The sequence below is a fragment of the Bombina bombina genome, chromosome 4 (assembly GCF_027579735.1).
Source record: "Bombina bombina isolate aBomBom1 chromosome 4, aBomBom1.pri, whole genome shotgun sequence".
Taxonomy (NCBI): domain Eukaryota; kingdom Metazoa; phylum Chordata; class Amphibia; order Anura; family Bombinatoridae; genus Bombina; species Bombina bombina.
In genome coordinates, this window is record NC_069502.1 from 1,004,415,572 (window position 1) to 1,004,487,660 (window position 72,089).

Here is a 72,089-nt window from a genome sequence, read left to right on the forward strand (position 1 = left end):
TATCAATATATAGGTCCTCCGACAAAGGTACTGTTACAGTTATTAGAGTATTGTTTAACTTTAAGACAGTTGCTGGTTGCAGACAGCAGGGAAGACGATGGGGTCCAATGTGGCCCCATCCTACGCCAACCTCTAAAAGTCTGAATTTGAAGATTTGAACACGGATTGCTTTAAGGATACTAGAATCCAATTATTCAGGCACTATATAAATGATCTGTTCCTGATCTGGTCAGGAACACAAGGTGAATTGGATAAATGGATTCCTATTCCCAACCAGACTACGGATAATCTAAAATTCAAGATGATCTATTCAAAATCAAGCATAGATTTCCTTGACTTAAGGATTTTCAAGAGAGAGCAACAACTGGAGACTACCTTGTACAGCAAGGAGACTGATAGAAATTTGCTGCTTAGAGCAGACAGCTGTCATCCACCTGCTTTGAAACATGCACACCCAAAATCCCAACTGAAAAGGGTCATCAGGAATAACTCTATTAATATCATGAAATAAGAACAACTATTGGAGATGAAGGAAAAATTTAGAAGCAGAGGGTATCATGATAGGAACCTACGATCCACAATGAATGAACTAATGGAATTAACCCAAGATGAAGCATTACAAAAAAAAGCTGTCTGATTGACCTGATAAGAAGAGACTAACTTTTGTAGCTACGTTTACCCCAGATAAATGGCAAACACCATTGATCCTAAAGAAGAACTGGGAAACAGTAAAAAGCGACAGACATCTTCCACTACACAACTACGAAGCCCCAAGGATTGGATATAAAAGAGGTAGATCACTCCGAGATATTCTAATGAGACCAGATTTCAAGGCCAACTACAATCCTGGAACTTGTCTAGGAACACCTAAGGTTGGATGTTACAGGTGTAGCGGATGCACAACCTGTAATGGCTTAACACAGGGCAAATATTTAATGTATCCATGGACGAACAAGAGGTTCAATATTAGATTTCGGCTCACTTGTACTACCAGGTATGTTGTGTACTTGTTGCATTATAGTTGTGGGAGATACTATGTTGGGAAAATAAACGATGATTTGAGGACGCGCATGGCCAATCACAGGTGTTCAATAAGAAACGCGCTAGAAACGGGTAAGGCTGACCAGCCAGTTACAAAACACTTTCTAACAGCCAAATATTCTGCATCGGAATTAAAAAACATAATCATTGATCATGTTTCCCCCTTGTCTAGAGGTGGGGACAGAGCAAAACTATTGCTACAGAAAGAAAGTAGATGGATTTTTACTCTCCAGACACTGATAACCAGAGGACTAAATACCAACATGGATTTACAATGCTTTCTCTAGGGTTGATATATCTGACTGTTAATGCCTTATTGTTGGTCTATAACAATTATCTGGATGCTATGTAGTGCATATACACATATGCTTAGCCCTGTAGCTAACTATACTAGCCAGTTAATGTATCTGAATAGTACTTAATATGTGGGACATATGAAAATGTAATACCAAGAATATGGATAGGTAGCCTCTAGAAATAGATCTGCATGACTAGGTTTGTAAGGTACATATAAGCAAGAATATATAGTACTCAATATGAGTTCTATAGTCTTAGGGATTACTGTACTCTTTAATCATATATAGTATCAAACTTTATAACATGCTATATGATGTAAAATATTACTATAATAATGCCCCGGTATTATGATGTAGGATGGTCATCAAGATGTTATCACTCCGGGCTAAGCAAAGATGAATATATAGATATAGCCAGTTGATGGTAAGATTTAAGTCTCACCATAGGGGCATTTCTTTTAATGCTGTCTCACCATGAGTTTTGATTAACTTCATAGTTTCACTGCGGGCTGCATGACATTTAAAAGTTTTGATTATTTGGTATTACGTTCTCTGTCTCAATACTAGTTGTATACTATTTGTATAGTATTTGTATAGTAATGCATTTGTATATTAATACATTCTGACATACAAGGAGAGATAATCGTATGGATATAACGCTAGTATTTATACTTATTGGGTAGCTTTATCAGCTATTGATGTAATAATGAACAGGTGATAATAATGACCTCTGTCTAACTAATATGTACAATGCATGTATGAGGATATAGGGTACGCTCAGCTGTTTAATTGACGATCGTGTTGTAACACCTATACGCGCTTTGCTTTTTAGATTTGTCCTCTGCGGGATGCCATGACAGGCCGTCGGTGTATGCGCAGTTGTGCCACCGGAATGCCGTACTCGCATTCACGCTCTGGACTTTGATACACGGTAATGGTTATATATTTGGGGGTAAGTCTGTGTTTTGTTAATATTTTTTTTATGGACTGAGGAAGGGGTTAAAACCCCCGAAACGTCACATTAAAGATATTTGATGAGTTTCAATACCGGAGAGTGCCTTGATGTTTTGGATTTATATGGTACTGTTTAAGTGCACCCTGGAAGCTGCTGGATGCATTGGGAGTGCTGGTCTGTAATTGTGATATATATATATATATATATATATATATATATATAGTATAGTATAGTATATAGCAACCTGTGTCATGCATAGTGTATAGTGCTATTGTGTCTAGCCCACTGTCTTAAACTGTTATAGGTAGGGAGCAGTGATCTATATGTTTTGATTACAGTGGTTAGGTGTATTAGGTGTATTAGTCTCACTTCACAATACAGATACAGGCTTTTAATCCAGTCATGTGACACACACCAAGACATAGTTGAAGACCAGTTTAAGCCCCTATTATGTGCGGCCTCACTAATGTAAAGCCACCATGAAGTTATAATTTTTTCTATGTTTAAAGCTCTATAACTCAGATGATTGCTGTCTTGGAGTCCTTATGCTTTATACCACTGATTGCCAACTGGTGGCCCTAGGGCTAGATTTTGAGGCCCCAAGAAAAAGTAGAACAAAAAATGTGTTGTTTGAGGTCACCACAACTCTAATAGGACAGCCTCTGATGTTTACAATAGTGTTTTGTTTTAAATAATTATTTGTTCCCTATAACTAATGATTTCAGTTTACATTGATAAACAACTTATTACATCATACATCTAAATTAATGTAAGAAATATTTTTACAAGAAGAGGTAAAGTGAAAGCTGTTTAAATTCATATTGAAATTAACAGCAACCCCATGCTGCATACCTAGGTATTAATTGCTGTCTGGCTAATAATGGATTCTTTTAGATCCCTTTTAGACAAAAAATCGTAACACATTTTGTAAATATTGCCTTTTGTAGCCAACAATGAAAAAAAATATTCGAATATCCATCTAAGTTATACTCTACTTTTGCCCTTTTCTGTCTATATTTATTCTTAAACCATCCCATTTACTTTTTTTGCTGGAACATACGGAACATGCTGCGGTGCCTTCGTGTGGATTTTCTATAGTTAGTGATTGGACATGCTGAGTTGACAATAACCAAGGCTTTATATCTTTATAATAGGTAATACCAGACGGTATTTAACTCTTAACAAGTAACATGAATTCTTGTTCGGCCCCTGCTACTATTTAGCACATTCAGAACTGGTCTGTAATGTTTAGCAGTCTTTTTTTTAATTCAATACATTTGCCTATATTACATTTTATTATAAAAACATGTTTGAGGAAAAAAAAGAAGCTACCAATTTGCCAGTTTTTAAACCCATACACATCATTGGCAGTTCTGAGGACAGGTTAGTTGGTGGGTGTTATGCACGCCCATTCATCACTCTAGCACACCAAATCTTTATGATGCCTTTTACATTAAACTTGCAAGGTTGCGACATTAGTACATGTCTAGTGCTCTATGCAACTGGGGTGAAGTCTATTTTAGGTTGCACTCTAACCTTGATTAGGTGGTTTACACCCTCTGTCCAACATCATAGAATTACCACTGCACAGAGCAAGGAAAGAAATAAAGAAGAGAAGGGGGCTTTAAAATAAATAGGATAGGAAAAAGAACAAGAAGTTGAGGTTCCCCTCCAGTATTTTATGCACCCTTGATATTAGGTCAGCTTTCTGCAACCCCCAACTTTTATGCGTTAGAAGCACTCCTGTTGCTGTGTAGTTCCATGGGTACATTCTATATACACTTATTCAGGACCTTAATGGCTAAAGGCACATTAAACACTACATTAATTTATAAACATATTATTGAAGTTATTCCCTGCTTCCCTCTAGTCATGGGTGCTATCATGTTGTAATAAAGCTTTCACTGGATTTGAGTACTCATGTGTTTGTAAATGTACAACAACAATCCTTCAGATACCCACAGTGTAAACTAGGTTCCAAAATGGTGGAACCCATAATTAGAGGGAGGTGCATGAAATGTATTTAATGTGTAATGTCCCTCTAAAGAAGCATTAAACTAAAAAAATTTGTGACCATACATATGAAGACATAATTATCTCTTTTTTTATCTTTGCATGATGAAAAGCTAAGCTAAGCTGTTTAAACTGATTTTGAAACAAACCAAAAATGAATATTTTGTACAACTTCCCACAGGCCTTTGGTGTTTTTTTCTGTGCGTTAACCTCCGCTGCAGTGTGACAATAACCGTCTGTAAAAATGAAATTTATAATAATTGTTTGTGTATGATGCACAGTATGCTAATTAGCTGCGCACTATGCAAACCTGAATCACTATGTGAACCTTATTAGATGCTGGGTTAAACAGAAAACAGTTCTAAGGTTCTATTCATGTGCTTACTTTAGTGGAAAAAATACAGTGCCTATATTAACAAAATCAACAACAATAATAATAATAATACATCTTTCTCAAGAATAGCTAGTAAAATATATAATCACTTTACTGTGCCAAAAACCATACGATAAGCTGAACAGATCCACACTGATGCTAGGTCACGGACAGACATTTTGTCTCTTTATCTTGTCCTACATCTTGAAAATTGTCTTTTTTTTTCGTTCTCCAGTCTTAACTTTCTACAGTCACCTTTCCTTGATTGTTAAATTTCCCGATATAATATTAACAAATATAAGACATAAAACAAAAGAAGGGAAGACACAGTGTGAATGATTACATGTCATTCTCCTGGAGATTTCCCCTCCTAATACAAAATCTGGGTCTTGCCTGGCTGATACAAAATATGGGTCTTCCCACACTGGCTGCAGCTTGAAGTTCCTATGACATCATCATCTACATGTATGATGACATAAATTGGAAGAAGATAATTCCTTTAGCAGCATAATTTTTCCTGCTACATAACATCTCACCCCCATGTCACTTAGAAAAATGACAAATTGATATAAGGGAATCTGCTCTTTAAAGTGAGGGGCCCAATGCCCTCTAAGATCCAGGTGGTTGCCAAAAAAAACTAAAAAATACTTGCAGCAGCACTTAAAGTGCTGTTTTCCCTGGAGGGGAGGTGAGCTTTAATTGCATCCCTATCTCCCAGATTTTTTTATTCCATAAATACAGGGAGTGCAGAATTATTAGGCAAGTTGTATTTTTGAGGATTAATTTTATTATTGAACAACAACCATGTTCTCAATGAACCCAAAAAACTCATTAATATCAAAGCTGAATAGTTTTGGAATTAGTTTTTAGTTTGTTTTTAGTTATAGCTATTTTAGGGGGATATCTGTGTGTGCAGGTGACTATTACTGTGCATAATTATTAGGCAACTTAACAAAAAACAAATATATACCCATTTCAATTATTTATTTTTACCAGTGAAACCAATATAACATCTCAACATCCACAAATATACATTTCTGACATTCAAAAACAAAACAAAAACAAATCAGTGACCAATATAGCCACCTTTCTTTGCAAGGACACTCAAAAGCCTGCCATCCATGGATTCTGTCAGTGTTTGGATCTGTTCACCATCAACATTGCGTGCAGCAGCAACCACAGCCTCCCAGACACTGTTCAGAGAGGTGTACTGTTTTCCCTCCTTGTAAATCTCACATTTGATGATGGACCACAGGTTCTCAATGGGGTTCAGATCAGGTGAACAAGGAGGCCATGTCATTAGATTTTCTTCTTTTATACCCTTTCTTGCCAGCCACGCTGTGGAGTATTTGGACGCGTGTGATGGAGCATTGTCCTGCATGAAAATCATGTTTTTCTTGAAGGATGCAGACTTCTTCCTGTACCACTGCTTGAAGAAGGTGTCTTCCAGAAACTGGCAGTAGGACTGGGAGTTGAGCTTGACTCCATCCTCAACCCGAAAAGGCCCCACAAGCTCATCTTTGATGATACCAGCCCAAACCAGTACTCCACCTCCACCTTGCTGGCGTCTGAGTCGGAATGGAGCTCTCTGCCCTTTACCAATCCAGCCACGGGCCCATCCATCTGGCCCATCAAGACTCACTCTCATTTCATCAGTCCATAAAACCTTAGAAAAATCAGTCTTGAGATATTTCTTGGCCCAGTCTTGACGTTTCAGCTTGTGTGTCTTGTTCAGTGGTGGTCATCTTTCAGCCTTTCTTACCTTGGCCATGTCTCTGAGTATTGCACACCTTGTGCTTTTGGGCACTCCAGTGATGGCCAAACTGGTGGCAAGTGGCATCTTGGCAGCTGCACGCTTGACTTTTCTCAGTTCATGGGCAGTAATTTTGCGCCTTGGTTTTTCCACACGCTTCTTGCGACCCTGTTGACTATTTTGAATGAAACGCTTGATTGTTCGATGATCACGCTTCAGAAGCTTTGCAATTTTAAGAGTGCTGCATCCCTCTGCAAGATATCTCACTATTTTTGACTTTTCTGAGCCTGTCAAGTCCTTCTTTTGACCCATTTTGCCAAAGGAAAGGAAGTTGCCTAATAATTATGAACACCTGATATAGGATGTTGATGTCGTTAGACCACACCCCTTCTCATTACAGAGATGCACATCACCTAATATGCTTAATTGGTTGTTCGTTCCTGGTAGAGCGCTTCTCTCTTTGCATGCAAATTATTATGACTCTGGGGAAGTCTCCCTATGGGTGATGGGGGAAACCAGATGTGGACTCCTTGCCACGTGTGCTTAGAGGAATGTGGCTGCACCTCACTGACGAGGCCCATAGGAGGCCGAAACGATCGTCTGGGGTTGTCATGTTCCTTGTTCAGAAGAGAATTGCCTGGTATTTCGGGACTGGACTGACCTTACTTGGCGGGATCAGACTGATATACTTCAGGAAAGTTTTTTTCTGTGAAAAGCACACTGGTCTAAAAGAGGCTGCTTCCGAGTGGTAAATCGCCATTGAACAAGCCACTGAGCTGTTGTTAGTTCCTGGTAGAGCGCTTCTCTCTTTGTATGCATATGCTTAATTGGTAGTAGGCTTTCGAGCCTATACAGCTTGGAGTAAGACAACATGCATAAAGATGATGATGTGGTCAAAATACTCATTTGCCTAATAATTCTGCACTCCCTGTAGATATGGAAAATCCCTAATTTTAACAAGATATGTTATAGTGCTCCTTTAGTTAAAAAAAAAAAGTTAACTCAAAGTAAACACAAAAAGAAACATATTGCGTTAAAAAAGCAAACAACTTGTTTTCTTGCTAAATTAGCACTAATTCTCAATGTAGTTACTGCCTTCAGCTGGATAAGGGAGCTACCATTACAGAACTTATCTTCTACTGTCACATAATTTTTGCAGCAAAAATATTCTACTGAGTATAGGCAATAAACTGACTGCAGCTAGGGCAATTGTCTCCTAGCAACATTTCAAAGTAAAATCTATTCCTTTGTCTTCCTATAGAGACAACAGCCCAGAGAGTTGATCTGGGCTGAGGGACAGCATTCTGGACTATGTCCTCAGAGGATCCAAAGCAGTATGTTTAATATATAGTTTGATCTCTGAGGAAGCATGCCTATATAATGACTTATGGAGCATAATTTGCTTTATTTCTTTTGTCTTCATCATTGTCATCTAGACAAGTAGATTTATGTGCTGGTAGAGCCATACTCCAGACTATTGCAATGTCTATTTACACCATTTAATTTTATTATCCTTTATTTCAGACCAGTAGACATTTATATTATATGGGTATACTTATACAGCCACCTATAGATTTTTTCATATGTCCTGCTTAAGACTCAACCAGTGTATATTTCTATATTGGGCAGACTTGTGTACATATATGTCATGTGCTGCTCAGTTATAAAATGTAGAAGTGTTCTACATACTATATTTTAAGCAAGTTTAGTGGCTTACAATATACAAGTCTGATAGCAATTTATAGCATAAGCCTCTCTTGATTTAGATGAGTACTCTGATTTACTTTTGTGTTAACACAATTTAAGTTTGTGTATGTGTTCATTCTACATACTATCAGTCAAGTTATATATTTAAATGAAATCTAACACATACAGAAAGAGAAGCGCTCTACTAGGAATGAACAACAGTTCATTAGCTTGTTCCAAAGCAAGTTACAACCTTGGAACAGCCTCTTTTAGCCCAAAGTAGTACAAATAGAGATATCTTGTCAAACTTAATTTAACAGGTATCACGTCCCTTTATATACAAACCCCGCCCATTTATAGGTAAATCCCCACCCCTTTATATGCAGATCCCTGCCCACTCTCCTCCCAATATTTCCACCCTACCCGCCCACCATTTTCCATATTTAACGCCCTTTTATGGCTTATTCCCTTCTTTTAAGAGCATTTTAACATTTATTTTAATATTAAAATAATAAACAATATAATTTTATTTTAAATAGTGTTGTGTTAATGTTTTATGTATCGTTTAACTGATATTTTGTAAGATTTCAATGCGATTTAATAAAGCGCAGATTTTATTTTCTTTTTTAAACTTTATTTGAGTCATAAAGCAGAAAAAAAAAGATAAGTTTTATACAGAAAACAACAGTTGATAAAATTTACAAAGTCAACCACGTTGAAGGGTTAAAAAGTGATTTAGGTCTTTTCTTTGATGTCAGGTAACCTTGAGGTGTAGTTAGTCCCATGGTGGGTGTTGAAGGTAATGTTGCAGCAATGTCTCTGGTAAATGAGTAATATCCATAATTTCCATTTTTAGATGTTCAAAATCATCCCTTTTTCTAGCATTATCAACAACTGACGATGGAATATTGAGTTCAGCCATAGCTTTCATAAAAGACTCTCAACCTTGCGGTGTTTTGCGCATGGTCACATTGTGACTTTGTGTAGCGCAACTTACTAAGTCTAGTATGTTTGAACCAATTGTTTGGTTTTTGTAAACAAACTCCCCATTATCATTCCAATTAGTTATATGTTTGGATTGTGCCATTTTGGAAAGAAGTAATTCAGCATTTTTCTTAAACCGGTCATGCACATTGTTAACAATTTCATGAAATATCCTATACCCTATTTCAAAAGATACACTACTTATGTTATTATCAGTGTGAATAGAATCTCCTGGGGGCATTAAAAGTCTTAAAGTAATATTCTCTCTAGAATTTTGTTTAGCAAACACCAGATATTTTTGCAATGCAGCATTGTACTTTTTAATTTTTACATCTTCAGGTAAATTAGAATTATTTAAGATATCAGCAATTTTATCATTCAAGCATGTTGTAACTGTGTGACGAATATCTGTATCACCCTTTTGTCTACGTTTCAAGCGGTCCACATCCTGTTTTGGTACCAGGTAAATTTTTTGAGTATGCTCCATTAACGGTTAGTTAAAAGACTTGTCAGTAGAGGTATAGCAAATCCTAAAAGCGGTGCTAAAAATCCACCAGATTGATTTACCAACTTCTTTTTTTTGCTAATCGATATTGTCCTATTACTAAGACTTTTTATAATTTTGCTCCACTTTTTAAGACGTCCTTTCTGCTTTGCTGTCAAGGGAAATCTACCTTTTAGAATGTTGAGTGCTATTTCACATATAGCAGATATTAAGACTGTAGAAGCACCACGTAAAATAGTCTTTCTCTGTGTTGGTTAAGCATAACTTAACATTTAAAGCTTCCCAATTGCGGAATAGCCTGCTAGGCATGTTTACACAGTCCTAATGTTTTAAGTTGAATGATGGATAAACCAAAAAACTTTTTAGAGGGCAACTTATTAAAAATATATACAACAGGTGTATCTGGTGGAAAGAGGCATGTTCTTAACCTGAACTCATCAGGTGTGGTGGCTCTTAAATCTACTAACAAATAACCATAAGGGATATGTGTGGCATCTTCAAAAGTATCTAAAAAGTAATTAGATTTCCCAGGGTACATCTGTCGTGCTAAAGTTGTAATTTGTAACTTATCTCTTGGGTTTTTAAAAAGTACCATATATTTTATGTTTAAAGTGATAGTTCTGTTTTTTGTACCTGGACAAAAAACATTTTGTACAAGATACATGATACTCAGATTCCTGTGGTGTACATATTTTGTAAACGCCTTCTCAATTTCAGAGCTGCCACTGGCAGCTTCCATCAAATCATCAACATTTGTTAGATTAATTTTATCAGGTGGAAATAAATCATCATCGACAAATGTGTTTGGAAGACCTTCTATAAATTTTTTTATTATAATTTTTTTATTGAGGTTTTGTAACATGAATAACAAACAATGAGTGCCTCATAACATCAATGACAAATACAGCATTTTTTAGCTTAAAATCTCGCTTGCAAGAAAAAGGAAAGAAAAAAATAATAAATAAATAAAATATAACAGTGCAATCCACAAGATAGGCTTTTATGAACCTCTAATTTTATGATACAATAGCGTAGTAGGCTGACTAATCGTATGACCTCGTAAGAGTCAAATGGTCACAGAAATGAAGAACTATTGTTAACTATTGATGATGAATTAAGAGAATATGTAGGAGACTATCCTCTCCTTACAGCACGTAGAGTTAGCAGTCTCAAAGATAAGCTAGTTAGAAGTGAGTATATGAAGAACCCCACAACTACATGGTTAAGTGCAAGAGGCAGATGGCAAGGCTGCAGCCCATGTGGGCATTGTGTGTATTGCAGGTTTATACAGAAAACTAGTAAATTTGAAACCTTAACAGTTAAACAATACAACATTAAACAATGGATTACCTGTAACACTGCAGGTGTGATTTACCTCTTGCACTGTTCATGTCCCCTATATTATATCGGAAAAACTAAGCGTGACTTGAAAGATCGAGTGAGGGAGCATAGGGATGACATTAAAAATAAGGAACAGGACAGTCCGATGGCCAGACACTTTGAACAGTATCATAACTCAGATTTTACTATTATGAAAGTAACAGGAATACAACATATCAAGCAGCATCGCCATGGGGGTGATGTGGATAATATGTTACTAAAGAGTGAGTCCCGTTGGATTTATTGTTTAGATACACTGGCCCCAAATGGCCTTAATGAAAAAATAGACTTCTCATGCTTCCTTTAGTATTTTTCTGTTAGGGATTTGTGGATAGGTTTATTACAGTCTCTAAAAATAAATATATCTATCTGGTTAACATAGTAGTACTCTTTTAATAACGTGTCAAAATGTTTTTCTATACTTTGTGTTTAATGTGAGCCGTTTGCCATCTCCAGGTTGAAACTACCCCAAAACATTTTTTGCACAAAGTTATAGTTGGTTTTTATATTGCACGTGCAAATATATTGTGCAAATATATCTGTAAATAAGTTTGCTGTGATGTAATACAAATCATCATAAATTAAATATTCAAATGAGCATCCATGCTATAAATGGAGTACAATTGCCGTACACAACCATCCGATGAAGCCCTGAAGTCAGCCCACTAAGGGGAGGGGCGAAACGCATCATGACTGACGTCTGAGAAGCGGCAACTTTTGAAGTGGAGTACACTTACCTGGCAGCGGTTTTGAATTACCGCATTACTGAGGAGCGGTTGCGGTTACCAGCATTATAGTCAGCGGCCTTGTTTGGGAGTTCCGTGTCCACATTTGAAAGGAGGTGATAACCGGATAAGAGGACCACACACAGCTACCTTTCTGTGATATCGTCACACTCTCTGTGAAGCTTGTGAATTGAATACAGAGGTAACGACACAGGTGTAAACAGGAACTTCTACCGCGTATGGTGGTGAGGCTGCTTTTTTCTTGTTATGCTGGCTGGCTCAAAATCAGTTACTCTGGATCTCTATCATGCAATACAGAGCGTGTGATTCACACTAAGTGCTCTGATGGTTCTGGACATTTGTTACTTAATGTCTAGTGGTGTTTATTGTTGCTTATTGTATCCTTGACACAAATGTTTATATATAGGAAAGCGTTTTTGCAACATAATGGCGCTTCTCTGTATTTAGTACTTATATAATTTGATGTAAGGAATTGTTCTGATAACCAGGCCTGGTATGTGTATATAACTCCTTTTTAATCACAATTTTGGTTTAGGGGTCTATCCAGTGGCGTAGCGTGGGGGGGGCCACAGGGGCGGTTGCCCCGGGCGCATAATTATTAGGGGCGCAAAATTTGCGCTCTCGCTGTCTCACATCATCCCTCCTCCACTGCAGACAGATGCAGCACTAAGGGAGAAAACGTTTTAAAAAAATGTATTTTACTGTATTAACTGGGGGGGGGGTGTATTGTAAGCGCTCTGTCGGCTCCTATGGCTCAGCGTGTGATGTAAGTGGAGTGTTGTGGACAAGGGAGACTCACTGCACTGTGCACACAGGAAGAGTTTAACAGCTGAGCACTTCCGGTGATTTTTGCAGTGGGGCAGCCGCAGGAAGACCCATCACCCGCCTCTGAAATGCAGTGAGTTAAGATCATATGAACTCAGTAGAGGTATTTCAGTAATAAGTCTCCTGACATTGTTCTGTTGTAGTCCGTGCTGGTATTATTTGTTCCTTTGGTGCATGGAAAGGGAAGAAAACTTGTACTAAAGTTCAGCTTTGTTGACAAATGAGACTTTAATTATTAAAGTCTCATTTGTCAACAAAGCTGAACTTTAGTACAAGTTTTCTTCCCTTTTCATGCACCAAAAGAACAAATAATACCAGCACGATTTGTGTACCCGCTTATAAAAATGGAAACTGAAGGCTGATTAGCTGTGAGCCCTTAAACATTGAGAAAAGGTTTGCTGGGTTTTTACTAAATACAGATGCATTTAATGCTCATTGTAAGAAGAGCAATGGTTTTCCCTCACTCGATAAGTACAGTGATGAGTACAGCTGCAGCAGCATAGCTACAAGCTAAAATCCAGCAGCCCTGTCTTCCTTTCTGATGTTAGCATAGCTTGTACTTCCCTTGCAATGCTGCACAGGTTACCGCGGCAATCTGTTAACCTTTGGAGACAATGGTTCTAAAAAAACTTACCTCTCACACTCTGCTCTGTGAAATATGATCCTGCTTCTATAAGATCGTTTCACACAGACCAGTGTGTGAGAAGGAAGTTAAGTTTTTAGCTCCGTGTGTCTGCAGAGGCTAATTGACTAGGAATCTGCCGGTTAACTGTTTAGTTACAGAGTGAACTGTCTAAGTCTTGGCAACTGCTGAATCTCCATGGTTTACATTATATTTCCTTGTACTGTATTACTATATAATAGATGTAAGCATTACCACATAGAAGTATATAGTGTATAAACTGATTATGCTTCCTTTGTCAATGCTCATTAACTGCCTACCTGAAAAAGTTTTGAGACTCAAGGCTACTCTAACATTGAAGTTATACTCCACTATATGTCTGCTTGAGTGTATATAGGTTGCTGAACGATTATCACAGTGTATGCATGTGTGTGGGTATAGGTATATGTATATGTTTGTGACCGTGTATAGGTGTATACATATGTGTATGTTAGTGTGGGTATAGGTGTAGGCATATGTGTATGTTTGTGTGGGTCAGTGCTAATGGGTTAGGGGGCGCTATACTTGCCTTGCCCTGGGCGCTGACAACCCACGCTACGCCACTGGGTCTATCTATGTCTTTGACATGTTGGGAATAGCAAAATAAACCACTTGTTATCAAAGATATCTGAGTGCTGCCTTGTCATTCTTTTTCATAACTTTTAATTTAGTTATGACTTCTCTTTTAAATGTTTTAGTGTTAATAACTTTATTATAGTGGTGGGCAATGTGGGAGGCCAGAGTTTTAGGGGTTAATAACTTTATTATAGTGGCAGCAATGTCAGGGAGTGGCGGAATAGGGGTTAATAACTTTATTATAGTGACAGCGATGTTAGGGAGCGGCGGAATAGGGGTTAATAACTTTTATTAGTGTTGGCGATGTCGGGGAGCAGCAGAACAGGGGTTAATAACTTTTATTAGTGTCGGCGATGTCAGGGAGTGGCGGAATAGGGGTTAATAACTTTTATTAGTGTTGGCGATGTCAGGAGCGGCAGGTTAGGGGTTATTAACTTTATTTAGGTGTCAGCGGTATCGGGGTGGGAGATTAGGGGTGTTTACTGTGTAGGTTTAAACGTAACTTTTTTTTTCCCCATTGACATCAATGGGGTTGCGTTACGGAGATTTTTCATTCTGCACTTCAGGTGTTTTTTCTAACACTCTCTCCCCATTAATGTCTATGGGGGAAAGCGTGCACGAAGCACGTCAAAGCAGCCCTTGGATTTTGTGCAGTATGGACCTTAACGTCACCATATCGCACGCACAAGGAGGCTTTTCAGTAACTCGTAGTAGCAGCGCTGTGGAGAGTAAAATAAAGCAACATTTTTGGCGTTCGTTTCGCACTCTGTTTAGCACAAAACTGGTAATCTAGGTGAATGTTTGTAAGAATAAAAGTCAGATTATTAAAAATGGACAATGATTTTCAGCAGTACAGCTTTAAATCGACTTTCGGAAGAGCTGGTATTTATACATTAGCATTTTTACCATCTCATCTGATAGGCAATTCAGGTAACGTCTACTGTAAATACTAATGGTAGCAAGAATAAGAAAATCAGAATATAAAAAATGGACAATTTTCAGTAGTAGTACTTTGAATTGTCTTTCAGAATAATTTGTATTTGTACATAAGTATATATTTTTTTATCCTGTTATATTCTTTGTGCAGCAAACGTCCTCTGCTGAGCATGGGCAAGAAACTGGCTGCAGCTAGTGCACGTGTCTCCTAGCAACCACTTAAAAAATGGAAGCACCTCCTTTGCCTTCCTGTAGAGACCTCACCCAACTTGGGGCTGTGACAGGAATTAATGAGCCCTGTGCAAATAAAGTTTTAATAAAAAAAGTAAAATCCTTTTAAAATTATCAATAATACATATTCCAATGATTTCTGTTAAGCATAATCCAATGCTTAGTGGGGTTTTTTATTACCACAATAAAACAGTTTTCAAAGTTTTATATAATTTAAGAGATGTATTCAATTACTAGAAAGATTCAATGGTACTTCCTTCAAGATATACTGTAATGATATCCTTTATACTTCAGCATGCATAACTTATGAATGAATCTGTCTGTTATTTAAAGATATACGTAGATAAAGCAGACTTTATTAACATGGCATTTGCATATAAATGTGCTAAGGTAAGCAGATAGGACACTATTGTATTTTTTAATAATTTCTTATTTATTTGTTTGACGTCAGTGTGATTTAAAGAACAATTGCATTCTGTTTTAACACACTACTTTATGCTTGAGTGATTATACCCTCTTGAATGGATTGTAAAAGAGCACTTGATATGAAATCCTTCTCAGAATGAGAAAACAGAAGCACTTGTAAAATCACTCACTAAATACAGTTTACTATACTAACCCTGCAAAAGATAAATATTTGCATGAAACATAATTGTATATAATAATAAAAAGGTCCATACTTGTGTGTGCAAATTAGAATTGATCTTAGCCTTTTTAACCCCTTGCTTCCAAAACTGGTTATTTTTAACTTTTTTTTAGGTTAAGTTCTTGCTCAAATGCAAAAAAAGGACATTGTAGCTCTCTCACATAAGACATTTGAAATGTAGACTCTTCTTTACCCCCTAATACACTACATACAAGAACGACTAGACAAATTACAGCAAAACCATCCCTAGTGGCTCCTTATCTTAAAACAACAGTTTTTTTGGTGGGGGAATGTGCGGGTGGGGGGGGGTAGTAGCACAGAGTTTAAATTAGTTAGCGTCTAGGCATTTAAATGAAAATATAAACTCTGGCATACACATTTTTATTTGATTTGTATAGTTTTTTTCTTTTCTTTATGTTTAAATCGTTTTTATTAAACTCTTTTGAAACAATAAAGATACATTGTACATTTGTTGTGAGTAAAACATATTTTTTCATTAAATCAGTTCTTAGTAGATTTTATGAGTGGCGCTACCAAGCTGAGGGTACGAATAAAAATTCCTTAAATAAGTCTATATATATATATATTAATTACCATGTATCACACTATGGGGCATATTTCTCAAGCTCCGTATGGAGCTTGATGCCCCGTGTTTCTGTATTTTCTTTACAGGTAAAAGAGCTGATTACTTTGGGGCAATGCCCCGCAAAAAGCCCTTTTAAGGGCTGGTAAAAGAGCTGATTACTTTGTAATTTAGAATAGGGTAGGGCATTTTATTATTTTGGGGAGCTTTTTTATTTTATTAGGGGGCTTAGATTAGGTGTAATTAGTTTAAACTTCTTGTAAAAAATTTTTATTTTCTGTAATTTAGTGGGGGTTTTTTGTATTATAGTTTAGTTTATTTAATTGTATTTTAGTTTAGCTAATTGAAGGTGATTTATTTAATTAATTTATTGATAGTGTAGTGTTAGGTGTATTGGTAACTTAGGTTAGGATTTATTTTACAGGTAATTTTGTAATTATTTTAACTAGGTAGCTTTTAAATAGTTAACTATTTAATAGCTATTGTACCTAGTTAAAATAAATACAAAGTTGCCGGTAAAATAAATATAAATCCTAAAATAGATACAATGTAACTATTAGTTATATTGTAGCTATATTAGGGTTTATTTTACAGGTAAGTATTAAGTTTTAAATAGGATTAATTTATTTAATTATAGTAAATTTATTTAGATTAATTTAATTTATATTTAAGTTAGGGGGGTGTTAGGGTTAGACTTAGGTTTAGGGATTAATAACTTTATTATAGTAGCGGCGACGTTGGGGGCGGCAGATTAGGGGTTAATATTTGTAGGTAGGTGGCGGCGATGTTAGGGAGGGCAGATTAGGGGTTAATAAAATTTATTATAGTGTTTGCGAGGCGGGAGTGCGGCGGTTTAAGGGTTAATACATTTATTATAGTGGCGGCGATGTCCGGTCGGCAGATGAGGGGTTAATAATTGTAGGTAGGTGGCGGCGACGTTGGGGGGGGCAGATTAGGGGTTAATAAATATATGTGTCGGCGATATTAGGGGCAGCAGATTAGGGTTTCATAGGTATAATGTAGGTTGCGGTGGTGTCCGGATCGGCAGATTAGGAGTTAAACAAATTTATTATAGGGTTTGCGATGTGGGGGGCCTCAGTTTAGGGGTTCATAGGTAGTTTATGGGTGTTAGTGTACTTTATAGCACAGTAGTTAAGAGCTTTATGTTCCCGCGTTAGCCCATAAAGCTCTTAACTACTGACTTTTTTTGACGGTAGGAATCTTGTCGGTAGAGGCTCTACCGCTCACTTCTTCCAAGACTCGTAATACCAGCGTTAGGCAAATCCCATTGAAAAGATAGGATACGCAATTGACGTAAGGGGATCTGCGGTAACCTCGAGTCGCGGAAAGAAAGTGACCGGTAGACCCTTTCCTGCCTGACTCTAAATACCAGCAGGCGTTAAAAAGCAGCGTTAGGACCCCTTAACGCTGCATTTGACGGCTAACGCCAAACTCTAAATCTAGGCGTTAGTGTGTCTGCTTATGCAGCGTGAGAAACTTAAACTGACTGAGCCTAGTTTGTATGAGAGAGACAAGAGCTGCGACAGCGGAGAGGAGCAGAGCACATGGCCTGGGGAGATTATTAATACTATTCAAAGGGACCAGCAACTCAGCATAGCGGCAGTGGAGGAGAAAACACCTTGATAAAGGCACTACTGGTGCTGAAACGCGTAGAAAGGAGATTCTTGTGGAGTCATCAAACTTTTCCTACTGACAAACCAACATCAAAAGACCTGGATGACTCGTGACCGGGAGTATTAAGGAAACGGCATTCAAACCGCACCTACAGACAAGCTAGCGGTGAACATACGGACTGAGGCTGTTAAAGGCAGTGAAACAGCTGTGAGTATTTCCACCACGAACAGCACTAACGCTGGTCAGGGAACACAGCCAGGTAAGTCTGTCTAACAGCAGAATTATAAAGCAGCACTGAAGCCTAATATGTCCTAACCGGATCTCAATACCAGCATACACATTATTGTTCTTATCGGATTATAATATCTGCACATCATCACAATCTTTTAAACTGCAGGGTAACAAACCCGCTTACTTGCACATAACTGAAACTGTTCATCTTAAGTTTCTCACGCTGCATAAGCAGACACACTAACACCTAGATTTAGAGTTTTGCGGCCAAAGGGGTGCGTTAGCTACGCATGTTTTTTTTCTAGCGCTGCTTCTAAACAACGCTGGTATTGAGAGTTCTCTGAAGGGTTGCGTTAGGCTCCAAAAAGGGAGCGTACAGGCATATTTACCGCCACTTCAACTCTCAATGCCAGCGTTGCTTACGGTAGCTGCAAAAAAGCACCCTAACATGTACCCCGAGTCTAAACACCCCTAACCTTACACTTATTAACCCCTAATCTGCTGCCCCCGCTATTGCTGACACCTGCATTATATTATTAACCCCTAATCTGCCGACCGGACACCGCCGCAACCTACATTATACTTATGAACCCCTAATCTGCTGCCCCTAACATCGCCAACACCTATATTATATTTATTAACCCCTAATCTGCCACCCCCCAACCTTACCTACACTTATTAACCCCTAATCTGCTGCCCGGACCTCGCCGCTAATATAATAAATGTATTAACCCCTAAACCGCCGCACTCCTGCCTCGCAAACCCTATAATAAATAGTATTAACCCCTAATCTGCCTTCGCTAACATCGCCGCCACCTAACTTCAAGTATTATAATTATAATTAATAAATGTGTTAACCCCTAAAGCTAAGTCTAACCCTAACACCCCCCTAAGTTAAATATAATTTTAATCTAATGAAATAAATTTAATATTATTAACTAAAGTCTTCCTATTTAAAACTAAATTCTTACCTTTAAAATAAACCCTAATATAGCTACAATATAACTAATAATTATATTGTAGCTATTTTAGGATTTATATTTATTTTACAGGCAACTTTGTATTTATTTTAACCCCTTAATGACCGGACCATTTTTCAATTTTCTTACCCTTAATGACAATGGCTATTTTTACATTTCTGCAGTGTTTGTGTTTAGCTGTAATTTCCCTCTTACTCATTTACTGTACCCACACATATTATATACCGTTTTTCTCACCATTAAATGGACTTTCTAAAGATACCATTATTTTCATCATGTCTTATAATTTACTAAAAAAAAAATAATAAAATATGAGGAAAAAATGGAAAAAAACACACTTTTTCTAACTTTGACCCCCAAAATCTGTTACACATCTACAATCACCAAAAAACACCCATGCTAAATAGTTTCTAAATTTTGTCCTGAGTTTAGAAATACCCAATGTTTACACGTTCTTTGCTTTTTTTGCAAGTTATGGGGCAATAAATACAAGTAGCACTTCGCTATTTCCAAACCACTTTTTTTCAAAATTAGCGCTAGTTACATTGGAACCCTGATATCTGTCAGGAATACCTGAATATCCCTTGACATGTATATATTTTTTTTTAGAAGACAACCCAAAGTATTGATCTAGGCCCATTTTGGTATATTTCATGCCACCATTTCACCGCCAAATGCAATAATAAAAAAAAAAAGTTAACTTTTTCACAAAATTTGTCACAAACTTTAGGTTTCCCACTGAAATTATTTACAAACAGCTTCTGCAATTATGGCACAAATGGTTGTAAATGCTTCTCTGGGATCCCCTTTTTTCAGAAATAGCAGACTTATATGGCTTTGGGGTTGCTTTTTGGTAATTAGAAGGCCGCTAAATGCCGCTGCGCACCACACGTGTTTTATGCCCAGGAGTGAAGGGGTTAATTAGGGAGCTTGTAGGGAGCTTGTAGGGTTAATTTTAGCTTTAGTGTAGTGTAGTAGACAACCCCAAGTATTGATCTAGGCCCATTTTAGTATATTTTATGCCACCATTTCACCGCCAAATGCGAGCAAATAAAAAAAAAAACTTAACATTTTTCACAATTTTAGGTTTCTCACTGAAATTATTTACAAACAGCTTGTGCAATTATGGCAGAAATTGTTGTAAAAGCTTCTCTGGGATCCCCTTTGTTCAGAAATAGCAGACTTATATGGCTTTGGCGTTGCTTTTTGGTAATTAGAAGGCCGCTAATTGCTGCTGCGCACCACACGTTAATTATGCCCAGCAGTGAAGGGGTTAAATTAGGTAGCTTGTAGGGAGCTTGCAGGGTTAATTTTAGAGATCAGCCTCCCACCTGACACATCCCACCCCCTGATCCCTCCCAAACAGCTCTCTTCCCTCCCCCACCCCACAATTGTTCCCGCCATCTTAAGTACTGGCAGAAAGTCTGCCAGTACTAAATAAAAGAGGTTTTTTTTTTTTTAAATAAAAATAATAAAGTATTTTAGCTGTGATGGACCCCTGCCTTAGCCCCAACCTCCCTGATCCCCCCTCCAGCTCTCTAACCCTCTCCCCTACCTAATTACCGCCATCTTGGGTACTGGCAGCTGTCTGCCAGTACCCAGTTTGTCCCCAAAAACCCCCCAAAAAGTATTTTTATTTTATTTTTTACTTAAAAAACTATTTCTGTAGTGTAGCAGCCCCCGACAATACCCCCACCCCCACCCCCTCCCAGATCCTTTTATATTTTTTTTTTTAAAAAAATTCCCTTTTTTTCCCCTTTCTGCCCTCATTCATTGGTGTCAGTGTGGCTAATGGGCGCACGTGCACGCGCGCGCACACGCGCCCCGTGCACACGCACATGCACGCTCACGTGCACACTCGCACATCGTGCACGCGCACGCGCATCGTGCACGCGCATCGTGCACCCGGCGGACACTGGCACTATCGCTACCGGTGCAGAGAGGGCCACAGAGTGGCTCTCTCTGCATCGGAGGCTTGTAAAGTGGTATTGCAGGATGCCTCCATATCGAGGCATCACTGCAATACCCTCAGAGCTGCTGGAAGCATTTGTGATCGCTTCCAGCACTCTGTTTGACAACTGACGTACCAGGTACGTCCATTGTCATTAACTGCTTGTTAATGCATGACGTACCTGGTACGTCAGTTGTCATTAAGGGGTTAACTAGGTACAATAGCTATTAAATAGTTATTTACTATTTAATAGCTACCTAGTTAAAATAATTACAAAATTACCTGTAAAATAAATCCTAACCTAAGTTACAATTAAACCTAATACTACCTAATACTACTAATAAATATTATGTAGGTGTCGGCGATGTTAGGGGCAGCAGATTAGGGGTACATAGGGATTATGTAGGTGGCGGCGGTGTGCGGTCGGTAGATTAGGGTTTAAAATTTTTTATTAGAGTGGCGGCGATGTGGGGGGACCTCGGTTTAGGGGTACATAGGTAGTTTATGGGTGTTAGTGTACTTTAGAGCACAGTAGTTAAGAGCTTTATAAACCGGCATTGGCCCAGAAAGCTCTTAACTACTTTTTTCTGCGGCTGGAGTCTTGTCGGTAGAGGCTCTACCGCTCACTTCAGCCAAGACTCTAAATACCGGCGTTAGGAAGATCCCATTGAAAATATAGGATACGCAATTGGCGTAAGGGGATCTGCGGTATGGAAAAGTTGCGGCTTGGAAGTGAGCGTTAGACCCTTTCCTGGCTGACTCTAAATACCAGCGGGCGGTAAAAAGCAGCGTTAGGACCCCTTAACGCTGCTTTTGACGGCTAACACAGAACTCTAAATCTAGGCATAAGTTTGATTGAACCAGAGACTATCCACTAAATGGACTACCAATACTCACTTTAAAGGATTAATTCAGGGTTCAACACGAACACTTTTCATTCTTTATTATTTTTTGAAACTTTACTAGCCGGCAAATACCAAATATATATTGGTCACTTTTTATTATTTTTTCATCATTTTATTTTTACATTATTTTTAAATGACATTTAAAATTGGCAAACAATTTTTTTTGTTCTTCATTTTGCACATTGTATTTAAAATTATTGCATGTACTATTTTTTTTAGGTATAAGGCAATTATCTGAGAGAATCTAGCATCAATAAAGGTATTGCCTTTATTAGGGAAATTGTTTTTAACTCTATTAGTTGTGGCCACAACTTGTTACTATTTTATGTTTCAATATATTGTTTAACACTAATATAACAATGAATCAGTATTGGGTAACTGAATAAATGTTTGTTTATTTATATAGAATTCATTCATTGTGATTTATTATACATATATAAGCCAATTTCAAGCTATACAACATTATGTTTAGAGTATTGACTCAAAGTGTGATACATGGTAATTAATATATATGTAGACTTATTTAAGGAATTTTTATTCGTACCCTAAGCTTGGTAGCACCACTCATAAAATCTACTGTCTGTTTTCTTTTTGACTGAGTGGAGAGATCTCAGTCTGTTTTGAGAGGCTAAGAGGGCGAGACTGTGTTCAGATTTTTTCTGAAAATTAAATCAGTTCTTGTTCTTTCCTTTATTAAATAAGTCTATGGGTAGTATAATATGAGTGTTGTCATCATTCCTTTATATTATCCCAGTGACATGCTTTCGATGTTGGGAGGAAAGCCTTCTCTCCTATTAAGCCAAGAGAGATATTTTGCAAAACAAAACATTTTACAGAAATAGAAATATATTTCCTGCAGTTGTATCACATGAGTACAATGAAAAAAATATTTATCATTAGATAAACAAAAGTTAACAAACTGAAATAACAGTATAACATAATTATAACATCAAAATCGCACTAATGTCCAGTTCTCTAATTGTAGCTTTTAATAACATTTATACCATAGACATAGTCCACCCTGTTTGTCATATGTCATGTCTCCCATTATCCCTTTGTCTATGTTCTAAACTTGTGAGAGCCCCTCCGTGTCTGTGTCCCCTTTAAGTATCCAATATTGCCATATTTTATGGAAGGATTCTCTTGTGCCTAGTTCCCATGAGGCTAGTTCATAAATATTATGCTTGTGTTTTATCGTATTTCTAATTTCTATCCAGGGGTGAACTCCCGTCTTCCAATACTTTGCTATACATATTCTTGTTGTCATGCATACAATTCTAATAAAGGTGTTAATGTCTGTATTATAATTGGGGAGTTTTGTGTGGAGTAGGGCCTGTGATATGGATATATTTATGGGTTTACCTAGTATTAAGCCAAGCAATCTCAACAGGGAGCCCCATGTTCGTTTAATTTCCTCACATTCCCACAACATATGTCATAGGTACCTATCTCTAAGCAGCCTCTATAGCATAATGTGGAACTTGATGGAGACATATGTGATGTTTTTAGGGGGGTGAGATACCAGTGGAAAGCTGTCTTAATGGAGTTATCTCATAAATTGGCACTTAGTAAGCATTTACTTATTGAGCTAAATATCTTGTCCCAAGTCTGTTTATCAAAATTTGTCTCTAAGTCCATTTCCCATTTGACCATGATTGGAGTTTTTGTGTTGTTGAAGGATGTCTGAATAGTTTGGTATAAATAAGATATTGAGTGCTTTGGTCTGGATTTCAAGTGATATGTCAAAATGTATCTATCCTAGTGTATGTCTTGTGCTGCTGAGTAGAAGGTGGTGTCTGTAGTTTTCCTGTAAAGAGTCTGCCAGGTTTCTATCAGCGAGTGTAGAGCTAGGTGATCTTGAATGAGTTTTACAGACTGATTATGATGTTTATTTTTGTTAGATAGGGAGCCTTGTGTAGTTGGCATAATTGCGGACATCGTTAAATTTAAGTCCCCTGTTAATATAATTTTGCTCTGAGACCACTGTGTGAGCAAATATGTTATATGCCTAAAGAAAGTTTCCAGCTTTTCATCGGGGGCGTATGTGTTACATAAAATGATTTCTGCATGATCTATTTTCCCTTTAACTATTAGGTATCTACCTTCCTCATCTGCATTCATGTATAAATTTTAGTGAATAATGTAAAAGTATTGATACTCCTCTTTTTTTGGTGTTGGTGGTGGCATGGTAATGTTGTGTGAAGAGTTTAGACCAATTTTTTTTTCCTGTAAGGTCCCTTTAAGTAATTCCCACCTCTACCTACCTTCCCTATAAAACATCACTTCCTCTACACACCTGTGCTTGATTATTTTGTTTCCTATTCAGATTGGAATATCCTCCTCTGTCTACCTTGATCTTCAAGCCTATCATGTTATATACCTGCCTGATCTCCTAATGCTATTCCAGCTCGGACATCCCAGCCTGCATCCACAGTAATTTAACATCTGCTGCAACCGCAGCTTCAGACCTTGATCGGATCGACATTGCACAGCGCAACAATACTGCGCAACTATCCACAACCACCTCTGGAACCTCCAACAGACATCTGCTCACTCAGCTGTTTCCTTCATACTGATCAGTCACATCAGATGCCACACTCTGACCTACGATCTCAGCTTTGTGCAAACCACGCTAACCGCAAGTACAGTTGCAAAGTAAAAGTTACTTGTAACATATCTAGTTGCTTAATTGTATCTATTATCTTACAGACTTTATTTGAGTATTTCTTGCAAATGCATATCTTATAAACTCCCAGCTGATTCAACTGCATATATAATACATGCACTGTTATGTTAAAAGCATAGGGAAGCTTTCTGTAAATCAGGCACTCATTAACTAAACTTGCTGATAAACAACTATCAGTTGTTCCACCTAATCCAACCTTATCATCTGACATAGAGTATTGTCTCTCACTCCAACAATATATATAAAATTGTGGGAATCCTATTTCTCTATTAACCTGCTGATTGTTTTAGAATCAAGTTGTTCCTTATACCTCTTGGATTCTATTTCCACATTTACATATTTTCTTTAGACTTTAGACAGGTATACCAATACCTTACATAATAATCAAGCCCAAAAACTAGATGGATCCCCAAGAAGTAAAAACTGAGTTTGAGACTCTTAACCAGAAAATCGATTATTTGGCAAGAGGCCTAACTGAACTCCAAGCAGAAAATACTGCATTAAAAAAATTTAATTAAAGACATAGTTACACCTAAAGCAACAGAACCACATATCAATCCCCCAAACCTGTTTTCAGGAAAAAGAACTGAATTTAGAGACTTTAAGAATGCATGCCTCCTCTTATATTCCATGAAACCCAGAACTTATCACTCAGAAAAAATAAAAGTCTGCACAACCATATCATACCTCACAGGTGAACCCAGGGCCTGGGCTAACCGCTTTTTTTAATCCAATAGTCCAATTTTGGACTCATTAGATCAATTTTTTTAGTTCAATTGCATCATTGTATGAGGAAAGCAACACTCAGATAAATGCCAAGACAAAATTAAGAGCCTTAAACAAGGGAAGCGGCCTGTAGAGCAATACATAACAGACTTCCAAATGTGGGCTACTGATACATTATGGAATTAAATAAGCTTAAAATAAACAATTTAGACTTGGACTCAATGAATCCTTAAAGGATGAACTTTCCAGGCTAGACATGCCTTACACCCTTAATCGGTTAATTAAATTGGCCACAACACTGGACCGAAGGTTGAGGGAACGACGCACAGATAGGTTAGCATCTGACCCAACCATGAGAAGAGCATTCCTAATTACCTAAAGAAACCACCTCCTCCTATACAATTTGAGGATCACAAAGAATTTGAGTTGGATCGCATCTTAGATTCTCGGATCCTTCGTAGAAGATTGTAATATCTCGTTCGTTGGAAGGGTTACGGCCAGGAGGAGGACTCTTGGGTACTGAAATCTCAGACATATGCTCCTCTTCTAATCAAGGCTTTCCATCAGCGTTATCCTCAGAAACCGGCTGTATCATCCTCGGAGAGGATTCCTTGAATGGGGGGATCTGTAAGGTCCCTTTAAGTAATTCCCACCTCTACCTACCTTCCCTATAAAACATCACTTCCTCTACACACCTGTGCTTGATTATTTGTTTCCTATTCAGATTGGAATATCCTCCTCTGGCTACCTTGATCCTCAAGCCTATCGTGTTATATGCCTGCCTGATCTCCTAATGCTATTCCAGCTCGGACATCCTAACCTGCATCCATAGTAATTTAACATCTGCTGTAACCGCAGCTTCAGACCTTGATCGGATCGACATTGCACAGCGCAACAATACTGTGTAACTATCTGCAACCACCTCCGGAACCTCCAACAGACATCCATTTCCTTCATACTGATCAGTCACATGAGATGCCACACTCTGACCTACGATCTCAGCCTCGTGCAAACCACGCTAACTGCAAGTACAGTTGCAAAGTAAAAGTTACTTGTAACATATCTAGTTGCTTAATTGTATCTATTATCTTACAGACTTTATTTGAGTATTACTTGCAAATGCATATCTTATAAACTCCCAGCTGATTCAACTGCATATATAATACATGCACTGTTATGTTAAAAGCATAGGGAAGCTTTCTGTAAATCAGGCACTCATTAACTAAACTTGCTGATAAACAACTGTCAGTTGTTCCACCTAATCCAACCTTATCATCTGACATAGAGTATTGTCTCTCACTCCAACAATATATATATACAATTGTGGGAATCCTATTTCTCTATTAACCTGCTGATTGTTTTAGAATCAAGTTGTTCCTTATACCTTTTGGATTCTATTTCCACAGCCACATTCACATATTTTCTTTAGACTTTAGGCAGGTATACCAATATTTATTATCCTTAAGAATATGAAGAGCAAATGGGAATCCCCATTTAAATTGTAATTGCTGCTTTCTTAGAAGTTGGGTAAGTGGTTTCATTTCACTTTGTCTTTGGAGAGTTTGCAGGCTTAGGTCCTGGAAGAATTGTATTACTGAGCCTTGATATTTAAAGGTTGGATTATATCTGGAGGCCGAGAGTATTTTCTCTTTGTCTTGGAACTGGAACATTCTCACTATCACGTCTCTTGGGTTGGCTTTGCCTTTTGGCTTTGCTTTTAAAGCCCTGTGTACTCTTTCAATGCTGAAATCTGATCTACTAGCATCTCCAGTGATGAGTTTGAGTAGCTGCTGTAAATACATGGGAAGTTCCTGATTAGAAATGGATTCAGGAATTCCTTTGAGTCTAATATTATTTCTTCTGCTTCTATTTTCAAGATCTTTTAGCTTATCTTGCATATCATCCAGAAGCTGTTGTTGAGTAGTTATGGTGTGTCAGGTCTTAGATGTCTTCTGTAATTACCTCTTTGTGTTCCTCCAGGGTTTCTATTCTACCCCCTAAGTCAGCAAATTCAGATTTGATTTCAGTAAAACTATTGGTGACTGCAGTATGCATGGATTCTATTTTATTCAAAAGTCTCTCAAAATTTGACGAAATGTCCTGCTTGGAGACCAGGGCCCCTATTTATGAAAGTCTGGCGGACCTGATCCGACAGTGTGGATCAGGTCCGCCAGACCTCGCTGAATACTGCGAGCAATACGCTTGCAGTATTCCGCATTGCACCAGCAGCTCCCAATGGGCCGCCAGCAGGGGGATTCGATCGGGTTGATTTCCGGCGATGTCTGTCCGCCTGCTCAGAGCAGGTGGACAGGTTATGGAGCAGCGGTCTTTGTGACATTTGTTTACAAGCAAACTCTCTTTGCAAATGAATTTTACTACATATGTGTTTGTCTTTCAACCATGGATTAAAAAAAAATTGTGAATATCTTTGTAACTTTAAAAACTCTAATTCTGATTTAAACCTGTAGAATTCATTACTCCGCATATGCAGCAGAATAAAATTATTATGAATTTGAAGCATTATATCTCTGTGCCTACAGCATAGTTTTTTTTGTTTGTTTTTTTAATTAAACAAGCTTGTATCCCATGAACTATAAAATCGTGACACATTTCGGGAGGTTTGGTACATTATTTTTACCATAGCTTTATATAATTGTTTCATAGACCATATTGAAATGTATAAATATTTTCACATGTAAATGTCTCAAACAAATATATTTCAAATTATTCTAAATTTGCAGTGACTATTAGTTTGAGCTAAGTTGCTAAATCTTCTGGAAAATACTGAAGACCTCCAACATTTCCCACTGCAATCTAAATGCATGCATAAAAAAACCCATTAAAAAGAAAAAAGACTAAAATTATTTTGAAATTTGCCTTTTTGATGTAACATAGATATAAGTAGTACACAATATAGTGCAATTCATTTATTTCTTTACACATTTCTTAGCAAATATTACTACCCACATCAAGTGTTAAATATAGTGAAATAGATAATTATTGTTGTACCAAATTTGCATATCATATTTTGCAAAATTAAAACATCTTAAAACCCAAACATCAACATATAGGTTTTCTCTTACACTAATGCATTTTGTTTCCTACATTTTTGTTTACTTTATTTATATTACTTTAATATATTAATATAATATATATTATAATATTATATATTATAATGTGAGAATTAATTATGTAACCATGTTCTAAAATTCTCAGTTGTAGCCATTTAGAGAATTTTGAAGATTCTTAAGTTTTAAAACCACTTTAAGAGCTTTTCAAACTAAAACAAATGTTTTGGTACAACAAGTTGAGACACGTGAGATAGAAGTACAGTGCATAAGTGATATTTCAAGCACTTGAAAAGGCTGTACTAGATTTTGTAGATTTGTCTAATATGCATCCCTTTTTATTAGGGCATTTTACAGTCCATCAGAAAAGTTGTATGGGTTTTTCATATTCAAAGCCATTCAAGTAAATTTGTAATCCATTTGAATAGCTAGTGGCTTTGCACCACAAATATTTTGAATAGATTCAAGAAGAAAATTTAATTCTAATCCATCAAAAAACAAACTGGAGTTCTTGACTTTTTTTCTGGAATCAAAAATAAAAACAAAGGTTTACAGCAAAATTATACAGAGTATCCATAAGCCAATGTGATTCATAAAGTAAGAAAGTCTCTTTACAAGCATAATCTAAAAAATATATATATAAATAAACAAATTATCAACCTGAAAAATATAAAAATGGAAGTCTACTATTAAATCCACAATAGATTAATAGCTTAGAAAAGTAAACGTGACACGATTACATAGTGAAATATGAAAAAGTGCAAAGTTGCAATGTATATATTTCAAAATATACATGTGAAGCACTGTAAGTTTTAGTTGAGCTGAGGCAATGAACAATTTGTAAAAAAAAAAAAAAAGCATACTGAATGTGTGGGGTAAATGCCAGTGTATAAGCTACATTAACTGAAGAGGCCTGCACAAAGATTTTTTTTTTTTTTATAGAGGTACAGTATGTGAATAAATTTGTCCACGGTCCCGGGGCACTGGCCATGAGGTACAAGGAAGGACAAAACCTCAATATTATATGTAGATGTACATAATGGCATCTTCGTCTTGAAAACTTAAGAAGCTTACGATATTAACACTCTGCCTGGTAGACTAAAACTTATTGGATTAAAGGTATCATAACTGTATGGGCTAGATTACAAGTGGATTGCTAATTTATCGCGGGCGCGCGATAAATAATCAGCCATTACAAGTGCCGCTGCGCTTTGGTTATGTGCCGTGTATGACAGCATCATAAAGAGCCTATGTAAGCGTGCTTTCATGAGCCTAGTGTGTGCTGGTAATACTCAGTGGAGCACAAATATTTATTTCACGAAAGTGATATTTAGCGCTCTACTTGTAATCTTGCCCTTATAGGCAAAACATTAATCCTAGAGTCAAGTAATATGATAGTAAGTTCTAGGGACTTTCTTTCAAATGTAGTTCCTAGATATAAAAGCAAAGATAAATATGGGGAACTTTTGGGATAGGCTTATAAAGTGTTTTCTTTCTCATAACTGTATTTGTTTTTTTTCTTATAATCTGTTAATAATACAATGTTGCATTTTATGAATGAATAAATAAATAAGTGAGTGAATTAATAAATTGAAGTGGCCTTAACAATAAATTCAAAGGCTGCATAAAAAGTACTATGTTATACAATATTCCACTGGGATTATAGATATTTAATTAAAAATATGTTTTAATTAATGTTTTTTAATAAAATCTACCTTAAAGGGACACTGAACCCAATTTTTTTCTTTTGTGATTCAGATAGAGCATGCAATTTTAAGCAACTTTCTAATTTACTGCTATTATCATTATCTTCGTTCTCTTGCTATCTTTATTTGAAAAAGAAGGCATCTAAGCTATTTTTTGGTTTAGTACCCTGGACAGCACTTGTTTATTGGTGGGCGAATTTATCCACCAATCAGTAAGAACAACCCAGGTGAATGAAGAAAATTTGATAATAGGAGTAAATTAGAAAGTTGCTGAAAATTGCACGCTCTATCTGAATCACAAAAGTAAAAATTTGGGTTCAGTGTCCCTTTAAACATTAGTCTGTCCTCACGTCTGTGCGGTTTATTTCACTAATATCTTGCAATGTTGCACAGCCCATGAGAAAGGAACACCACATATCTTGTGCATGATCCCTGTCTACTCTGTCTCTGTCTGCTCAGTAAAAGCCTGCAGCTTGTGACATAGGCGGCTCTAGTATTAGTCTAAGGCCTCACTCATGATGGGGCCTCGCAGAGGGGCATAGAAAAAATGTTCTTTGTTTGTTTTCTTTTTTTGGAAGTATAGTGACCCTGCCCATCAATTTTCTCCTGGCACAACTGGATATTCTAACCCTCAAAGCCTCTTGCACAATTGTAAGTTCTCTGGCTGTCAAGTACAGACGCCTTTCTTCCCTCCACCTAGTGTGTGCTCCTGTGCGGTGCTGTCAGCTTCAGCATACTCAGGAGGCAGAGGGGACACAGGTAACAATAAACATGCAAAAGGGAAATGGGAACTGCCTTTTAACCCCAGAAACCAAAGGTGAAAAGCTGCTATTAATATTTCTTATGTTCTCGCTCTCATCTTTCTCTCTCCTCTCTCACCCTTCGGAACAAAGCAAAATTGGTAATCCGAAGCTTTTATTTTGTTAATTATTTCCAAACTGCTCTTCAGTTTGGAAAGCTGCACTGGGCGCAATCATCTTGCAGGGACGTCACCGGAAGTGACATCACGGGTTTTTCTGAGGTCCTGTGTGTTTTCCTGCTTCCCTGACATCTGTCCAGCCTGTGTTGCAGTGCCTCAGTTCCAGAAGATCTTGAGTTGTGGGCTGTAGCTGCCCATACTAACTCCTGTCGTCCATCTTGTTGATAAAGAATATAATCTGGTTCAGCTATGCCGGCAGGGAAACTGAGAGCCTGAGAACCAAGGAACACCATTCGAAGTACCATACTCCGGAGAGCCACTTAGACTCAAACCACTACAGAAGTGTCCACCGGGCAAAGACCACACACAAATTTGCAGAGAAGGATCCTTTGGGAAAAAAATCAATTTCCAGGATCCACACTTCTGAGACACTTCTACCTGCTGTTACCAGAGACACCCAACACTCCTTACATGACCATTTCTTACCTCATACAATTGGGGTAGAATCCGGTAAGGAGACATCCTTTTACTCACCCATATATATATTTCTCTTTTCTGAATCAGAACTTTATTGGGAATATATACAAGACTGTACCTTTAATAATTTGTTACTGAGGATATTATATCTATTACTTTTCTGTGCCCACACATTTTTTTGAGTACCTACATCTATTGTATTTCGTTGCGCTGAACTACCAAGATTTGCTCTCTTTATTGTATATTTGATATAAGTAAATTGGAAAGTTTTAAAATTGCACAGTCTTTCCGAGTCATGAAAGTTTCATTTTTGACGTCCATAATCCTTTAATTAATCTTTTATTCTATGATTTTTTTTATCAAATACATTGATAATATATGTAATTTCACAAGGATGTTCAGAGTGAAATTAAAGGAATAATTTCTTAAAAGGCTAATAAAAAGTGCGCCTTTGGTTAAAACAAATATGTTAAAATAAACATAAAAGAAACAGATTGTATACAAAACAAAGCTTTCTTCTTTTTTTTGTGTGCAAAATTTGCATTTAGAATTTCCCACTTCATCCCATGCCCTTAGGATGATAAGAGTGGAGACATTTCTGAAATTTAAGTTGCATTCTACCAGTCCTGAGCATGATCAATCTTACTCCCTGTTTATGTACTCTGTTCACTTAATACTAAACCAACTCCAGAAGTTTAATGACGTTATATTAGAAGTTTTATGAAGCTAAATTAGCTTACTGTAGAGACCACAGCCTCCTTGTAGAGCTGTGACATGAAGTAATGGACACTGCACAAATTAATTACATGCCACTGCTTAGTGTTTTCTTATTACAACAATGAAACCGACTGTTTAATATCCATTTAATGTAAAGTGGTATGATAGATAAGGACTTAAACTCATAACCTTACTCATGAAAATCAAAGTAAACTGCCCAATTAAAGGGACAGTAAACACCAGAATTGTTGTTGTTTCAAAATGTAGATAATCCCTTTATTACCCATTCCCCAGTTTTGCATAACCAACACAGTTATAATAATATACTTTTTACCTCTGTGATTACCTTGTATCTAAGCCTCTGCAAACTGCCCCCTTATTTCAGTTCTTTTGACATACTTACATTTTTGGCCAATCAGTGCTGACTCCTAGGAGCTTCACGTGCCTGAGCTCAATGTTATCTATGTGAAACACATGAACTAACACCCTCTAGTGGTGAAAAACTGTCAAAATGCTTTCAGATTAGAGGCGGCCTTTAAAGGTCTAAGAAATTAGCATATGAACCTCCTAGATTTAGCTTTCAACTAAGAATACCAAGAGAACAAAGCAAAATTGGTAATAAAAGTAAATTGGAAAGTTGTTTAAAATGTATTCCCTATTTAAATCATGAAAGTTTTTTTTTTACTTGACTGTCCCTTTAAGATGCTTTTTCGAAAACATAATAAATAAATGCTCTATAAAGTAATTTAAATGTTGAATTGGTACCTTTTATATAAAATGCTTATGATCATGTAATTTTAAAATTAAGCTCAAATGACCCTATTTAATGATAATGTTAATTGATATGGACATACTGCAGCTCATGTATTTATTGTTAAATTACCCTACTTTCCACAATTTTCACTTCTACATCCAGCAGCAAAAAAGGGTCACTTTTGAAGCTGTCACCAAAACTACAAAACAGATAATGATGCTTTAAAGCTTAGATCAAGTGTTTCTTTATTCTCTATCTTATTTTTAGCTTTAAATCTGCTTAGTAAATTGTGTTGCAAACATTATGAAAATTTATATAATCTGTTTATTTTTTTTTCATTTATTTATGTGTTTTCCATTCTAAATCTAAACAAACACATTTTCTAGGGTCTGGCAAAAAAAATTAAAATGTCCCAAACGTAATATTAGTGGTAACATGTAGCAGGACAGAGTAACTTGTTGTATTGGCATCAAATGAGTTACTCAAGTGAGAAGTGATTGCTAATGCTTAGATATAAGGAACAAAATTCCAGGAGGGGTATTGTCCCCCTTTTTTATGGTGGTCTATTCCATTCCATTAGAAGGCCAGTCCAAAGTATCATGCATGGAGTTTTGTGGGGTTTTTAAATTTAAGGGGAAATGAAACCCAAAATATTTATTTTATGATTCAGACAGAACATACATTTGTAAACACAATTTACTTCAATTATCAACTTTGCTTCATTCTCTTGGTATTCTTTGTTGAATAAGCATCAATACACTACTGAGAGCTACCTAAAATTCAGGGATAATAACGTCCTCCAGCTTCTGAATTTTAAACTGGACCTTTATTGTACAAACATGATGAAGGGCATGGATTAGCCTGAAACGTTGCTGTGTTTTGGACCCATGTTTATACATTAAAGGTTAATTTTAAAATTCAGAAGCTGGAGGACATTGTTGTTTTTACTGAATTTGCCTCCTCCATTTGCTTCAGTGATTTGTGCTGTGTCCACACCTGTATCTGTGCGCTAGCTGAAATTATCAGTAAGTCAATGACAAGAGGCATATTATATGTGCAGCCACCAATCATCAGCTATCTCTCGGCTCCTAAGCCTACCTGGATATGCTTTTCAACAAAGGATATCAAGAAAACTACGCAAATTAGATAATAGAAGTAAATTGGATAGTTGTTTTAAATGTTATGCTCTATCTGAATCATGAAGGAAAAATGTTGGTTTCATATCCATATAAGGCCATCCCAATTCTTAGGAAAACCATTTAAAAGCCCTGTTTTCTTTTTTACAGTGGCTTTACACTGCATGAAGTTCATCAATAGTTTGCCTTCAGCAGTATTTCAATGCATTATAAAATACTTTTCACATTATTTTTGAACATTTCTAATTTACCAGACTTGGCTTCTTGACAAGCCATGTCAGACTTTTTTGAGTGTCTTATATAGCTGTTTTCATGTCAAAGTTTTTGTGCATGTTCAGTTCAAAAAGATAAGTCCCTGGCTTTATGAAAAATTAACCGAAATATGGAGCAACCAAAATAACCAAAAACTAACCAAAATAGTGTCAATTTAAATTTTTACTCAGGGTATATAAAAGTCAAAATTACACTTCTATGGTTCAGATATACAGCAAGCAATATTAAGGGGATAACACACAGATATATAGAAACATAAGTGCAAAAATTAATAGAGGGAAACAGAAATGGTAAAAAAATATATGCAAATTATTTTGCTACACATAATGAAAACTTTTATATCATATCTGAAATCTTTCCACGTCTCTTTACAAAAGAAGTGCTGGGTTTGAATTTTAAGCATAGCTGGCAGAGATCAAGTGACCCAATAATAAAGGCAAACCAAAAAAATATTGCTGTCTACAGACAAGACCAAATTATAGGAACAATGGAGAAGTATTGTAGTTAATATGATGACCACTTGACACAGTTTATGTACAAAATTCATCATTAAAGTCTTTGAAGATTTTTGGAGAAAATTATTTTTTTTAAAAAAGGATTGTGATCAACCCTAAAACTCTTTATGTGGATGGCAATACGACACTATTTCAAATAAAAAAAAGTTGTATGTGATATTTTTATTTTTTAGTGAGTGATAGAGACTTCTTTAGATTTGCCAGATTCACCATAAATTAATAAAAATAATAATGTGAGGTATCTGCCATTGTTATGACAGTTTTAATACAATTATTAGAATGTTTATTGGTGATTGCAATGAAGTATTATGACATAAAAATGATGAACTATAACATTACTCAAAACATTTGGAAGAAATTAAAGGGAATGAAATGAACATTAAACATGTTTTGTTTTGTGTTAAAGTTGTTCTTTCTTCCACACTCCCTAGAGAGGCCAAAAAGCAAAACCTGTAACCTGAGATTTCAAACTGTTGCAAATTGCCTGAAGCAACTGTTTGATTTGAAGCATTTGCAAGTTAAAGAGCTTTCTTTTTGTCTACTGTGTGTGAGACTAGCACAATTTTACACAAAAGCAAGTGTGCTTTTCATAAATTTGGATAATAAGTAAAAAATTCATACACATTCACACCCATTAGGTAGTAATCATCAATATTGTGTCAATTAGTCATCATGTTTTACTTGGTCTTGGCAGTTTATAGAAGGTCACTGGCTGATAAGGAAAACTACCACAGCTTTCCTGGCAGATAGCGATGTGCCACCCATGCATACAAACAGAAAATGCTTGTTTCTCAGCACAGTAATGTCAGTTTTTCAAAAAATAAAATCAGTATTGTTCCTTTAAACTTAGTCTGTTTGACAGATAGATGATGATAGATACATTGATAGACAGAAAGAGAGATGGACAGATAGATGGATAGAGATATAGGCCCTGATAATCAAAGTATCATGCTAATGTCAATATTTTAAAAAGGGATCTGTTGCGGGTTCGAGATTGCTGGTGAAATTTTAAAAAGGGCGTAAATCAGTGTGAAGGGAGTCTCGCAGAGAGGTGTTTCACTATATATCTGTATGAGTGGCCATACTTTTCAAATACTGGCAAAATTTTAAAAGCAGCATCACCGCCTACATTGAAGATGTAATGTAAATGATTCCTTTAGACGTGTTAGATATGTAAATTGCCTAATTCGTACATACGGTACACAATCAAATTAATGAACCACAGCCTACATGGATTAAAAGAATAATAAAATAATGTTTTAATGAAACTCTTTCATACATTTAATTATTCATGATTCTTTTAATGCAAAAATAACAATCCAATAAACCCTTACACTATTAACACCTAAACCACCAGAAACCCATCGCAATATAACCCACTAAACTATTAACCCCTAAACCACCTCAACCCCCATTGTCATATAGTCCCACTACAATATTAACTCCTAAACCACTCCTAAACTCCCAAATCACTAGAATCCACATCAAAATTTACCCAATTACACTATTAACCCCTAAACTGCCAGAATCCCATCACAATATAACCCATCTACACTATTAACCCTTAATCTGCCACAACCCCCTATTGCAATATAAACCCTCTAGACCAGTGCTTTCCAAACTGTGTGTCGGGACACACTAGTGTGTCGGCAGCAGTGTGTAGGTGTGTCCCTGCTTCAGCACAAATTTCTTTAAATTCATTTTTTTTAATTTTTTGGGGGTTTCTGACTTTCCGTCTGCCTGCTACGTATATCATATGGTTGACACGTGATTGATGCCTAGTGAGTCACAGATCATCTTAACCAATCGGCGCAGCTCAGTGGGAACTGAAACTATTCCCATTGGCGGCTTTGGCAGGTGTAGTCTCCTTAATTGGCTCGTGACTGCATGAGTAGTCAGTGAGTGGGACAGCAGTGTGTTTGCAGCGCGGGCAGTAGTCAATCGGACTCACCAAGCTCTGAGGGCGGCAGTTTAAACACTGAGCTGAAGTCAGAAGCCAGTGGGGTTTTTTTGCAACTAGCTCCCAGTAGTGCATTGCTGCTCCTGATATGTGGATAGGAAGTGGAAGCTTAAAAATGCTTGATGATGAAATGTGAGTGTCTTTATCTAATATTCCACCAAATATTCAGAAATTGTGTTCATCCCATCAACCTCATACATCCCATTAAAATAGTAAGTAGCTATTGGTGTTATTAAAAAAAAAATGTAATTCTTGCACATACATACTGCTACTTGTAAATACATTTTATTATTATATAATTTATGTATGTGTCCGTATCTCTTAAAACAAGTTAGTTTAACCTCCTTTTTGCTAGTACAACTGAATTAATTACTGTGTCACGAAATGATGTAGGTCTGAAAAGTGTGTCACCAACATGAAAAGTTTGGAAAGCTCTGCTCTAGACTATTAACCCCTAAACCACCAGAACCCCCATTGCAATATAACCCAACTACACTCTTAACCCCCTAACTGCTTACCCCCAAGACTCCTAACCAAAGACCCCCTAAGTTAAAAAGAATTGCATACTTTTAAAGAAAAAACCCTATCCTAAAGCACTAGAATAAACATAATCACATAATCACATATGCATCATTATAATAATTACATTATTTACACACCAACTGCTATTCTCTGTTTTTAAAAGTACCCCTACCCTAAAACTAAAATACACTAAACAATAAAAAAAAATCCCCTCTTAAAACCTTAATACTAAAACTAAACTAAAAAATAAAAAAGCCTATAATAAAAATGAAGCCCTCCCCCCCCCCACACACACACACACAGAATACCTAAATAAAAACTAACAGTAAACCTGAACCGGTCCATGAACATAAGGGATTAAAGGCTTACCTTGTCGATCCCAGGAAAGAGGGGGAAACATTAACCTTCAATAAACATACTAAACATAACTATGCTTTAACTGGCCCACGGGACCTACCGTTAATAATGACAGACAAAATGTTTGGGTAAAATTTAAACCATCACTGGTCCCTTTTATTAACCTATAACTTTTAGGATTAATTATTAAATAAACCGACAGATAAATAACTCAATGGATGGCGGCAAATTAGAGGCTAAGACTAACCCCCCCGGACTACAGAGGAGAGCGGCCTGATGTAAGGCAACAGCAGAAAACTCTGCACGAGGGATGGAGATGCTACTAGGGGTGCTCCGAGTTCTTCTGGCCTACCTACCCGGAGGGAGGGGCACTCCAGTTAACTGAAGTAATCGGCCCCACCCTCATCAGCCTGGCCATCACTCCCCCCGTTCACTGCTCCTGGGCCGCAAACCTCCCGCAGTTGGGGTGCTTTTTTAAACTACCGTCCAATAGGCTCTGAGACCACCAGCCACTTAAGCCAGCTAATCAACAGAGGGAGGTAAAACTTCTAAGGACTTCTACAGATTAGGACACCTATCCCTACCTATGCCTTAGCACCCTACCTAAACTTCTCATGCCGCCATAGGGGTGGAAGGGAGGGCAACTTGTCAGCTTCTTGTCCAAGGTTAAAGAGGAACAGGAACTGCAGGCATCAGCATAAGAAAGGTAAGCCACTCCCTACCCCAGCAACATTGTTGCAAACACAAGAAACTCCCTCTGTCTTCACTCTCCCTGACAGCTTTAACCCTTATGTCGCTGCAAGCCTATTTGGCTCTACACTTACTTTCCTTTTATTTTGTGGATTACGTCAGATCAAGAACAGAAGAGGACTCCTTGGACTTTTTTGTAGGATTCCTCTTTGTTTTGTGGATTACGTCAGATCAAGAACAAAAGAGGACTCCTTGGGCTTTTTTGTGGATTCCCCTTTTATTTTGTGAATAACAGATCATAAACAGTGGACCCTTTGGGCTTTTTTTTTTTTTTTTTAGAAAAGAGTTTTTTAGGGAGGGCATTTTATTGTTTATGTTACTTAAGTTTTAGGATAGTGGTTCTTAAAAACAACTCTATGAAAAGAATGTAATTATTATAATGATAATGGAGTATAATTATTATTTTTTTTTTTTTTTAATCTTTATTAAGTGTGTGATTATTTTTAGGGGGACTTTTTTAATTTTTTTTTTTTTTTTTATTTAAAAGTATACAGATCTTTTTAACTTGGGGGTCTTGGGGGTTAGCAGTTAGGGAATTAATAGTCTAGTGGGGTTATATTGTGATGTGGTTTCTGGCAGTTTAGGGGTTAATGATCTAGTAGGGTTATATTGTGATGAGGGTTGTGTAAGCATACTTTAAATTTAGCCTCCCCTCCGCCGAGATGAGAGATGAGCGGTGATGTTGTCAGACTTTTGCTGCAACTGTGGTCTCTATTATTTTCTCACCACTCGTCAGAACAGAGAGGGTAGACCCAGGGGGGTAGTTATCAAGCCGTCAACCTCAAATACGCTGCGTATTCCGCAGCGTATTTGTGGCGAGGCTGATACGCCTTAGTTATCAAAGGCTCGAGACCGGCAAAAGTAGAATTTTGTGACGTCAGCTTCGATCCGCCGGACTCAGTCCGACACAGATCGATTCTTACGTCACTCCAGATGTTCCGCACACAAGTGCGGCACATTCTCACTACTTTTGCTAGCTATCAAAAAACTAGCAGGTACGCTCGGCACTTTTACGGCCCAGTGTACCTGGTTTTCAAAGCGCCAGCCTGGAGGCGGCGGATCCCATAGGAATCAATGGGAGTCTGACCATAGCGAAAGTACAAGTTCGCTGCTGACAGACATCCCATTGATTTCTATGGGAGCTGTCTACACCTAACACCCTAACATGTACCCCGAGTCTAAACACCCCTAATCTGCCCCCCCTACACCGCCGCAACTAAATAAAGTTATTACCCCCTAAACCGCCGCTCCCGGAGCCCACCGCAAGCTACTCTATACATATTAACCCCTAAACCGCCGCTCCCGGAGCCCACCGCAACTATAATAAATGTATTAACCCCTAACCCGCCGCTCCCTGAACCCGCCGCAACCTATATTAAATGTATTAACCCCTATCCTGCCCCCCCTACACCGTCGCCACCTATAATACATTTATTAACCCCTAATCTGCCCCCCCTACACCGTCGCCACCTATAATAAATTTATTAACCCCTATCCTGCCCCCCACTACGCCGCCGCCACTGTAATAAAATGATTAACCCCTAAACCTAACCCTAACCCTAACGCCCCCTAACTTAAATATTAATTAAATAAATCTAAATAAATTAACTCTTATTAACTAAATGAATCCTATTTAAAACTAAATACTTACCTTTAAAATAAACCCTAATATAGCTAGAATATAAATAATAATTATATTCTAGCTATCTTAGGATTTATTTTTATTTTACAGGTACCTTTCAATTTATTTTAACCATGTACAATAGCTATTAAATAGTTATTAACTATTTAATAGCTTACCTAGCTAAAATAAAGAGAAATGTACCTGTGAAATAAATCCTAACCTAAGTTACAATTACACCTAACACTACACTATACTTTAATAAATTATTCCTATTTAAAAATAAATACTTACCTGTAAAATAAACCCTAAGATAGCTACAATGTAATTAATAATTATATTATAGCTATCTTAGGATTTATATTTATTTTACAGGTAACTTTGTATTTATTTTAGCTAGTTAGAATAGTTATTAAATAGTTATTAACTATTTAATAACTACCTAGCTAAAAGAAATACAAAATTACCTGTACAATAAATCCTAACTTAAGTTACAATTAAACCTAATACTACACTATCATTAAATTAACTAAATAAACTACCTACAAAGAACTACAATGAAATACAATTACATAAACTAACTAAAGTACAAAAAATAAAAAAAGCTAAGTTACAAAAAATAAAAAATTAAGTTACAAACATGTTAAAAATATTACAACAATTTTAAGCTACTTACACCTAATCTAAGCCCCCTAATAAAATAACAAACCCCCCCAAAATAAAAAAAATCCCTACCCTATTCTAAATTACATAAATTTCAAAGCTCTTTTACCTTACCAGCCCTTAAAAGGGCCATTTGTGGGGGCATGCCCCAAAAAGTTCAGCTCTTTTGCCTGTAAAATAAAAATACAACCCCCCCCCCAACATTAAAACCCACCACCCACATACCCCTAATCTAACCCAAACCCCCCTTACAAAAACCTAACACTAATCCCCTGAAGATCATCCTACCTTGAGTCGTCTTCACTCAGCCGAGCCACCGATGGAACTGAAGAGGACATCCGGAGCGGAAGAAGTTAATCCTCCAAGCGGCGCTGAAGAAATCTTCCATCCGATGAAGTCATCATCCAGGCGGCGCTGAAGAAGTCTTCGATCTGGCCGATGTCATCTTCAAAGAGGCGCTGAAGAGGTCTTCTATCCGGGCGAAGTCATCTTCCAAGCCGGGTCTTCAATCTTCCTTCCGCCGACGCGGAACCACCTTCTTCACCGACGGACTACGACGAATGACGGCTCCTTTAAGGGACGTCATCCAAGATGGCGTCCCCTCAATTCCGATTGGCTGATAGGATTCTATCAGCCAATCGGAATTAAGGTAGGAAAATCTGATTGGCTGATGGAATCAGCCAATCAGATTCAAGTTCAATCCGATTGGCTGATCCAATCAGCCAATCAGATTGAGCTCGCATTCTATTGGCTGATCGGAACAGCCAATAGAATGCGAGCTCAATCTGATTGGCTGATTCCATCAGCCAATCAGATTTTCCTACCTTAATTCCGATTGGCTGATAGAATCCTATCAGCCAATCGGAATTGAGGGGACGCCATCTTGGATGACGTCCCTTAAAGGAGCCGTCATTCGTCGTAGTCCGTCGGTGAAGAAGGTGGTTCCGCGTCGGCGGAAGGAAGATTCAAGACCCGGCTTGGAAGATGACTTCGCCCGGATAGAAGACCTCTTCAGCGCCTCTTTGAAGATGACATCGGCCGGATCGAAGACTTCTTCAGCGCCGCCTGGATGATGACTTCATCGGATGGAAGATTTCTTCAGCGCCGCTTGGAGGATTAACTTCTTCCGCTCCGGATGTCCTCTTCAGTTCCATCGGTGGCTCGGCTGAGTGAAGACGACTCAAGGTAGGATGATCTTCAGGGGATTAGTGTTAGGTTTTTGTAAGGGGGGTTTGGGTTAGATTAGGGGTATGTGGGTGGTGGGTTTTAATGTTGGGGGGGGGGTTGTATTTTTATTTTACAGGCAAAAGAGCTGAACTTTTTGGGGCATGCCCCCACAAATGGCCCTTTTAAGGGCTGGTAAGGTAAAAGAGCTTTGAAATTTATGTAATTTAGAATAGGGTAGGGATTTTTTTTATTTTGGGGGGGTTTGTTATTTTATTAGGGGGCTTAGATTAGGTGTAAGTAGCTTAAAATTGTTGTAATATTTTTAACATGTTTGTAACTTAATTTTTTATTTTTTGTAACTTAGCTTTTTTTATTTTTTGTACTTTAGTTAGTTTATGTAATTGTATTTCATTGTAGTTCTTTGTAGGTAGTTTATTTAGTTAATTTAATGATAGTGTAGTATTAGGTTTAATTGTAACTTAAGTTAGGATTTATTTTACAGGTAATTTTGTATTTCTTTTAGCTAGGTAGTTATTAAATAGTTAATAACTATTTAATAACTATTCTAACTAGCTAAAATAAATACAAAGTTACCTGTAAAATAAATATAAATCCTAAGATAGCTATAATATAATTATTAATTACATTGTAGCTATCTTAGGGTTTATTTTACAGGTAAGTATTTATTTTTAAATAGGAATAATTTATTAAAGTATAGTGTAGTGTTAGGTGTAATTGTAACTTAGGTTAGGATTTATTTCACAGGTACATTTCTCTTTATTTTAGCTAGGTAAGCTATTAAATAGTTAATAACTATTTAATAGTTATTGTACATGGTTAAAATAAATTGAAAGGTACCTGTAAAATAAAAATAAATCCTAAGATAGCTAGAATATAATTATTATTTATATTGTAGCTATATTAGGGTTTATTTTTTTTTTTTTTTTTTTTTTTTTTTTTGAAAACTTTTATTGAAAAACAAAGCGTTACAGCATGTTAGTCTATGTAAGACTCAGAGACTACAGTGAATTATTACAGTCCAAAAGATGTATACTATTACAAAAGGGTGGCCACATTCACAATGGGTCACACATGTGTGAAGGACAAATTTTGTGAAAAGGGGGTTGTACTGGTGGCCCATGGAGAGATGCGTCATGGGAAGGGCTCTTCTGCCTTGTCTCTGTTCATGTATGCAAAGTCCCGGAGAAAAGGCTAATAACAATAAATGCTGTAAAACTGAAGTCCTTTCACTCCAGTGCAAATATACATAACATACTGCATTTAACTGTCTATACCATGCATGCGAGTATCTACATCTACATCCCTTAAGGAGTCATAACCTGTTGTACAAAGATGGGAAGTAAGAAAAGGAAAAAGGAAAAGAAAAAAGAAGAGAGAGAGAGAGGGGGGGGGGGGTGGGGGGGGTGGGGAGGGAATGCCCGGCCGGGGCGCTTTGTTAAGTTACGGCATATCCGAAAAAACGGGGACCTCCAGTGACTGGAGGGTTTTGGAAAGGCAGTCCCAGTAAAACTGGACGTTGTGGAAAAAAGTTAAGTTGCCTGTCCGATAATAGGAGTACTCCTCCGCAGCTAAAAGTTCTGAAGTGAGGGAGATCCATTCCTGTATCTCAGGGATACGTACTGATCTCCAGTGTCGAGCAACTAGGGCCCTGGCGCTATTTAAACTGATTTGTGTTAATTTCCATTTATATTTACATATTTTTCCCGGTTTTTGGTTTAAAAGGGCAAGGGAAGGTGATAAATTAAATGATGCCCCCAGTAATTCCCTAAGGGCCGTCTCTACTCTTCCCCAAAATGGGGATATTGAGGCACATTGCCACCAGATATGGGACATCGATCCAACGGATCCACATCCCCTCCAGCAGGTCACCCCCGCGCCCGGATAGATTTGCCTTATTCTCTCTGGTGTGAGGTACCAGCGGAAAAGGACCTTGTGGTTAAGCTCCAGGGATCTAGGCAGTGAGGAGGACCTAGCTGTGTGGAGTAGAATATCCTGCCATTGTTCCTCGGAAAATTCTGTGCCTAGTTCTCTCTGCCAGTGTAATCTATACGAAGGGAGTTTCGGTGTAAGTGCCGCGTCGAGCATCTTTTTGGACATGGACAGGGAGCCGCGGGGCGTAACACCGGACAGGCAAAGCCTTTCATATTGTGTTAGGTTTCTAAGTAAACTGTCCCTATGGGGTGATATATTTAGTAGGTGTGTGAGTTGTGCGTATTTGAGCCAACCCGAGAAAGCTCCGCCCGCCGTTTCTGCGAGTTGTGTGCGGGTCTTTAATTTATTGTTAGAAACCAAGTTAACAAAGGGTGTTGTGTGTTCTCCTCCCGCCAGGTTAGGTTTCTCTGCCAATAAGCCCCCCACAAACTCTGCATTATATGATATTGGCGACATTGGGGAAATGGGGGACGAGATACCTTTTATTTTGGAGCGGATCCTGTCCCAAGTTCTAAATAAGTGGCCATAGAGCAGGGATTGCCCCACCACGGGGGGTCTGGCCGTGTATTTAATCCAGCTAAGTGGGCCAATACTTGGTGTCTTTAAGAGGAAAGAGTCAATGGATGCCCAAGCCTTAGTGTTTGTTGTATTGTGCCATTCGATTACTCTCTGCATAACTACGGCCTGGTGGTATGCCAGTATAGACGGGACCCCCAGTCCTCCCTCTCCCAGTGGGGCTGTGATGAGTTTCCTGCTAATCCGCGGTTTAATGTTTCCCCAAATAAAGGAGTTTAGCATTGTCTGCATTTGGTTTATATAAGTATGGGGTAAGTGTATTGGTACCGTTTGTAATGTGTAGAGAATCTGCGGGAGGGCAGTCATCTTGACCGCCTGTATCCGGCCCCACCAAGAGATTGGTTTATGTTGCCAATTGTCAAGTTCCTTTTTAATTTTGTGCATGAGAGGAATGTAGTTGTGCTTAAATAGTTTGTTGCATGTTGGCGTGAGCTGTATCCCTAGGTACTTAAGTTTGTCATGGTTGAGCTTATATGGACAGCAGAGTCGTAGGGCCTCATAAGATTGTCTTTTTAAGGTGATGTTTAGGACTTCCGATTTCTGCGCATTAATAAGGAAATTTGAGTGTGCACTAAAACGATCAAATTCTTCTAGTAAGTAAGTAAGGGATGTGCTTGGGGATGTCAAGAGTACAAGGACGTCATCCGCGTAAAGGGTTAGCTTGTAGGTGTTAGGACCCAATGTTATGCCTGTTATGCTGGGGTTGCGTCGGATATGGGAGGCCAGCACCTCTATAGATATGGCAAAGAGAAGCGGGGATAGGGGACAACCCTGCCTCGTGCCGTTACCAATTCCAAAGCTATCAGATAGGACACCGTTCGCCTTTATTTTCGCTGAAGGTTGGGTGTATAAACTAAGGATTCTACTGGTCATTAGGTCACCTAAGCCAAAGGCGGACAGGCACGAGCGCAGGAACTGCCAGTCCAGCCGGTCGAAAGCTTTCTCCGCGTCAGTGGATATTAATATAGAAGGAGTTTCCGACCGGCTGGCATGCTCTATTAATTGGATTACCCTAATGGTGTTATCCCGCGCCTCCCTCCCTGGGATAAACCCCGTCTGGTCTACATGGATTATTTGAGGGAGAATTGAATTCAGGCGGGTTGCTAAGATTTTCGCATAAATCTTAATGTCAGAGTTGAGCAAAGAAATAGGCCTATAATTCTCTACTTTTTGGGGGTCCCTATCCGCCTTCGGCAGGACTATGACATGAGCTTCTAAATTACACTTGGGCCATGATTGTTTTGTGTCTATTGCTGTGAACATGGATGTTAGGTGCGGGGCCAAGAGCTGTCTATAGTTTTTGTAGTATAAGTTTGTAAACCCGTCAGGGCCAGGACTTTTGCGTGGGGGAAGGGATTTTATTGCTAAGAGTACCTCTGAGGACGTGATGGGGGCTTCCAACTCCTGCGATTGTTCTGCTGAGAGGGCCGGGAGGTCAGCCTCCGCTATGTATTGTTCTCGCGCCATAGGGTTCGCTGCAAGTGGAGGTTGCGGCAGATTATATAGTTTGCTATAATACGCTCTGAATTGTTCTACAATTTGGTGGCTGCCTAAAGCTTGGTGGCCGGCCGAGTCAATTATGCTATGTACATACGAGTTAAGCTTCTGCTCTCTGAGGGATCTCGCTAGAGAAGGCCCTATCTTATTGGAGTTGGCTAGATACATTTTTTTAAGGTATAGTGCTTTAGATTGGGCTTCTTTATATATTAGGCTATTTAGTTCATTTCTGGCCCTTCTGAGCTCGTCTGTTATTGACCTATCCATCGGGGATGCCCTGTGGCGTTGTTCTGTCTCTCTGATCTTTTGTATCATACAGTTATAGGTTTCCCGGTACCGCTTAGTTAGACCTGCCTTATGTTTGATCATTTCTCCCCTAATGACACATTTGTGGGCTTCCCATAATGTGTGCGGGGAAATGTCTGGGGTGCTATTGAGCGTGAAGTATTCTTTTATCCTTTCTGCTATGTGCTTAGAGAAAATTGGGTTCTTTAACAGGGATTCGTCTAATCTCCATGTATATGGGGATAGGGGTTTATCGGACCAATTTAAGGTTGCCGACACTGCGGCGTGATCCGACCAACTAGTGGGCTCAATATCGGCGTCTTTCACTAAACTATAGGTGCTTTGGTCTGTGAAGATGTAATCAATGCGCGAGTAGCGCTTGTGAGGGTTGGAGAAGAAAGTATAGTTACGCTGGTTCGGGTGCCTAACCCTCCATATATCTATCAGGGCAAGCTTGTGAGTGAATGATCTGATGTCTTGGAGGGTTTTAATGGGGATGCTGCCTCGACCCTGGGAACAATCTACTTCCGGCTCCAATGCCACATTACAGTCACCGGCTATAATTAATGATCCTTTCTGAACCTGCAGTATCTTATTTGTTATCTTTTTGAAAAATTGAGCCTGTTTCAGGTTTGGGGCATATAGATTGACCAAAGTAATCGGTCGGTTATATAGGAGGCCAATGAGGATAAGCCATCTGCCACCGGTGTCTGCTTCCAGTGTGGACAACTGGAACGGCAACGACCTATGAATCAAGATTCCCACCCCCCCCCCCGTTTATCTGTTTGCGAAGCTAGATATGTAGTAGGGTAATCCTTATTTGTGAACCTGGGGGAGTTGTCCCTCGAAAAGTGTGTCTCCTGCACAAAAACCAAATCCGCTCTAGCCTTTTTAAAGCAAGAGAGCGCGACGGACCTCTTTGTGGGGGAGTTCAGTCCCTTTGTATTTTGAGAGACCAGTTTAATGCGGTGTTGTCCCATGTGGGGGGTTCTCTGGTTTCCTAAGGAAGCCATACCATTCTGTTATATGAGTGGAGCCTCAAGCATGATTGTGGTCTGATGGGTGTGGTAGCTGTGTTCCAATGAAATGTGGTGATTGAATGGGTTACCTGATAGTGAGCCGTTGTGTGGGGTCTATGGCTCCGGCCGGGCCAGGGATGAGGGATATGGGGTGGAGAATCCAAAGGAGAAGGATTGAAAAGAGTATATCTGCAATGGTAAGATGCACAATTAACAAAAACCATATAAACAAAAACATAAACATCTTTTTACTGTAAAACTTGAGCACTAACTAGAAGCATGCTATGCTTCTAGTGACTAACTAGAGGGTGAGGGGAATAAGTAACTGCTACACCTCATGGTAGCAGGTCGGCCATAGGGTCTTAGTTTCTTGGGGCCCATGTTTCAGTTACAGTATCTTAGGTGTAGTAACGTAGCCTTATGGCGTCATTAACATTTAACTGCATCGGTACACCTTTTGCGTTAAACTAAGCCAAATATTTATTTCTCTTTCTGGTGTACTACACCCCCCCAATGGCTACAAAACATAAAACAGCCTAACATTGTTTGAGCATACATTTTGTATAACAACCAAACTTAAAATATATAAGTAAAAACTATACTTTACATATTCCAATAGCGTACAGGGTAGTGTAAACGGTGAATGTTTTTTTTTCATAACCTCCCTTCATAAGTCCAGTGAGGGACACGATAAAAAGGGAGAAAGCCTCGCCAATCTGCGGGCCTGGTGCAGCAAAAAACTACTGGCAGAAAAGTTCCATGAATCAAGTGATCATCTCCTGGTTATCAGGGTTCTTTGCTGATGGTCTGTTTTTCCTCCTGTAGGGGACCTGAGTCCACTCCTGTCTACGTGGGTTTGATGTGCGCTGTTCTTTTGGGGTCTCCTGAAGGGCTGGAGGGCTGGGTTTCGGAATTTTAAGGAGCGAGCAAAAGTCCTCCAGGTCCTCTGCTGTCCTGTAAACCGCAGTGGTATTGTCCTTCAGCACTCTTAAGCTAAAGGGGAAGCCCCATCTATAGGGGATCCCGAGATCTCTTAGGTGTAGTGTAAGATACCTGGCCTCCCTTCTTTTACCCAGGGTCAGCTGGCTGAGGTCTGCATAGACTTGTAAGGTGCACCCATTATGTGAAATGGGGGATTTTTTCCTGGCAGCTGAGAGGATGTTCTCTTTGTCCCTAAAGCTTGTGAATTTAATTACAATGTCCCTAGGAGGGGCTGAATCTTTTGGGGGGGGTCTCAGAGCTCTGTGGTAACGGTCTAGAGGGTATTCCACTGCCTCGACATTGTCCATCAGGGTGTTGAATAGACCTTGTAGATATGGGAGGAGTTCTGAGGCCTTGATGTGCTCAGGGACCCCCCTGATTCTAATGTTCTGCCGCCGCCCCCCTGTTATCCAGGTCTTCCACCTGGTCCTGCAGTTGACTTATGATAGTGGAGTGTTGTGTCCCAAGGCGGATCTGGTCGTCTAAAATTCTATCTGTGTATTCCGCATCTTCCTCTATTTGAGCTATTCTGGAGCCAATTTCACTAATCTCCCTCCTGACCTCAGATAGACTGGTTTTTATCATAGAGCTGACTTGTCCTATGAACTTATTAAAGTCCTCTTTTGAAGGGAGGGTCTGTAGGTCTGCTTTGGTTATCATTGTCTCTGGGGTCCCTTCTTGTGCAAGGTCTGGAGGTGGAGATGGCACTTTCATGTTGTCTGCAGCTTGCTCAGTGGTAGCCAATTCCACCGCTTTAAAAAAGGTGTGTACTGTGGAGGTTACAGAGGAGCTGCTCTTGCCTGTCTTGTCAGCCCTGGGGGCCCTTTTTGTTGTCATGTTGAGAGAAAATTCTGCCCCTGTGTAAGAGTGCTGATGCGTGAGAGAACGGCTGTAGCTATTCGCAATTTTGTCCCTGATGAAAAGGGGGTAAATCTGTGTAGGAGGCTTTCTCTGCGAGTAGATTACTATTCCTGTGGGGGTAACTGCTTGATGTAGGTAAAGGCTCTTTAGTGGGACACAGTCTGAGCAGGGATAGCTGATCTCATGGAAGGTGGTATGTGGGCTGTACTTAGGCCATGTGGGTATTTATGCTGTAGCCAAGTGGGGCGCTGCACGTGCAAGTCTGATGGCTCTTTATGTGGGCATAGTTTGTAGTCAGTGAGGGGCTAGCCCATGATGTCTGCTACGCTGTGATGCGTTTATTTTACTGCGGGCCGCCCTTGCTCACTTACCCTGCAGGTCCCGTGCGGTGCGATAACCCACTTCCACTTGGTCATCGACTGGTAGGTGCGATCCTCTGTTGCGTGATGAGGAGAGGAATTGAGCTGATGTACTCCTCTAGCGGCCCTTAAAGCATGTGCGTGAGCTTGCTGCGTAGGTGCGATTAGGCCTCAGAGAAGCCGCGGGATGCCGCGCTGGGCTGTGGCTGAGTCCTCTATTCTCCCGGGACCTAAAGTCAGTTACCGGGAGTGCTAGGAGGTGTCCGGGATCGATTGCCAGTATTCTTTGCCCCACACTCACATTATCTTAGGGCTTATTCTGCGATAGGGCCGACCTTACTTCGGAGCTCTAAGCACTTGCGACCATTTTGGGCGCTGGCTAGCTCCGCCCCTATCTATTAGGGTTTATTTTAAAGGTAAGTATTTAGTTTTAAATAGGATTCATTTAGTTAATAAGAGTTAATTTATTTAGATTTATTTAATTAATATTTAAGTTAGGGGGGCGTTATGGTTAGGGTTAGACTTAGGTTTAGGGGTTAATCATTTTATTACAGTGGCGGCGGCGTAGTGGGGGGCAGGATAGGGGTTAATAAATTTATTATAGGTTGCGGCGGGTTCATGGAGCGGCGGTTTAGGGGTTAAACTATTTATTTAGTTGCGGAGAGGTGCGGGATCAGCAGGATAGGGGTTAATAATTTTATAATAGAGGGCGACGGTATAGGGGGGCAGGATAGGGGTTACTAGGTATAATGTAGGTGGCAGCGGTGTCCGGGAGCGGCGGTTTAGGGGTTAATACATTTATAAGACTTGCGGCGGGGTCTAGGAGCGGCGGTTTAGGGGTTAATACATTTATAAGACTTGCGGCGGGGTCTAGGAGCGGCGGTTTAGGGGTTAATACATTTATAAGACTTGCGGCGGGGTCTAGGAGCGGCGGTTTAGGGGTTAATACATTTATAAGACTTGCGGCGGGGTCTAGGAGCGGCGGTTTAGGGGTTAATACATTTATAAGACTTGCGGCGGGGGTCTAGGAGCGGCGGTTTAGGGGTTAGTAACTTTATTTAGTTGCGGGGGCCTCCGGGGGCGCCGGTATAGGGGGTAGAACAGTGTAGTTTAGTGTGAGTGCTTAGTGACAGGCTAGCAATAAAGCTGGGAAAAAGCCGAAGGGCAGCGAGATCGGATGAGTGATAACTGTCACAGTCCGCTGCTCATCGCCCCGCGGCTTTTTGACAGCTTTATTTGATAACTTAGGCGAACGTATTCAAGGTCCGCGGCGGCGAAGGTAGGCGAGCTTAGGCGGACGTATTGGGCCGGCGAAGCCAGAAAAGTAGACGGCTTGATAAGTAGCCCCCCCATTTTCTATTAAAATATTGCTAGACCTGTGGAGTGCAAAATTTGCAAGTTCAAAAAGGCAATTTCTCGTGGGTCTGACAATGCTTTTATCATCAGGGCAATAGAGAGCTAGAGATAGATAGATAGATAGATAGATAGATAGATAGATAGATAGATAGATAGATAGATAGATAGATAGATAGATAGATGATAGATAGATAGATAGATAGATAGACAGACAGACGGACAGAGGGATGGCACAAACGGACAGACAGACAGGCAGATGTTAGATAACATATATAATAAATTACCCTCCAAGGAAAGTCTTTTTAAATTCTGTGTTATTCTTCTATGATGCTGATTCCTTAAAGTGTGATGACGATTTTCAAATAATATTGAATTAGCTCCCTACGTTTAATTGTGAAATATTTTCTTTTGGGAAACTATTTTCATTTTTAGTACATCTTAAAATGACAGTAAAGTTTAAAGGTAAATGGAAATCAATTAAAGCTTTAATTGTTTTTAGAGTATAACATAAAAAATGTACTTGTCATATTTGCCTCTTTCTCTTTGTATCTTTTGTTGGAGATTATATGCTTTCCAGGAGAGTATATCTAGGCTCTGGAGCATGAGCTCTATGCATCTGTCTGTATGTATGTCTATCTATATTTATATATCTATCTTTCTATCATCTATACATTTAATCCCCTTGCAAAAAATGTGGCAACGTTGTTATATACATATATATATATATTGCTCAAGACGCGTACACTTACTTCAGTTCGTTCTCATGGTAAGGAGCAAAGTTTAAACAAAAACAGAACTTTGTACTCTAAATCATGAAAATATAAATTTTGACTCCTATTGGAAGCGTCTGTGGGAAGTCCCTACTATTTTTTTGTTTTGGGCATTTTCTCTATCCAGCTCTGAACATTGTCTCATTCCTGCTATAAAATGTGAACACGGCAGTTCTACTGCGCTGCAGTTTCTCTCTGTTACCAAGTGAAGCCTGTGATACCACGCCCTCTGTCTGGCACACTTCATAGGCTGCTTATGAGTCTCAGCAGGACTGTGGCTTTGAGGATTGAACTGCACTGAAGAAGTTAAAGGCCTTAGACGGCAGCTGTTGCTGCTGCTTTCACTCTGTCACTCAGAGAAAAGGAAAAAAAAAAAAAACATTGAAAAGGTGGCAGATTGTCTTCTTTGTTGTTCGGGATATGGCCTCAAATCTATTGTTAAAATCAAAACCGCTTTGTTTCTTAGAAGCATGAGTTGAGTTTGCATTTGCTTTTTTATGTTAAATATCTAAATGTAAAATATCATCTACTTCAGTCTGAAATAAAATACACTTTTTTTTTTTTTTTTTTAGATGCTTCTTGTATGATTACAATTATGAGGTTATATCAACTTTTAATGTATGTCAGATAGAGAACATGTAGTGCTGTGGTAGCCAACAGGCATTTAAACGTACACAATATGATATCAGAGACCTGAGAGTGATTCCTTTAAAGGGACATTGTACACTAGATTTTTCTTTGCATAATTGTTTTGTAGATGATCCATTTATATAGCCCATCTGGTAGTAATTTTGTAACAATGTATAGTTTTGCTTATTTTTTAACAACATTGTGCTGATTTTCAGACACCTAGCCAAGCCCCACAGTGTCAGATGTATACATGCGTTTACAGACCACTGCTGGCTCCTGTTTGTCTAAGCTGTCTTTTCATATGCAGGGAAGGGGGGAGGTGGGGAGTGTCTGCTATTTTTGTTTACCCAGACACTTTTTAGTGGGTGTCTCATCAATAGTGCTAAACTGGGAGCATCAAAATAAGTTTAAAAAAAAAATATATACTGGATATTTAGATCAGTGTCTTTGCATATTCTTCTTTATAGTAGTGTCTATTACATGCAGTTATATGAATATTGGTGTATACTTTCTGTCACATATACCAGACAGCTAAGGCTACCCCCCCTTCCCCCCTACAACCTCACCCCTGTTGTTTCTCAGTGGTTTTGGGCTCCTCAGAGCAACCACAATCCCTGGAAGCTTTTGGGGATTAGTAGCCCCTAGGGAGGACAAGAGGTGGGGGCATTACCGGAGGGCAGCTGCTTTGGGAACCGGGGGTTTTGGACACCCCTACACCCATAACTTCAATAGGCTGTATCTCCGGTCCCCAATAACGAATCATGCCGTTTTTTGAACTGCAGGATCTGGGGACCGAGAGCTTACAAATGACACCCCGGAAGTGCCGCAGATCCCCCGGGATCACCCCAAAACTGTCACCACTGTGTCCTGGGATTCTGTGGGACTATGGTTGCTAAGGAGGCGCCGGTCAGTCTGGAGGGGCGGGAATGGCGGGAAAACTGTGGCATTGTCTCCCTGTCTTATCAAGATGAGCTGTCTGTATAAAAGGAGTGTGTGTTTTCAATAAAATCAGTTTCACCTGAATGCTAGTCTGTCTAGTTATTTGGGTGGGCTCCTGCTAGAATCACTTTCCTGGGCTACATAGCAGCTTGTTCCAGGCAGAGGAAGGACACTCTGGCAGAGCTACCTAGTCTGGGTAGCTGGAGTCTGCCACAGGGTGGGACCCTGAGTACTGGTGCTGGCGGGCATCAGGGGAGACTACAGGCTGTGGTCACTTGCCAGCTACATAGCTGCAGTCAGCAGGGAGGAAGCAGGACCCATTTGGTGGAGCTACCCAGTCGGGGTAGCCAGGGTATCTGTCACATTGGCTGGCAGCGGTGGGATCTGCTTATATCACACAGTTTCTGCTGACAGAGGAGACGTGTCACAGTAGCCGGTAACTATGGGAACCAAGCTCCTAAGGAGAGCAGAGGAGGCGCTGGTCCAGCTGGACGATTCTAGTTCATATTGGGACCTGCTGGCACAAAGGGACCTTGTCCGCCAGTGACTTTGGAGGGAGGCTCTTCAACAAGAGCAGGGCTATCGAGTAACAACCCTCTCCACTGATGACAAAGATTACTGGCTCCAGTGGAAGTTCCGAGTACCTTGCCTGGGAGGACAACCCCGGGCAGAATGGCTGTCTGAATTGGATGGACTGGTCCAGGAGGAGATGGTTCTGGATGACAGCTACAGGACTCTCCGATGGTATGCTATGCAAGTGTGGCCATGGCTGGGTGATGGTGTCCCCACAGAGGGCTTTGGCTATGGCGGCCCTGGATTACTATTTGAACTAAGAGGACCCAGATTTTGGGAGTCAGGAGGAGTGGAAACTTAAGGACATTTGTGAGTACCGAGGGAGCCTGCTGAGTCTCTCAGGGGTACCCTGGCTGCAAGCCGATTTGGATTATATATGTGGCAAGGAATTGGAGATGAAACAGAGATACAAAAGACTGTTAGATTGCATTAAACAGCATGCCACAGAGCCTGCAGGGAGCTATGATACAGCAGTCTGGGAATCATGGAGGTTGTCCTCTGAGAAGTGGCAACAGAGCATAAGCGACAATGAGCTGCTAGATACAGATCAGCAGCCGGGCCCCAAGCTTATGGACTTGGACAAGGGAGCCACCCCAGCCGAAGTGCTGGCAACAGGGCAGAGAGCCGCCGGCCTCTGCCCAGCACCTGTAACAGCTCCAGGAAACCAGGGAGAGGAGGTAGGCATCCTCCTTCCCCTTACACAGAACCCCTTCCTGGGAGAGGAGGCAGTCAGTCTCTCTCCTCAGCGGCAGAGCCAGGAGCAGGGAGAGGAGACAGTCGGTCTCTCTCCCCAGTGGCAGAGACATCCCCTGGGAGCGGAGGTAGTCGTCCTCCCTCCCCGTAAGCAGAACACCTTCCTGGGAGAAGAGACAGTCGGTCTCTCTCCCCAGCGGTAGAGACAGGAGCAGGGAGAGGAACCAGTCGTTCTCTCTCCCCAGCGGCAGAGCCATCCCCTGGAAGTGGAGGTAGTCGTCCTCCCTCCCCTTACAGAGAACCCCTTGCAGGGAGAGATGGATGTTGATAACTCTTCCCAGCAGCAGAACCCCTTCCCGGGAGAGGAGACAGTCAGTCTCTCTCCCCAGTGGCAGAGCCAGGCGCCGGGAGAGGAGACAATTGATCTCTCTCCCCAGTGGCAGAGCCATCCCCTGGGAGTGGAGGTAGTCATCCTCCCTCCCCTTACAGAGAACCCCTTGCAGGGAGAGATGGATGTCGATAACTCTCCCCAGCGGCAGAACCCCTTCCTGGGAGAGGAGACAGTCAGTATCTCTCCCCAGGGGCAGATCCATCCTTCGGGAGCGGAGGTAGTCGTCCTCCCTCCCCTTACAGAGAAGCCCTTGCAGGGAGAGATGGGTATCGATATCTCTCCCAAGCGGCCAAATCCCTTTCTGGGAGAGGAGACAGTTGGTCTCTCTCCCCAGTGGCAGAACCCCGTACAGGGAGCAGAGACAGCCGGTCTCCCTCCCCAGCGGCAGCACAGTTTCCCATGGAGCGGATGTAGCAGACCTCCCTCCCCAGTGGTAGATCTCCTTCTCGGAAGAAGAGACAGATGGTCTTTCCCCTCATTAGCTTGGCAGGGTCTCTACCCTTTTCTTGCCCCGGAGTATTTCTCACCGGGGGCAGGCATTGCATTAGGCAAGGAGGTTAAAAGCTTATACTGTTGTTGCCACATGTTTGGGCACCCGAGCTTTGCCTGCCCCACCAAGGAGCAACCTCCCCCTCCGGTCTGGGGTGGGAATACAGCTGGGAAACTGGCACTAGCTTTGTTTGTGGGTGGGTCAGCTGGTACTAAACAGAGTGTCACAGAGAGAGGCAGTGTGGCCATGGAACTTAAGGACAATGGAACTTGTGGGACAGCAATTGTTTGGGAGCTGGACTTAGCAAACTTGTTTGGGACCTTGCCTTATGTGACTATCCCTGCGCCCAGGGCACAGGGTATAAATGCCAGCAGGAACCTCCCAGGGTGCCCCAAGCTCAGGAGAGATGGGATATCCTCTCCCAGCAACCGAGAAGTGCAGGGCCACCGTCGGACAGCCCCAAGCTGACCCGTTAAGGGTCTAGCCGGGTCTGCTGAACTGGAGGGGGGAGATGTCATGGATAACAGACAGCTAAGGCTACCCCCCACCCCCCTACAACCTCATCCCTGTTGTTTCTCAGTGGATTTGGGCTCCTCAGAGCAACCACAAAACCTGGAAGCTTTGGTTTGATTGTCTTGTGAAAAGCTGGTGTATGACCAGGAAAACCCTCCTAGGCTGGCCAGGCCCCTGGAACTCCCAGTTGGCCACCTCACCATGGACACCCACCTAACCCCTCTGAGGCTGTCCAGGCTCCTGGAACTCCCGGTCAGCCACAGGACAGCAGGACACTTGCTAATTTTACCCCTGGTTGCTCCAGCAACCATGTGCAGTGTATAAATTAGAATACGATAAAAACAGTAAAAAATTGTAAAAAATATATGAAATTGCAATCAGATTGAGTTGAAATTACTCAACTTATTAGATGAAAAAATATAAAAAGAAGTCATTCATGGATCCATGAGTACAATATAAAATATGAATAAAACCATATAGCAGGTACAGAAATGCAATCTTCAAAATTAAAACACTAAAAAAATACAATACAATATAGTTAACGATTCCTAAATATAATAATTGTGTGAACAGTGTGTAGTGTCTCCTATGTATAATAGACAATCCCTGATATCAGGGTATATGAAATAGTTCCAAGTTCCTTGGGGGCAGTACTGCCCTAAGGTGAGTCGATCCTAGGGGTGATAGCTGTGAAGGTGTCCAAGAAGTCTGACTTAGTGGAGGGTGATGTAAAATTTAAAAAAAATGTGGAAAAAACAAATAGAAAAAATGATATCCTAGTGCTGTGATCAATAGCAATTAAACTCAAATCCAAAAATGTGATAAAAACAAGTAAAAAGTTGAAAAAAGTTAAAGAATATTCGTTCTAATGTCCTAAATCCAAAATCCAAAAAATATAATAAAAATCCAAATAAAAAACGGATAAGATTCCCAGTGTACCTGTGGAATATAAAACAAAAACAAATAGTGCAATAACATTTAGGAAATCCTTAGTACAAATGAAATGAGGCTTACCATCAATAGCCAACGCGTTTCGGCCCTTCCTTGGGCCTTTTTCAAGACTGTATTGTGGTAAGCATGACTAGGCCTCTTTTTATACTATGGTGCACCTATCACAGTGCACCAAAATTTGCGCCAAAAAGTATTTGCCTTTGAACCGGAAGTGATACCTTCCTGTGTCTGAAATGTTTTTGAATAATTATTTTTATTGGTTGTTGTGGCCAGTTTTAGGCTGTGTACTTAATTCCTCTATAAGCTGAGTATTCCTCAAAATAGAAAAGAAGCAGAAAGGCGGAATTTGCATCGCCGAAATCGCCGAAACCGGAAGTGCACTTTGCGTGTTGGTGTCACTTCCGGTTCGTGATTAGGGGCCGGTGTCGTTTTAAATGTAATTCTGGACTAGCATATATAGTGATTCTTACAACAGACTATGATGTCTTAAGTTGTGCATTTGTTATGTTATTAAGTCCTAAGGGAGTATTATTTCTTGTGTTATTTCAGCTAATGCGTATTACCGGAAGTGACATCATTACCGGAAATGGAGTTCCGGTCTCTTTATGACCGGAAGTGACGTCATAACCGGAAATGGTGTTCCGGTCTCTGTGTGACTCTGGGTATCTTTCAGGGGTTATAGTACTGGATGTATGAAACTTAGTCAAATTGTATGCACAAATTAACTGTGGTCAATCATATAAAAGCGTATGTGTGCAAAAACGGTCAATAAAATTATTTACAGAGACGAATTATAAAACACTTGGTTAAAATACTTGGTTTAAGTATATATACTAAATATAAGATAAAGGTATAATACAAGTCTGTTATTACACTGGGAATCTTATCCGTTTTTTATTTGGATTTTTATTATATTTTTTGGATTTTGGATTTAGGACATTAGAACGAATATTCTTTAACTTTTTTCAACTTTTTACTTGTTTTTATCACATTTTTGGATTTGAGTTTAATTGCTATTGATCACAGCACTAGGATATCATTTTTTCTATTTGTTTTTTCCACATTTTTTTTAAATTTTACATCACCCTCCACTAAGTCAGACTTCTTGGACACCTTCACAGATGTCACCGCTAGGATCGACTCACCTTAGGGCAGTACTGCCCCCAAGGAACTTGGAACTATTTCATATACCCTGATATCAGGGATTGTCTAATATACATAGGAGACACTACACACTGTTCACACAATTATTATATTTAGGAATCGTTAACTATATTGTATTGTATTTTTTTAGTGTTTTAATTTTGAAGATTGCATTTCTGTACCTGCTATATGGTTTTATTCATATTTTATATTGTACTCATGGATCCATGAATGACTTCTTTTTATATTTTTTCATCTAATAAGTTGAGTAATTTCAACTCAATCTGATTGCAATTTCATATATTTTTTACAATTTTTTACTGTTTTTATCGTGTTTGTATGAATAAACCTGTGCATTTTCTCATAAATCTTATCAACGTTTTATGTGCATATATATCCCAGCCCACTTTGAGGCGCTCCCTAGATTCTAATTTATACACTGTTCAATATCTATAGACAAACTAGGTGTCTTACTCTTTCTGGGGAGCTAGTTGGATATAGAGGAGATGCTGTGAGGAACACAACCTATTCCAGCAACCATATGCCCCAGAGCTCCGCTATTTTGGGTATTAGTAGCCCCTAGGGAGGACAAGAGGTGGGGGAATTACCGGAGGGGAGCTGCTTTGGGAACTGGGGGTTTTGGACACCCCAACCCCCATAACTTCAACGGGCTGTATCTCCGGTCCCCAATAACGAATCATGATGATTTTTGGACTGCGGCATCTGGGGACCGAGAGCTTACAAATGACACCCCGGAAGTGCCTCCGCTTCCACGGGATCACCCCAAAACTGTCATCACTGTGTCCTGGGATTCTGTGGGACTATGGTTGCTATGGAGGCGCTGGTCAGTCTGGAGGGGCGGGAATGGCAGGAAAACTGTGGCATTGTCTCCCTGTCTTATCAAGATGAGCTGTCTGTATAAAAGGAGTGTGTGTTTTTAATAAATTCAGTTCTTGTTTCACCTGAATGCTAGTCTGTCTAGTTATTTGGGTGGGCTCCTGCTAGAATCACTTTCCTGGGCTACATAGCAGCCTGTTACAGGCAGAGGAAGGACACTCTGGCAGAGCTACCTAGTCTGGGTAGCTGGAGTCTGCCACAGGGTGGGACCCTGAGTACTGGTGCTGGCATCAGGGGTAGCTACAGGCTGTGGTCACTTGCCAGCTACATAGCTGCAGTCGGCAGGGAGGAAGCAGGACCAGGAAAACCCTCCGAGGCTGGCCAGGCCCCTGGAACTCCCGGTCGGCCGCCTCACCACGGACACCCGCCTAACCCCTCTCTGGCTGTCTGGGCTCCTGGAACTCCCGGTTGGCCACAGGAGGGTTTTACTGGTCATACACCAGCTTTTCACAAGACAAGCAAACCAAAGCTTCCAGGGATTGTGGTTGCTCTGAGGAGCCCACAACCACTGAGAAACAACATGAATGAGGTTGTAGGGGGGTGGGGGGTAGCCTTAGCTGTCTGGTATCCCTTTCCCTTTGATGTCCAGATTTAGACAATACATTTTTTAGAGCACTAATGCATCAGATTTGCAAAGCCTCATTTTTAGATTGAAATATTTTTTTTGAAGATTTTAGCAACATACAAGTGATAAAAACCTAATACAATCTCATTACATTGGATATATAGGCACTTACTCTTAATACATATTAAGATATAAACCAAACAGAAATACCTTCATGAATTTCCACTATATCTAGTGTGAGAGCCATACAGCCTATATCTTCCTACTTACCTCTTACAATCATTCCCTCACTAAAGATTAGCATATTTGTTTAATGAGTTGTAACAAAACAAAATAAAACTAACATAAAACAAAAACTTTGTCATCATTTTGTATACAGAGTAATCCACCTAGATTTAGATAATTATGTGCTTTATAAGTCTAAAGAGCTGGTCACACTGATATCTCCCATTGTATGTTTCTGTTTCTAGTTCTCTGTAGGGATTTGCCCTTTTTTACCCTCTATTACTACACCTTAATTCTTTGCATCCCACCTAAGCCAATATTATAAGTTGCCTCCCTGAAATATCCAGTAGAACCATACCTTGCCAAAGGAGTCTATAGTATTTTGTATATAAGCTGCAAACTCATACATAGAGTAAGTGAGGCCTATTTATCAAAGCATCAACTGAAAATACGCTGGAATTCTGCATCATAATTGTCGGGAGATTGATCCGCCGTAATTATCAAAGTGTAAAGATCGTCTAATGTTGAAATTTGTGACATAACATACGATCCCACGATCTCAATCCAACCCAGATCGATGCGAGTTGAAAACCTGTGCAATTCGAGCGGAATTATGTTTATTCACATTCCTATTCGACACTATTTGAAGCTCTTACAAAGTTATCAAAAATTCAACAGTTACGCTTGCGTCTTTTCTGACGCAGCGTACCTAGTTTTCAATCCGTCACCCTTAAGGTCGCGGATTTTATAGAACTCAATGGGAGTTGGAAAACACTGAAATCTTATGTTCGATGCTGCAAGACAATGAAGCATATCACCTAATAAAAGTCAATTACAAACTATTAAATATGTATACCCTTCAAAAATCAAACAATATTATTGCTCCACATTTGGTGCACTAGTAGATATAGGGATAAAAATGAAAAATACATTACTACTGTACTGATGGATTATGCTTCAACTTTGTCTCTCATTACAAATCAAGGGGACAATATTATTTCTACATATTTGGTGCAAAGTTTTGCCCCAAACTTGTCGCACTAATAGATATAGAGATACAAATGAAATAAATACACAACATAATATAGCTAACTTCCTTTTTATTTTTTGAAAAATCTTTATGCCCTATGTTTAAGCCATGTAATACAAGTCCCACTCTCCACTTCGCACCATATTTGACTCAACACTCACCAATTATGATGCAAACTCCTAAACAACCCACACACTAGTGAATTTTTCCACCACTTTTGATTGGAATATGCATAATCACATGATTTATGACATCAGCAAATCTGATTCAAATATACATTATAAACTTTCACTAACTAATCAAATTGCTCAATACTTCTGTATGCCATGTGTTACATTGTGTATTATACTTTGAAAGTATGTATATGGGAAATTAGTATTAAAGATAAACATTGATGCTGACATTAGGACACGCAGTGTAATATTTTAGAAAAGGATTTTAAAATTCAAATTGATGTTTGTTTCAATAAAATCTTAAACTGATAGCTCAAAGGGATAGCCCACCTAACTTTAAACTGTCATGATTCAGATACAGCAGAAATTAAATTCACCTCTTTACTGTCATGATATGTTCAGTGTATTTCTTCCTTCTCTTGAATTTCTTTTTCAGTAAGAAATGTCATCTTATATGCCAGGCCATTTTTTAACACCTGTGAAGGGGTGGTTTTTAAAAATAGATTGCAATCAGGAGGGGTAAGACAGGTGCAGAGAGAAACCTGGCCCAGCTCTAAAAGGGACAGGAAACCCCAAAATATTATTTAAAGATTTTGATAGAACATACAATTTTAAACAACTTTCCAATTTAAATTTGCTTCATTTTCTTGTCATCCTTTGCTGAAGGAACAGCATTGCACTACAGGCAGCTAGCTGAACACATCTATTTAGCCAATCACAAGAGACAAATGTGTGCAGGCACCAATAAGCAGCTAGCTCCCACTAGTGCAACTTCAATTTTCACTTTCCTATACCTTTAAAATAGCCATAGATTTCAAATAAATACATATGATACTCTGATTACATGTTATATTCGAAATTATTCCTGCTCAGAATAATAATACATTACAATATATACATATAGTGGTATAAATAAACACAGAGATATGACAGACAACATTGTTTAGAACAAAAAAAGGAACTTCGGCACATGTAAATATGTTTGCAAAAGATTTCTGACATAACACACTATATATATATATATATAAGTTCAAAAAAGGCAGCACTCACCGGTGTTTAGAAAAATAAAAATGTAAAATACAAAGGGAGATTGCATTGAATTACAAAATTTTTGACATTTGCACCCCGGTAGTATATATATATATATATATATATATATATATATATATATATATATGTGTGTGTGTGTGTGTGTGTGTATACATACTAAAATATGTATGTCCGATCTTAAAAAGAATTCTTATAATTATCTCTCCACTTTGCACCAAATATGTCTCTACTTGCTATATTCGCAATTAGTTCTGCTCAGAAAAAGAATACATTTACACTATATACAATAATGTGCTAAAGAGAAAGGTGCTTGTTCGTGGACAGTATTGAAATGGTATAAATAAAGTTGGGAAAAGCCCGAATAGCCGCGACATCGATGACTGTTAGTTAACACCAGTCCGATGCTCTTAGCACCGTACTTGGCGCGCGTGTTTTTGACGGCTTTTTTGATAAATAAGGAGATCATATTCAGATCCGCGGGCCGCAATGTTTGGCGAGTGTATTGACACCCACGAATGCAACATAGTTGACACTTTGATAAATAGGCCTCTGTGTGTTTAATTTTAGCTATAATCTCTGACCACTCTGGCACCCCTATTTTCCAATGCTTAGCAATACTGCTTCTGGTAATGGTGCATAAAATTCTAATAAAAGTATTAATGAAGGAATATAATCCAGGAATTCTCTCATGTAAGAGAGTGTTTGGGATCATTGTCATGCTGAAAGACCCAGCCACGTTTCATCGTCAATGCCCTTGCTGATGGAAGGAGGTTTGCACTTAAAATATCATGATACATGGCCCCATTCATTCTTTCATGTACACGGATCAGTCGTCCTGTTCCCTTTGCAGAGAAACAGCCCCAAAGCATGATGTTGCCACCTCATGCTTCACAGTAGGTATGGTGTTCTTTGGTTGCAACTCAGCATTCTCTCTCCTCGAAACACGACGAGTTGTGTTTCTACAAAACAGTTCTACTTTTGTTTCATCTGACCATATGACATTCTCCCATTCCGCTTCTGGATCATCCAAATGCTCTCTAGCATACTTCAGATGGGCCCGGACATGTACTGGCTTAAGCAGGGGGACACGTCTGGCACTGCAGGATCTGAGTCCCTGGTGGTGTAGTGTGTTACTGATGGTAGCCTTTGTTACATTGGTCCCAGCTCTCTGCAGGTCATTCACTAGGTCCCCCCGTGTGGTTCTGGGATGTTTGCTCACAGTTCTTGTGATCATTTTGACCCCAGGGGGTGAGAGCGTGGAGCCCCAGATCGAGGGAGATTATCAGTGGTCTTGTATGTTTTCTAATTATTGCTCCCACAGTTGATTTCTTCACACCAAGCTGATTGCCTATTGCAGATTCAGTCTTCCCAGCCTGGTACAGGTCTACAATTTTGTTTCTGGTGTCTTTCGACAGCTCTTTGGTCTTCACCATAGTGGAGTTTGGAGTGTGACTGTTTGAGGTTGTGGACAGGTGTCTTTTATACTGATAACAAGTTCAAACAGGTGCCATTAATACAGGTAATGAGTGGAGGACAGAGGAGTCTCTTAAAGAAGAAGATACAGGTCTGTGAGAGCCAGAAATCTTGCTTGTTTGTAGGTGACCAAATACTTATTTTCCACCATAATATGCAAATAAATTCTTTCCAAATCAGACAATGTGATTGTCTGGATTTGTTTCCACATTTTGTCTCTCATAGTTGGGGTATACCTATGATGAAAATTACAGGCCTCTCTCATCTTCTTAATTGGGAGAACTTGCACAATTGGTGGCTGACTAAATACTTTTTTGCTCCACTGTATATACGTAGGAAACTCTGCCTATTTTGCTGCTATTGTTTGGGGGGATATTAAATGAGAACTTCATTAAATAACAGATTAAAAATAGCAATAAACGGAACTTTAACTCATTATCCATTGAAACTAAGTGGTAGATTTAAACCATCTGAAAAGTGAAATATGATATCCATATCTTATGGAGGAAAGGTTATATGTTTTCTTTGCGGTCTATTTATACTAACTGCACAATACAATGAGAATATATAAAGTAGGAATGAGACAATTTACTTTTTACAGATAAAGAAGAGAGAAAAGGAATGCGTAAAAAAATGTATGATGGCAAATGAATTAAGGTTTGTTTTTATTTTGTTTGCTAGCTGTCTTTTTATATATTTAAGCTAATCTAATGGATGTAATATGTGTCTTATAATAGTTATACTATATATGTAGAACATTACAACTTGAACATTAGCTAACCATGTAAGCAGATTCAGGGCTAACAGGTGTCCCATATTAATTAGTGAACACGCCCCCCCAAAGGGAGGAGAATGTTCATTTAAGTCAGGGAGCAGATATATAAAGCAGGGTTAGTGGTAAGGTGAACTTATGCCTGAGAAAACTGTGTTTTAAACCGAGAAACGTGTTGCAGTTTTAGGGGGTCACTGGATTACCCCTTATCCACTTTTATGGCATTGCTGTTTTTTAACTTTGTTTTTAATAAATATTTTTTATGAAAAAACTTTTTGAGTGGATACACCTTACCTACCTGCTATCCTGATTAATCTATGGGAGACAAACTTTTTAAACCTGTATGCTCCTGAAATACAGCCTATCTTGGAAATCTGCATATGGGGTGAGCTGACACACCTCTTCCTAATCTGCCAGCCTGCTCCTACCAGCACATTAGTGTGCTCAACTTAAATGTGAGTACGCATTTGGCATTCCACTAAAGCTAATATAATTATACTCTGAATGATCTGCACATGTAGTGCCTGTCTTTGTGTTTCTCACTATCCCAGTACTACAGCACAAGGAAAAATCCTGTTGTGGGTGAGCTGTCACACCTGTCTAAATCTACAGCCTGCACCTACTAGCACATTGGTGTGCTTTTGGAATATGTTAGTACCCATTTGGCTTAACTGTTTACTGTATCCATATACATCTGATGACACTACGGATGAGGCACACCTCTGTTCTCCCTTATTCTCCATAGTTAACCCGGACCAGTCGGTGAAGAGGAGGCAGCCAGCATCTGTTCCTTTGGAATTAAAGAGGACTTTTTTATACTATATCACACTGTCAAGATTGACAATATATTCATACCAATACTTTATCGTTATTGTTACCTTTAGGGTATTTTATGCATATATCATATATTTATATATCATTGTGGTATTTATGTAATAGCTAGGATTTATATCACATTCTATATATTTAGTTAATTTGCTTTCTTATTAGCGCCCCCTCCTTGTGACTAGGGTATATTATCATTGTTTTTAAAGGGACCAGTTTATGCCCCACCGAAAGCCAAAAATGTTGTTTATCAGTAAAGCAAAATATGTTTTTGTTCTGTTAAAAATATGGACATTTTCCAGCATTTGGATGCCTGAGAGTCAGAGCATACTTGATATAACAAAAAAAGAGAAGAATATGAGAAAGAGAAGAAAAAAACTATGCAAGTTCTTAAAATAAATATGTATATAAATATACAAAAACACATATAGGCTATCATTTAACATTTGTTTACACTTTCCAAGGTTTTGCAGTTCAGAAATACTTCTTTAAAATCTTCATGTATTTAGTCTTGTTTGCTGTGACCAGTTAGGGACAGATGCAATCTCTGTGTAGAATGTTACAGGCTCAGGTACATCTAACCTTACTTATGTATAATGGAGGCACCACAGCCTCTCTGGAGGTAATGGAAAAACACAATTTTTAGATTTATGGTATAGAAAGAAGCTGGCAAAACTGACATTGTCAGGTGTGTCACTAACCATCCAACATGATGTTTGACCCCCATGTACCCCCAAACTGTGATCACCCTATGTATTCCCACCACCTCTGCCCAGGACCTCCTCAACTCCATCTTGCCATGGCACAACCCATCACACTCACAGCCTCCCTGACCTGCATGACTGATCAGTTAATATCAGCCATGGATGCTTGTAGCAATCCAGCACTGATAAGGGAGTAATTAATACATTTTCATTAGAGTAGAAGGCATTTTCATCAACAGTGTTATTTGAGCTGTGAAATGCAGTAAAATTATATTTTTGCTTATTTTTAAATAACATTGTGCTGATTTTCAGACTCCTAACCAAACCCCAAAGTATACTGATGTCTACAGAGTCCTGATTGCTCCTGTTTGTATAAAAGATCTTTTCATATGCAGGGGAGGGGACACTCTGCTCTTCCTGCTTTTTCAGCCCCATTCACTTGGTGTCCCAGCTGCATCAACAGTGATAAATTGGGAGCTTCTGAGTATGTTTTTAAAAGGTTATGTACTGGGTTTTTATATCAGTATCTGTGCATATTCTTTCTTATAGTAGTGTCTATTACATACAGTTCTATGAAAATGTGTGTATACTGTCTCTTTAAGTTCAATGACAGTCATCAAAAACTCACTTCAGGCACTGATTTTTATAATCATGTTTGTGCATAATGAATCTCATTCAGCTAAACTCCACCTTATAGACATTCTTGAAAAACTGATTGGAGCTATTCAGAATTAATTATTCCCTTAATAATTGTAAGCTGGTGCTGAAAAACAATCTCAAACCCTGATATATCATTGTGCTTCCTGGTTATCAGGAGATTCATTTGTTGGAATGCAGTGCTTCATCTCATATGTCTACAGTACCTTCCTGCTATAAGATTCTAGATGGTCATTTGAAAAAATGAAGAAGACATCAATGTTCTTAGCAATTATCTTTTTGATCATTGTTTATTGTTTTTTTACCCTTAACATCCTTCAATGCACAACACCCTTATTTAATATTTTCCATATGTTTATTCATGAGCACAAACATTAGCCAATAGAAAAAATATGTCTGCAATTTCCTAATCATTATACTGGGGTTCTGGTATATTTTGTGCCTTGCTATAACAGTGGTTTATGTTGAACTATACTTTCTTGTAATGGTAAAGATGGTGTTGTATTTCTTGCCTTTGTGGTTAGTTGGAGGGCAAATACTTTAGTAAGGTTTTTGTATGCTTTTTAGCTCTCTGAGCACTGACAAGCTAGCGATGGAGTCCTGGAAATCCTTTTCTAAAAATGAAAGCCAGTCTGTAGCTACTTTTCCAATCCATAAGTATTTGCTGAGTGAAAACATTGCATTAAGCTCTAGTGATGCCTGGTTTTGTTTTCTAAGTCATTCCAATACATTTGAATAGTTGTGGTTTAAATTTGTTAAAGGGATTTGCAAGACAACATTTATTTTTTATGATTCAGACACAGCATGCCATTTTAAGATACTTTTTAAATTATTTTTTTAATGAAATGTACCTCTCTGTACTTTTTGCAATTTTATCTCCCTTTAAACTGCCTCAGTTACATATACAATATGACAGGAAAACCTAGTTGTAAACTTGGGATTCACAGGTGTTTTAAGTGAGTTTTCAAAGGGGTTTCACAAACCTTCATGGAAGGAAAAGATATGTGGTCAATCAGAAAATAAATTGTAACTAATTGCTTGCGTATTGACAATGTCTGCATAACGTGTGAAAGCAAGTCAGGACACGCATACAGTTAACATTTTAATACAATTTTGAGTTAATTAATAATTGTGAATTTCAAATGTCCAAACACTAAAATGAATTAATAAATTAACATTTTGATGATTGTTTGTTATTTGTGTACAACTTTAATAGTTTAAAATGTGAATTTGAACTATATTTGTAAACTTTTATAAAACCTAGAAATGATCCTATTTATTAATATGTGAGCTGAGCAGAAAAAGAAAATGATGATTGTTTGGATGATTGTTTGGATAGCTATTATATTTTAGTGCATTTTTGTGGGCCCCTGCATTGTACCATATTGAAGATTCTTCAGACTAAATGCAGTTTGCGGGATTTTTCTAAATGAGGACCTTGGTACCAAATTTTCATGTCCTGGTCCTGGCAGCACTCAAGTCTTTATCATTAAAATGCCACCAAGGACTCCTTAACATTCAATGTCCACCCATTCAATCAATTAGCCCTTCCCAAAATCATTTAGCCCATAGTGATTACCTAACAGTTATCCATGGGTTAAAATTATGCAATGAAAAGCTTTCTAATGGTTTAATCAGATATTATTACAGGGAGCTACCATATGAAAATACTCGTAATGGCACAGTGACATTATATCAACCGTAACTCTGTGGTTAATTCTATGAATATGCTGTAACAAAGGGAAAATAAATAATAGACTATAGGATGTGAATTATTATATTTAATGAATTCATTCATGTTTAAAAACATTTCACACTTCAATCTCAATATTTATCGTATTCCTCCATTTTTAGTGACATGATAGTTCGACAATATCTTCTATTATAAGCATGATTTTTCATTTATTATGAAATGAAATCTGACTGTCAGTTCTTAGAAACACAAATATATATATATATATTCAAGTACATCAGTTAATTAGTTTTAATTATATTTAAAGGGACAGTCAAGTCCAAAAAAAAACTTTCATGATTTGCACTCGTCGGATTGCTCTTGTCTTATGAGCTGACAGTAAACTGTTTTCACTCTCACACTCACCCGATGAGTGCAAAAATCCAAAGTTATCACGTGCGCATTCACGTATTCCCCTATAGAAGTAAATACGATCCCATATCCCCATGTGTGCTAACCTGACATGAAAATATGAATATTGTTCTGCACATAGAAGAATATCTTTTATATATATATATATATATATATATATATATATATATATATATATATATATATATATATATATATACCTGATAATATATAGATATAGATATATACAGATATATATAGAATATCAATTTAGAAATACATAGAACATATTCCGCTATGTGCAGAACATTGGAATGTGAGATATTTACAGTAAATACATAGGCCCATATTTAACAAAGGTCTGTCGGACCTGATCCGACAGCGTAGATCAGGTCCGACAGACCTCGCTGAATGCAATATGCTCTCCTTATTCAGCATTGCACCAGCAGCTCTTGTGAGCTGCTGGTGCAATGCCGCCCCATGCAGATTCGCGGCCAATCAGCCGCCAGCAGGGGGGTGTCAATCCAATAAACCGGATCATACTCGATCGGGTTCAATTGCGACGATGTCTGTCCGCCTGCTCATAGCAGACAGACAGGTTATGGAGCAGCAGTCTTTAGACCGCTGCTTCATAACTGGTGTTTCTGGCGAGCCATAAGCTCCTAAGCTTACATTATTGCTTTCTCAATTAAAGATACCAATATAAAGAAGAAAAAATAATAGTATAAGTAAATTATAAAGTGCCTTAAAACTGCATGCTCTAGCTGAATCATGAAAGAAAAAATGTGTATTTAATATCCCTTTAAGTATGAATTTTGCATAAATATGTTTTTACATGGTTTCATCTACTTAACGGCAAAGGGCTCCATCGAACTTATATATATATACACATATAAATACATAAATACACATGTACACGCACACACACACATATATATATATATATATATATATATATATATATACAGTCATGGCCAAACATATTGGCACCCCTGCATTTCTGTCAGATAATGCAACACTTTGCCCAGAAAATTGTTGCAATTACAAATGTTTAGGCATTCTCATGTTTATTTCTTTTGTTTGTATTGGTATGACACAAAAAAAGTGGAGAAAAAAAGCTAAATCTGACACATTCCACGGAAAACACCAAAAATGGACTGCACAAAATTATTGTCACCCTCAATTTAATATTTAGTAGCACACCCCTTGGAAAAAATAACTGAAATCAATTGCTTCCTGTAACCATCAATGAGTTTCTTACACCTCTCTACTGGAATTTTGGACCACTCTTCTTTCACCAACTGCTTCAGGTCTCTCAGATTAGAAGGGTTCCATTTCCCAACTGCTGTTTTGAGATTTTTCCGTAGATGCTCTATGGGGTTCAGATATGGAGTCATTGCTGGCCAGTTCAGTGCTCTCCAGCTCTTTGTCTTTATCCATTGCACCACAGAATTCTTTGGTAGTCGTCAGATTTCATAATGCCATGCACACAGTCAAGGCATCCAGTGCCTAAAGCAGCAAAGCAACCACAAAACAGTGAACCTCCGCCATGTTTCACTGTATGGACTGTATTCTTTTCTTTAAAAGCCTTTTTTTTTCTTCTGAGAACAGTAGAATGATGGGCTTTAAAAAAAATCTGTCATTTTGTTTCGTCTGTCATAGCACATTCTCCTAAAAGGAGTTTGGCTTCCTCAGGTAAATTTTGTCAAACTTTAATCTGGCTTTTTTATGTTTCTGTGTCAACAGTGGGGCCCTCCTGGGTCTCCTATCATTGCGTCCCTTTTCATTCAGATGGTGACGTATAGTGCAAGCTGACACATTTGTACCCTGTGCCTGAAGGTCAGCTTGAATTTGTCTAAAAGTTGATAAAGTTTCTATAGCCACTATTCAAACAATCCTTTGTTGCAATCATTGATCAATTTTTCTCTTTCATCCACGTCCAGGGATATTAGCTTCAATGCCATGGGCTGTAAACTTCTTGACAATGTTGCGCACAGTGGACACAGGAACATTAAGATCTCTGTAGATGGACTTGTAACCTTGTGATTGTCCATGCTTTTTTTTTTACAGTTTTTGCTCTCAAATCCTCAGACAATTATTTGCTGCATTTTCTCTTCTCCATGCTCACTGTGGCACACAACAGAAAGGTTTTTCACCATTTTAACTGTTTGCCAGTGTGATTTCTAAATTGTCAGCACCTTCTAATTGATACAGGTGGGTTTAATTACCAATTACAGGAGCATCACAAACTTGGAATGCAATAATTTCTTACAATTTTGAGAAGGTGCCAATAATTTTGTGTGGGATGTGTCAGATTTGGGGGGTTTTTCTCCACTTTTTTAAGTCATACCAATACAAACAAACACCTAGATTACGAGTTTTGTCGGTAATGGTGTGCGGTGCTAATGAGCAGTTTTCCCTCACCGCTCACCTACAGACAATGCTGGTATTACGGGTTTTTAGAAACCCGGCGTTAGCTGCAGAGAAGTGAGCGGAGAGCAAAATTTAGCTCCACATCTCACCTCAATACCAGCGCTGCTTACGATAGCGGTGAGCTGGCAAAACGTGCTTGTGCACGATTTCCTCATAGGAATCAATGGGGCAGAGCCGGCTGAAAAAAAACCTAACACCTGCAAAAAAGCAGCGTAAAGCTCCTAACGCAGCTCCATTGATTCCTATGGGGAAATACTTTTTATGTCTACACCTAACACCCTAACATGAACCCCGAGTCTAAACACCCCTAACCTTACACTTATTCACCCCTAATCTGCTGCCCCCGACATCGCCGCAACCTACTTTATATTATTAACCCCTAATCTGCCGCTCCGGACACTGCCACCACCTACATTATACTTATTAACCCCTAATCTGCTGCCCCCAACATCGCCAACACTTACATTATATTTATTAACCCCTAATCTGCCGCCCCCAATGTCGCCGCCACCTACCTACACTTATTAACCCCTAATCTGCCGTCCCCAACATCGCCGCAACTATATTAAAGTTATTAACCCCTAAACCTAAGTCTAACTTTAACCCTAACACCCCCTAACTTAAATATAATTTAAATAAATCTAAATAAAATAACTATAATTAACTAAATTATGTATATTTAAATCTAAATACTTACCTATAAAATAAACCCTAAAATAGCTACAATATAAATAATAGTTACATTGTAGCTAGCTTAGGGTTTATTTTTATTTTACAGGCAACTTTGTATTTATTTTAACTAGGTAGAATAGTTATTAACTATTTAATAGCTACCTAGTTAAAATAAAGTCAAATTTAACACAGCAAAGTGTAAAATAATGCATTTAGGGAAGAAAAATCCAAATGTTAATTACAGACTCAATGACACTTTACTGACTGTTACAGATAAGGAACAGGACTTGGGAATTATCATTTCAGATGATTTAAAACTTAGTAAACAATGTAGTAATGCAGCGAGTAAGGCTAGCAGAATGCTTGGATGTATTGGTAGAGGTATTTGCAGATCTTTATAGATCATTAGTTAGGTGGTACATGGTCTAAAAAATAAAACTTACCAGGATAGGCTCAATGACCTAAATATGTATAGCTTAGAGGAGAGAAGGGAAAGAGGTGATATGATAGCAACTTTCAAGTACATTAAAGGGTTTAGTAAAACTGAGGCTGTGGGTATTTTACATAAAATGGAAAATTCAAGAACAAGGGGTCATGAGCTCAAGCTAAAGGGTAGTAGATTCAGGAGTAATTTGAGGAAG